General features: G+C 35.0%; 1 protein-coding gene and 1 pseudogene across 1 annotated transcript; one reads left to right on the top strand and one right to left on the bottom strand.

Moving 5' to 3' along the window:
- Positions 1-35,694: 35,694 nt before the first annotated feature.
- LOC120090840 lies at positions 35,695-37,437 on the top strand. Its single transcript, XM_039048543.1, has one exon. The coding sequence runs from the start codon at positions 35,830-35,832 to the stop codon at positions 37,435-37,437; it is 1,608 nt and encodes a 535-aa protein (XP_038904471.1). The 5' UTR covers positions 35,695-35,829.
- A 4,355-nt stretch (positions 37,438-41,792) lies between these two features.
- Positions 41,793-47,540, bottom strand: LOC120090839 (annotated as a pseudogene).
- Positions 47,541-63,377: the final 15,837 nt, after the last annotated feature.

Genomic DNA, 63,377 nt, shown 5'->3' with positions numbered 1-63,377 from the left:
GTCTCTATTATGAATAGCGTTATATAATGAGACTAAACATTTCGTGGTCCGGTCTCATACAAACTCCTTTGTATAGAATATCCTCGCTCACATATCTATACATGAATGATTAGGATCAGATCATTTATAGAACTTTACAACAATTGTAACACCTACAAAGCGGGCCATACTCGTAGTGTCACTAGGATAAGGTACCCAGCCTTATCCATCTACTACAGACTATTTAGGTTATCACTTAAACATGATCCACTCGTATGTTTCTACATACATGTTTAAGTTACAAAGATAATCTTGGATGTTAGTTTATTGGTTTATGGTTAATTCAACTAAAATATCATATATTTTATAGACAATGAATAAAATATCATATATTTTGTTAAATAAATAATGAGTTTGTTCAATAATGTTTACAAACTATAGGACCCTACGAGATTTAGGGCATCAACCCCAACACTTTTCCCTCTTAAATTTTTCCTCTGTTCTGAGCATTCTTTTCACCAGTTCTAGCCATTTTCTGACAAGTGCACACCTGAATTTGGAGGTTGCGTTAACCTTGGGGAGCAATCGACATAAGCAATTAGAACCGAGGTCGTGATGTAATTGCTTTTAGGGCAGTGTTTCCTCCAAGACGCATCAATCTTCGTGACATCTGTTCTAACAATCTAAAAGCAATTATCAGATGTCGATCAAGAATGTTAAGGTTGTCCCTGATTTGTCCAAGCTTGAACTGCTGGACGAAGCAAATTATCGTCGTTGGTCTAAAAAATTATTGATCTTTTTCGAGCAGCTGGAAATTGATTACACCCTCACCACAAAAGTTCCTATCGAAAAGGTGAGCACTATCTCTAACCCAGAATCCTCCAATCAACCCATTGATGTTTTTTATCAATCAAAGCAATCCACAATTGATCTTTATAAGTACGAGAAAGACAACAAAGCAGTCTGCATCCATCTGCTGAATGATATGACTGATCCAATGTTCGATTTGTTCGTGGTCCAAAAATCAACAAAGGTAATTTGGAGTACATTGGAGTCACAATATGAAGGAGATGATGTTGGTCGTAAAAAGTTCGTTGTTGGTAAATGGCTTCAATTTCAAATAACGGATAAGAAACTGATAGTGGAGCAGATACATGAATATAAAAATTTGGTGGCTAATGTTCTGGCTGAGGGCATGAAAATATGTGAGATTCTACAAGAAAATGTGCTGCTCGAGAAATTTCCCCATCTCGAAGCGACTACATAAATCATCTGGAACACAAAAAGAAGGATTTGTACTCTAGGAGCTGATCAGTCACATGCGCATGGAAGAAGTCAACAGGATAAAAGATAAGTTAATTTCTGGAAATCTAAATTCATTCAATGCTAACTTGGTTGAATCTTCTGTTGTTAACAAAGATAAGTCCAAAAATCATAAGAAATAATCTGGAAAGAATAATTCTTCTCAGAAGAATGGACATCACAAAATTGCTGGTGGGAACATTGAAAAGAAAAAAAAAATTTGCTATGTTTATGGGAAACCTTGGCACAAATCCTACCAATGCAGTTAAAGGAAAGGAAGGCCAAATCAGCAACCCACACCACAAGCTAATCTTGCTGAACAAGATGACGTAATCGCTGTTGTTATGGAAGCAAACTTGGTGGAAAACAAAATTAACTGGATACTTGACATCAGAGCTTCAAGACATTTTTGTTCAAACCGAGAGCTTTACATGAGTATGAGGAAACTGCTGACAGAGAATGTGTGTTCATGGGTAACTCATCACAACATGAGTGCTTGGAAAAGGGAATGTTCTTTTAAAAATTAACCTCTGGAAAAACTTTATCCTTAAGTAATGTATTGTATGTACCTTCCTTACGTAGGAACTTTGTATATGGGAGTTTATTGAATCGAGCTGGGCTTTAGGTTGTCCTAGAAGCTGAAAAGGTTGTCCTCACCAAAAATGGAGACTTTGTTTGTAAGGGATATCTTACTAATGGTCTTTTTGTACTCAATACTGTCCCTGTTACAAATATGAATGCAAGTGCTTCTAATTCTATTTACATAGTTGAGTCTCTTGATATGTGGCATGGTAGACTAGGTAATGTGAATATTGCATCAGTTAAGAAACTTAAGGATTTAAAATTGATTAATGCATCTAAAACACATAAAAGTAGTAAATGTCCTATTTGTGTAGAAACAAAGTTTATATAAAAAAAAAACCTTTTAAACTTGTCACATCTAGAAGTATAGAATTACTATAACTGATTCACTCTGATTTAGCTGATTTCAAAAAACACCACAAGTAGAGGTGAGAAAAATTACTACATTTCTTTTGTTGATGATTTTTCTAGATAAAATATGTATTTTAAAGGCAAAAGATGAAGCTGGTAGTATGTTTTTAAAATATAAAGCAGAAATAGAGAATCGATTAGATAAAAAGATTAAAAGGTTAAGATTAGATAGAGATGGTGAATATAGTGATAATACACTGAAAGAATTTTGTGAATCAAATGGCATCATTCATGAATTTATTGCTCCTTATTCAGCACAACAAAATGGTATAGTAGAACGTAAAAATAGAACTCTCAAGGAAATGATGAATGCTATGTTGTTAAGTTCTGGATTGTCTGATAACATGTGGGAGGAAGCTGTGCTTTCTGCCTATTTTATTCTTAACAGAGTACCTCATAAGAAATTGGATAAGACACCTTATGAACTCTAGAAAGGATATGCACCTGATCTCTCTTATCTATGGGTGTGGGGATGTTTGGCTGAGGTACCATATCTTGCATTCAAGAAAACTACAGTAGGATCTAAAACTTTTGATTGTGTGTTTTATTGGTTATACACAAGATAGTGCTACATACAGATTTACATGCTTGAATGATAGATTCGTATGTGAATATAGGGACGCATAAATTTTTAGCATGTTTTTCCATTGAAAAAGAGAAACATTGAATCTGTTAGAATGACTAATTGTGAGAATGATGTTGTTTCCATGCCTTCCTTGTCTAATAGTATGCATGATATAACTTTTAGTAGTATGTCCTATTGGGATTGGTGTCCTAAATCTCTTGTAATCTCGTAGTTTGTAAACATTGTATAAACATATTGTTGTTAATAAAATAAGTGTTATTTTATAAGCATATACTCAATCCAAGAAACTAAGATTCGAGGTTATTTCATGTAATTTAAACAAGCATGTAGAGACATACAAGTGAATCTTGTTTAAAAAATAACCTAAACGATCTGTAGTAGATGGATAAGGCTGGGTACCTTATCCTGGTGACACTATGGATACGACCCACTTTGTAGGTGTTACAAGTGTTGTAAAGTGCTACAAATGATCTGATCCTGATCGTTCATGTGGAGACATGTGAGCGAGGGTATCCTATACAAAGAGTTTGTATAAGATTGGACCATGAAATGATTAGTATATTTATAAAACTCCGTTAATAATGGAAACTTACATTTCAGTAGGATGACCATAGGTAACATGACCTGAATCCTGAGTGAGTTGTGAACTTCTACTCATGAAGGCAGTCCTTTGATTTGCATGGGTATGAGTGGCCAGATTGCCAACTTAACAAACCTATCATTTTGGGAGGTTCGTCTAATTGAGGAGCTGGGAACATAGCTACACAAGACAAAATTCACTCATTCTCTGATGCAGAGGCAAGTGGATAAATTGCTCCCTTAAGGGCTGATTTTAAGTCATGAACATAGTGGCCACACTCTCTCCTAGCCCGAGAGGGACTTGGTCATAGTGGGATTATGACTTATTGTTCATTAGAGGAATCAGTGGTACTTAAGAAGTTAGATGTAACTATAGGGGCAAAACGGTATTTTGGCCCAGCTATACTTACGATCAATTTGTGAAGGGTCATCGCACTGTTGATTGGTTATATCCAATGGACATAGAAATTTATCTATAGTGCTAAGAGTGCAGTTGTCAGTAGAAATTTATCTATAGTGCTAAGAGTGCAGTTGTCAGTCTTTAGTAGAGTGACCAGCAGTTAACGGTGTTGGGGTTGATGCCCTAAATCTCGTAGGGTTCAGTAGTTTGTAAACACGTGTATGAACAAACATTATGTAATGTAATAATATGAGATATTTTCTTCACTACAGTCTTTGAAATATGAGATATTTTTAGTTGCATTAATCACAAACCAATAAACTAAGATCACTGGTTATCATTGTAACTTAAGCATGTATGTAATGACATACAAGTGGATCGTGCTAAGTGATAACCAAAATGGTTTGTAGTAGATGGATAAAGGAGGGAAACCTTATCCTGTTCACGCTACGAGTGTGACCCGCTTTGTAGATGTTACAAGTGTCGTAGAGTGCTACAAATGGTCTGATTCTGACCATTCATGTATTTGACATGCGAGCAGGGATGCTCTATACAAAAGAGTTTGTATAAGACCGGACCACGAAATGTTTAGTCTTGTTATATAACGTCGTTCATAACAGAGACTTTCATTTCACTAGAATGACCATAGGTACCATGACCTTAATCCTGAGGGAGTTGTGAACTTCTGCCTATGAGGGCGATCCTTTGATTTGTATGGGTGCGTGTGGCTAGATCGCCGACTAAAACCTACCACTTTGGGAATTTGTCTGATTGGGGAGCTGGGAACTCAGCTACACAAGGCAGAATTCACTCCTTCCTCGATTTATGGGTAAGTAGATAAATTACTCCCTTAAGGACTGATTCCGGACTTGAACAATGTGGCACCACACCTTCTCTTGGCCCGAAAAGGATTTACTCATAGTAGGACTAAGATGTATTGTTCATTAGAGGAATCAGTGGTACTTAAGGAGTTAGATGTAATTATAGAGGCAAAACGATAAATTGGCTCGACTGTACTTACGAGCGATTTGTGAAGGATCATTATATTGTTGATTGGTTATATCCAATGGACATAGAAATATATCTGTAGCGCGAAGAGTGTAGCTGTCGTTCTTTAGTGGAGTGCCCGACAGTTAATGGATGGTGGATATCGTGATTAAAAAGTTTAGTCAGTTATTCACATACCGTTGGAGCTTCAAGCTACAGGTCCATAAGGTCCCCTTGGTAGCTCAATGGATTCAAGTTGAGAATCAGTTTTTGGGTTAGTTTGAAGTGTTCAAATTAACAAGAGGAAATTTGATTATATATGATATAATTAAAGTACATCAATTATATGAGATATAATTGATTTAATGTATTAGATACATTAAATGGAGGAATTATTATTAAATACTATAAGGGAGAAAAAGAACTATGGTTTATATATTGCACGAGATGTGACATTACAACTATAGGTTATAAATATATTATTTATTTGTAATTAAATCAATTATGGGATAATTGGTTACAATTTTTTCTCCCAATAACCAACTTAGTGGAAAGTTGTGATTAGTTATGGTAACTGATGGTTAAAATGAAAATCGTTTTCATTTTTACATAATGCGATCATTAAGCGATTGAGAATCGTACGATCAAATAAATTAGCTATACGATAGCTTGAGAGCATACATGATCGTGTAACAAGTTTTCTATACGATAGTAACTTGTTTTTCTAAATGATCAAGTACTCAGTCTATACGATAGATTATAGTCATCTCCCACTTACTCGATCGTCTATACAATCTATCAAATTCCTCCTACCCTCACCAAATCCTACAGAGCCCACAACTCCTGGATTCTCACACCAAGAATACCAAGGTAGCCTTCTAGTGGTGCCTGCTTCCTATTCGAGGGTGAAGTGTTGTTTATGCTTGTTCGAGGAGATAGCTGAGGCGTGACATTCATGTTGGTGAACGACCATGTAGTAAGATCGAGGGAACGAGAAGAAAAGTTCTTCAAGGGTGAGTTCTCTTGATCCTTAGTATTTCCCTTTTGTAGCATGCTGTAATTTAGAGTTTTTGCATAACTATTACTGTTTGATTGTAAACATGTATGTTTTGTCACAATAGGATTTGGAACGATCTCGCTTCCACTCGCTGGTCTCTTTGATAAGAGTTCCTTCAAACGGATGTTGGGTAATTTAATTAAAGAGTTTAACTAATTATCCAAGTACCATTGGAGCTTCAATCTACAGGTCCATAAGGTCCCCTATGTAGTTTAACGGGGATTTAATTGAGAATTAATTATATATGATATAATTAATTATAATGTATTTGATACATTATAAATGAGAGGAATTTGAATATGATTCAAATATTAATTATATGAATGAGATTCATGTAATTAAATTTAAATATAAATATGATTTATATTGAGAGAAATAAAATATATGTATATGATCCAAATATCAATTATATGGATGAGATTCATATAAGTGAATTTAATATAAATGTGATTTATATTAAATGCCGTGTATTGTTGAGAGAAAATAAAATCTATAGTTTATGTTGTATTTGATGCAATATAAACTATAGGCTATATGTTTTATTTGATATAACATATAGTGTATATATAATAAAGTAGTTATTTTTTATAGATATTATTTTATTAATTTAATTGAAATTAATAAAAAGGGAAGGAGTTACAACTCTCTCCCCCCATTCTCAAGTTAACTTACGTGGGATTCAAGAAGTTGAATTAACCATCTTCTTCCTCAATTCACTCTGAGAGAAGAGTTCTCTTGAAAAAATTAACAGAGAAGAAAAGTTCTTCTCTTCCCTTTCCTCCTTTCCATCTCCTTTCCCTGTTCCAAAGATTCAAGCAAAGCCCACAACTCTTGCTTGAATTCTTTATCCCAAGAGAATACAGAGGGTTCTCAAGTGGTGGTGTCCGTTCTTGAATAAGAAGATCTGCATGGAGAAGGATTTCTGTTCATGGCTTGTACGAGGGAGTTCTTGAAGAAAGGGTTCTTCAAAGTTAAGGGTTTCTGAAACCCTAAGTGTTTGTTTTAAAGCATGCTATAATTTTAAGTAAATGCATATCTTGTTGTTGTTTTATTGTAAAACTTTATATTAAATAAGTAATGGAATTTGGGACGATCTTTGCTTCTGCTCAAAGGATTTTTTTTTTTGAAAACTTCCTTCATGCTTGACATTGTAGATGTTAGCACCACGGATAGAATGCATGATATAGAACCTAGAAGAAGTAAGAGACAGAGAATTGAGAAAAATTTAGGCCTGATTTTTTAACTACTTTTTTAGTTGAGAGACCAAATGATATTGATTATTAGTTTGCATATATGTATCTAATAGATGAGGATCCTAAAACTTACCAAGAAGCCTTAAGTTCTGTAGACTCTAGCTTATGGAAAGAAGCTATTAAGAGTGAACTAGATGCTCTAATCATGAATCAAACTTGGAACTTAGTAGATCTTCCAAAAGGAAGTAAATCTATTAAGTGCAAGTAAATTTTCAAAAGGAAAATAAGGCCAGATGGTTCAATTAAAAGATACAAGGCTAGATTGGTAGTCGTAGGATATACACAAAAACAAGGTATTGACTACTTTGACATGTATTCCTCTGTAATAGAATAGCTACTATTAGAGCCTTGATTGCACTGGCTGCTATCCATGGACTTCTAATTCACCAAATTGATGTAAAAACAACATTCCTCATTGGTAATCTAAAAGAAGAAATCTATATGATACAACCTGAAGGCTTTACAGTTGCTGGTCATGAAAACAAAGTTTGTAAAGTAAAAAAAAAATCTCTTTATGGTCTTAAACAAGCTCTCAAACAATGATATGGAGAATTTAGTCATACTTTGATAAACAATGGGTTTAAGGTAAACTCTTCAGATACGTGTGTTTATTCAAAGTTCTTTGGAGTTGCGTGTGTTATTATATGTTTGTATGTTGATGATATGCTCATCTTTGGAACAAACATAGAGACGATACGGAATACCAAATTTTTATTATCTTCCCATTTCAAAATAAAAGATTTAGGGGAAGTTGACATAATATTCTATGTTAAGATAAGGAAAACTGAAAATGGTTTTTCTTTATGACAATCACACTACATTGAAAAATTACTAAAGAAGTTTGACTATTTTGATGATCCTCCTACAAGAACTCCTTATGATGCTAGTATAAGTCTTAAGACTTGCATAGCTAGATCCACTATGGAATCTGAATTTATTGCTCTAGAACTAGCAGGACGGGAGGTTGAATGGCTTAGAAGCCTACTAGGGGATGTACCGTTGTGGGGGTCTTCAGTACCAATCTCTGTGCACTGTGATTCACAGGCTACCATAGGTATTGCCAAGAATAGTGTATATAATAACAAAAGAAGACATATACGTCTTAGACATGGTGTTGTGAAACAATTATTAAAGGAAGGAATTATTTCCTTGGAATTTGTGAGGCCTGAGAAAATTTTGGTTGATCCTTTGACCAAAGGCTTAATAAGGAAAATAATTTTAGAATCATCAATAAACATGGGGCTTAAACCCTTATAGGATTCTATAGCTCTTTGTTTGGGTGGTCTATTGTGATAGATTCAATGGTCCATAGCCCTTTGTTTGGGTAGTCTGTTGCGATAGACTTGATGGTCTATAGTTTTTTATATGGGTAGTCCTAGGATGGACTTGATGGATAATACTAAAATCTTTTAATATCCATAGCCCCCTTTTTGGGTGGTTCTGATGTGAACTTGATGAATAATGATGAAATCTTCAAAACTGAGTATTTGAGTGGTTTGTCTTTGACAGACTTGATGAAGATGGTCCTGACATGGACTAAATGATAAGTCTTCATAGTTCAGTTTGAATGGTTTGTTTCTAACAAACTTGACGAAGCTTCTAACGTGATAGTGAAGGTGTGGCCACCTTCTATGAAATAGTTTAAAGTTCTCTTTCTAGAGCTTTCACGGTGACCCGAGGTTTATGTGTATGGCCATAATAAGCACGCTTTATATCATAGAATTGAGAGAAGGACTAGGAGTAAAACATGTTGTGGGGTGTCAACCAGTGTTATTTAAAGTTCAAGAGGTAACTCACTCTCTTTAACAAGGTTGTTGCCCTACTTCACTATGCATCAATTCAAATCGTTAGATATTGATGTTTAGGTTTGATCTCCTTTATTTGCCCATAACATTTTTTTTTCAATTAATCTTTTATATTGTTTACTTATTAACTTTTTTGTAACAGTCATTTGTGGAGATTGTTGGAAATGACTTTTGGGTGTAGGCCTATAGGAAGAGTTAAGGAGAGTGTGAAGTTTTGTCTCACATGGATAGATTTAGAATTGCCTAGAGGGTACAAGTACCAAGGCATTCTAGATGAGAATCCAAAGTATGTTGATGGTGGAAGTATAACCCTTTCCTCACACGCACGCGCTGTTTGTCCGTCCGGTCGGACGGGCGAGTTCGGATAACCACGCTTGTGCGTAAAAAAACTAAATCTTTTATTGCTTATCTTTTTAATTATAAATTATTTTTAATATTTCTTTTGTTGACTATTTTGACCGTTAATGAACTGTTCAGATTTGTGTCGGTTGGATTTTATATGTTAACGAACCATTGGGTTTCTATCCGTTGGATTTTATCCGTTAATGGACCATTGGATTTCTATCCGTTGGTTTCTGTCTGTTAACAGATCGTTCCGATTTGTGTTTGTTGGTTTCTGTCCGTTAACGAACCATTCAGATTCTGCCCTTTTCTTCCCGTTCGTAGGTGTCCTCCTCTCCTTTGCTATATAACACAGATCAAACCTGTGAGAGGGAACACACAAAAAACTCGATTTCCATTTTCCTTCTCCTCTTAAAGTCTTCCTCTGTTTTGAACATTCTTTTCACCGATTCTAGTCTATTTTCCGACGAATGCATGCCTGAATTTGGTGGTTGCGTTAACCTTGAAGAGCAATCCGACATAAGCAATTAGCATTGAGGTCGTGTCGTAATTACTTTCATGATAGTGGTTCCTCCACAGCTCAACAATCTTCGTAACATCTGTTCTAACAATATACTCATGTACCCCAATTTTTCACTAGCGTTATTTGCTTTGTATAAACTTATATGCATATATTCCCCATGTATGTATGGCTATATACACAACATGTGTTGGGTGACATGTGTCCTCTATTTTTTTATTTGTTCACTTTACACCTGTACTTCATGTATGTAGTACAATTATATATAAGAATTTCAAAAACTCATTACCTAATTCAAAAACATAAATCCGATCTGAAAGGAAAAAAGAGCAATATACTCACTGAATCATACCAAAAAAAGGCTCCTAACTTTGTTGGTTAGTGTTAGTAAGCATCTAAACTCGAAGATCTAAACCTAAGCGTTATGGGGTGATCTGATTTGAGCCCAATAGGAGTATGGGTAACAGTTGAAACTTGAAAAAATGTTGTCGGAATATGTTGGAGCTCGTTAAAAAGAAAAGAAAAATTGTTGCAATGCTAACCAAAAGCCCAATAGGAGTATGAGTTTCCTCGTCGTTACCCTCACCGAAAATGACACCATCAAAGCATGAGTGAGGTCGCACAAAAAAATGGATGGTCGCAGCGCACATCATCACTGTTGCTCGTCGAAGGCTTCCACACATCGTCTTTGATCGCCAGAGAGTGTGACTAAGAAGCGAGCGACTACTACGTGAAGGACAGGTAGGGCTTCTCTTATTTTCCATTTTTTTAATAGAGAAGGAGGGAGTAGGGAAAACAAATGGGGGAGAAGGGGAGGGAAACGAAAAAAGTTAGAGGATGAGTGAGAGGGAAACGAAAATAGAGGTTCTAATTATATTCCATTTTTCTAAAAATTAACAGATCTTTTAGTGACACACTAAGTGCTAAAGCCTATAAACCTTGTGATACGGGTTAATATGTCACAAAATTTTTTAATGACATTGATTCAGACTTCGTCACTAACAATAATTTCTTGTGACATATTTTTTTGACATGTCACTATAAATTAGTATTTTGTGACAAATTTTGGTTGCATCATTGAAAGTGAATTTTTTTTTAGTGTATACTCATTATATGTGAGTGATTTAAACTTGTCATCCTATGTTTTTTTTTGTTCACATTGTTTGTTTTGTATAAAGTTATTATACATTTGTACCCTCACTGTATACATTTGTACTCTATGCTTATATTGACACACAACATACATCAAGTTACAAAATTTAAACCTCTTGTGATTTTGAAATAGATATTTGATAACGGGCAGAAATACACGTTATTACAGTGCTAAGTTCTTAAACAATGCTGGCTTGCGTTGATAAAATATGTTAAATTGTGTCCAAAAAGCATTAAGTTCATAATATTGCAGCCGCATGCGTTCATCGCATTAAAACAATTGATTTTTGTATTTTTATGCAGAATATGCGTTGACGTAAGGCAGAAAAAGCGATCACAAGAAATCATTGGTAGAGCGTAGCATTACCACAAGGTTTTGCGGTGATTTTTGTTCGCAAACATCTGCCCAAGAAGGATTGCCGCATAGAGTCGGTGTAACTTGGTGGGCGCATCTTGGTGAAAGGCATAATTAATCATGATGGGACAGAAAGCTAATGATGGTCGAATCCGAATTAAGTTGACAACCCTTAATGATAACAAGTAAATTCAGCTTTTTGGTGACAAATATTCGGCGTATTAGTCAGGGAATTAAAGCCATCCCATCTGTACAATCATAAGAGAGAAGCCGCCCTCACCCCGAAACTCTATAAATATCGAAGGCATCCTTCAAAAAAAGGGTTTAGATCAGTTAGCTCATCACGTCTTTGTCCATAGTTTTTCTTTTTATTTTAAGGTGGAGCAAGAGAAGAGTAGAGATGCCGGAGATCGCTTAGGGAAATTCGAGAGAGAACCCAGAGGCGTAGAAGCAGAGAGTGGGCTGACTCTCGTGAGATCAAGATTATCTTTTGAACACGAGTAAAAAAGACAGTGTAAAAGCCTGGGAAGCAAGAGATTGCTACCAGGCTCTTTATTCACTTCTTGCATTGTTATTTTGTACTTCATCTTTATATTTATATGATGGAAGTTCTTATTCTACATCTGTTCACTCTCTTAGCACGCATGAATAGCTAAACTTGTCGAATGGTTTGAGAAGACTTAAGCTAACATGACCTAGGATGTTCATTGCTTGCGAGTATCTTGTGTTATGCTATGCTAAATACCCCTTTAGAGCTACTCGAGAGAGAGTCTAAAGAAAGAACCTAAGACTTGAGAGAGCTAGGTTAGAATCTAAACTCGAGAGAGAAAGATTAAAACTGCATAAAAAAGAGATAGGGACTTAGAGATAAGTTCTGTTTGCCAACAAACATCGCATGCACCCTAGAGATAGGTATGATATTATGTGGTCGCCTTATTTTTGTGTGTGTCATTTTGTCATTGTATAAATAAGAATAGAGGCTTATGTGTAGGTCCTATAGACTTATCGCATATATCACATGCGTTCTAGCATTAGAAGCCATAGCATTCGCATCGAGAGATGGTTTACTATTGTATGCATGTTGTATGATCGCATAACATGAACGCATCCTAGGAAGTGTTAGCCGAAACCCTTCTCAACCCGTTCACCGCATACTCATCGCATCTTCCGTTTCATCAACTCTTTTTGAACTCCACCACATTTGTTTATTCTCATTACCGCAACAAACAAAACCAAAATATTTAAGTTACAGGTTACCGCAAAGCTTTCCTGAAAATTACCCCCACATATTGTTTTCCCAAGTCCCTGAGTTCGACCCTGGACTTACCAGGAACTAAATGGGGTTTACACTTGGATTCCACTGAGAAAACTTGAGTGCTCAACGCATTTTCATCGTCGCATTTCATCCATAATTCCACATCATAAAATAACGCATCAAGTTTTTGGTGCCGTTGCCAGGGACTTGGCAAAACAGTGTGCTAACGGTAATTTTTCTGATTTCTTTGCAGACTTTCAATCTTTGGCGAATTACGACCCGGAGATTGAGAGGACGTTCAGAAGGAGATTAAGAGACCGACAACAACAACAGTCAGATAAAGAAGATATGGTGGAGCATCCTAGAAACGGAGCACCAAACGAAAACAACGTCATGGCGAATCCAATCCTTCTGGCTAATGATCGCAATAGACCCATTAGGGACTATGCATCACCAAACCTCTATGATTTCTCTCTAGGAATCATGAGGCCTGCCCTTGACGGAAGCCGATTCAAAATGAAGTCGGTGATGCTGCAAATGATCTAGACTGCAAGACAATTTGGAGGCCGGCGTGGCGAGGACCCGCACGCCCACCTCTGTAGCTTTATAGAAATCTGCAATACTTTTGTGTTCCTGAACATCTCCGCCGAAGAAGTTCGACTAACTCTGTTTCCATTTTCTCTATGTGATCAGGCAAGAAAGTGGGCATATTCTCTTGAACCGGGAGAGATCACTTCATGGGAACAGGTCGTAGAGAAGTTCATGAAGAAATATTTTCCACCTACTGAGAATGCTAGATGAAGGAAACTAATCACGAATTTTGAACAAGACATGGACGAATCGCTCAACGATGCCCGGGCGAGGTTTAAGAGGTTAGTCCGAGATTGTCCACACAACGAATTACTAGACTGTCTTTAGATGGAAATATTTTATCATAGTTTAAATCTCGCTTCGCAGACCACTGCCAATGCAGCAGCCGTTGGTGGTCTGCTAGACAAGACGTATGATGAGGCTAAAAACATCTTGGATCGCATCTCTAAAAACCACGAGGATTGGAGAGAGAGTGATCAGAGACTGAGAATCAAGGATAACGATGCAAGTAATGGTGCTATTACTTCACTACGAATTAGATGACCGTAATGATGAACTTAATTAAGGGAATTGTGATCAGTAGCCCAACACTGAAAAATGGGTAAGTAAATGCAATTAATCAAAACACCGTAAGGTGTGCGACTTGTGGTGATGGTCATGCAATGGAAGAATGCCCACAGAATCCACAGTCTATTTGTTTTATGAAAAATAATCCATTTTCGAATACCTACAACCCCGGGTGGAGAAACCACCCCAATTTTGCATGGGAGAATCAGTAGTAGAATTTCCAATCTGTGGCGCAGAAAGAAGGGCCACCTACATTCTTCCTGCGCAATAACGATCAGACAAGCAATCAAGCCGGTAGCTCGCAACCACCACAATCTTCCTCCTTGGAAAGCCTGTTGAAGCAGTAATATAGAGAAAAATGCAACGGTGTTCAGAAGTCAGAGCTACGTCCATTTGAACTTTAGGACGGATCCACAACACTGCAATCCTTCGATATTACAGTGTATGGGCCAGATTTGCAAGCATGTGCATTAAGATGATTGTAAGGGGCTTTGCCTGAGTTCAACAGAACCCCACGCACCCGGGAGATCAGGTAAGAAGCAATGTCAAGCTGTGACATTGACGGAGTGGAAAATTGTTGAAGGAGATAAAGTAAGGTAGCTTAGCCCGGACTGCTCCTTAATTGGTGCTGGAAACTTCTGAAATTGCGGTGACACAAGAAGAAAAAGGAAAGAAAAAAGAAAGGCAATATGAGCCAGAAGTTGCATCCACCTCAAAGCCAACGGAGAAGGCGACCCTGTGTCGAGAGTGCAAGTTACACACCTTTCTCGGCAGAGACTCAGGAAAATAAAAACGAATGATGAAGTACAGTACATCAAATGAGCTCTTCCCACTGTGTCTATGTTAAATAAATTTACATATAATTATTGCCATTCATGACACGCGAATCGAGGGAAATGGCTGCATATTGCAAGTTAACTGAAGGAAATTGGTAAACCAAGAAGAGGGGCACCGATAAAGTTTGCTACGGTGGCTTTAACACAGAGTTCGAAATCAATAAATCCACCAAAGATGAGCAATCCTGGGAGCTTTACTATACCTTGCTCCATAGGAGGGCTGTACATCGGGCAAACCTTGTGTGACCTTGAAGCCAACATCAATTTAATGCCTCTGTTGATCTTTAAGTAGCTGAATGTGGGGCAACTTGTGCCCATGACCGTGACTCTCCAACTTGTAGATAGATCTTTGGTGCACCCAGAGGGGAAGGTGAAGAACGTGCTGATCACCATCGACAAATTTATCCTACCAGCTGACTTCATCATCTTAGATTACGAAGCCGACAAAGATGTGCCCATCATCCTGGGGTGACCATTTTTATCAATAGGTCGTGCCCAGATTAATGTGCATAAAGGGGAGATCACTTTGAGCATAAATGGACAGAAGCTCAAGTTCAACATCATCTATGCCATGAAGTTTCCTGACGAAGAAGACCTGCATGACTCAGACGACGACCAGAATTTGATTGAAGAAGAAAAGTTTGAAGAAGAGAATGAAGAAGAGGATGTAAGCGCATCCATTGCTGCCTGTAATGCGATCATAAAAAGAATAAACAAGGAAGTTGAAACAATCGCAACCCAAGAAGAAGAGCCAACAGAAAAAGAAGAAAGAAAAATAACGCAACCGTCCTTAGTAGAACCACACCAAATGGAATTAAAGACCCTGCCGAACCACCTAAAGTACGCATTTTTTGGGCAGAGAAGCTGCTAGTAATTATTTCCTTCGAACTTAATGAAAACCAGGAGAATGCGTTGATGACCATTCTGAGGAAACATGTGCAAGCAATTGGTTGGACGCTCGCTGACATTCGAGGAATTAGCCAAGCGTAATGTATGCACCGAATTCGTCTTGAAGAAAACCACAAGGCAACGATAGAACATCAGCGCAGACTCAACCCTGCGATGAAAGAGGTCGTTATAAAGGAGATCATTAAGTGGTTAGATGCGGGCATTATTTATCCGACAGCAGATAGCACGTGGGTCAACCCCGTGCAGTGTGTGCCTAAAAAGGTGGCATGACGGTAGTCTCGAACGAAAATAATGAACTAATACCATAAAGAACCATCACCAGGTGGCGTATTTGCATGGACTACCGCAAGCTGAATGCGACAACAAAGAAAGATCATTTCCCTCTACCGTTCATTGACCAGATGCTAGATCGTTTAGTCGGAAATGACTTTTACTGCTTTCTAGATGGCTATGCCGGGTATAACCAGATTATAATTGCTTTAGAAGACCAGGACAAGACCACATTCACTTGCCCATATGGGACCGTTACTTTTCACCGCATGCCGTTCGACCTCTGCAATGCGCCAAGCACGTTCCAAAGGTGCATGATGGCCATCTTTTCAGACTATCTTGAGGACTCTGTTGAAATCTTCATGGACGACTTCTCTGTCTATGGGCACACCTATGAAGTTTGTCTAGCCAACCTGGAGAAGATACTGAAAAGATGCGAGGAGACGAATCTCGTCCTTAATTGGGAAAATTTCCATTTTATGGTAAAGGAGGGCATCGTGTTGGGCACAAGGTTTCTCGGGACAGGTTGGAGGTGGATAAAGAAAAAATAGAAGCAATTGAAAAACTTCCACCTCTAACAATCGTGACAGACGTACGAAGTTTCTTGAGGCATGCTGGATTCTATAGACGCTTTGTCTTGAAAATAGCACGACCACTGAGTGCATTGTTGGAGGCTGACAGAAAATTTGATTTTGAAAACAATTGCCTCAACGCATTTAGAATTTTGAAGAATGCATTGACTACCGCATCCGTGTTAATTGCACCTGATTGGACACTTCCTTTTGAATTAATGTGCGATGTAAGCAGGTATGCAATGAGAGCAGCTTTGGCATAAAAGAGAAAAACAATCTTACATCCCATCGCATATGCGAGTAAGACATTAAATCTTGCTCAGACCAATTACACCACCACAGAGAAAGAGCTACTTGCGGTAATTTTTGCATTGGAAAAATTTAGAGCATATCTATTGGGAACAAAGGTACTCATCCATATTGATCATGCGATAATAAAGTACTTAATGACAAAGAAAGACGCAAAGCCGAGGTTGATCAGATGGGTTCTCCTCCTTCAATAATTTGACATAGAAATAATTGGTCGAAAGGGGATGAAAAACCAAGTTGTGGATCACTTGTCTAGAATGGAAAACCCTGAGGTTGACCGTAATGAGTCAGAGGTGAGTGCGGTGTTCCCGGATGAGCAGCTGTTCCATATTGAAGAATTGCCTTGGTATGCTGACATAGTTAACTATCTGGTGTGCGAGCAATTTTCAGAAGATTATACTGATCACCAGAAGAGGAGGCTCAAGCACTAATGCAGATCATATTTCTGGGATGATTCGAATCTGTACAAAAGGGGGGCAGACCAGATTCTGCGACTATACGTACCAAATGCTGCTCAACAACGCATATTATCGCAATGTCATGACTCACCATATGGTGGGCACTTTGGAGGACAACGCACTACAGCTAAGGTCTTATAGAGTGGATTCTTTTGGCCAACATTGTTTAAGGATGCAGCTGACTGCGTGATGAAGTGTGATCGGTGCCAACGCACCAGTAACATTTATGGAAACATGCAATGCTGATGAACATCATCTTGGAGCTTGAGTTGTTCGACGTATGAGGTATCGACTTCATTGGACCATTCCCTCCCTCGAATGGTAAACATTATATTTTATTAGCCGTCGACTATGTATCTAGGTGGGTAGAGGCATTGGCATGTGCCGCAAGCGATGCGGCGGTAGTCTCTCAATTCCTGAAGAAAAATATTTTCACTCGTTTTGGCACTCCACGTGCCATAATAAGTGATGAAGGGTCCCACTTTGTCAATCATACTGTCAAGAAGCTGTTGTGTAAATATAACATTCTCCACAAAGTGGCCACCGTATACCATCCGTAGAAGAATGGTCGGGCCGAGGTATCCAATTGAGAGATCAAGCTGATACTCAAGAAGGTAGTAAGGCCTTTACAAAAAGATTGGGCAACAAAGCTCGACGATGCATTGTGGGCATACCGGATTGCATTTAAAACACCTATAGGTATGTCCCCATATACGTTGGTATTTGGTAAGGTGTGTCATTTGCCTCTGGAGCTGGAATACAAGACACTGTGGGCAGTAAAGAAGCTAAACTTTGACTTGAGAAAAGCAGGAGATGCAAGAAAACTTCAACTAGTCGAGCTGGAAGAATGAAGGATTAACGCATATGAGAACGCAAAGATTTACAAGGAGCGCACCAAGCGCTAGCACGAAAAACACATATGCGGCAAGAACCTCCAAGTCAGACAGAGGGTCTTACTATTCAACTCACGTCTACAGCTCTTCCCTAGAAAATTAAAGTCACGTTGGTCCGGACCATTCATAGTCAGAGAGGTATTTTTGCATGGCGCGGTCGAATTATCGAATGATGACGGAACCAACATATTCAAAGTTAATGGGCAGCGAGTAAAAGCGTATCTTGGAGAAGGCTAGCATCGCCAAGTTGACTCTGTGGAACTGAGGAACTTTGAATAAAGAAGGAAGTAGGTGGTCCCTGTGCTATCAAACGATCGAAATTCATCAGGGATGCAAGTTTTGGGAATCATGAAATCTTCAACTTTTCTCTACTGCTCTGAATTTCATTCCATTATATCTTTTCAGCTTTTTATCTATTCTTACAAAAAAAAAGGTTGTTTTGTTTAATCTTATTTGACCCTCTCATTGTTTTTCTTGCAACGATCGAGGCACTGGATTGTGGAGGTGTTACACGAAGAAGCAACTTATCTCTTTCTGACCGCAATCCAAAGAAGATAGATCGCCGCAAAGAAGGATGCATCAATACATAATGCAGGTGACAGCGCAAATTTGGGGGTTGTATTCTTCCTTAACTTTATTTCAAATGATGAAAAACATGGTTATATTTCTTTCGTATATACTAGAATCAACTTAATTTTAAGATAGTCACCTCATGAAATATTTCTAGAAGTTAGGGGTCTGCTAGCTTTCTTTCAAACTCTCTTTACAAAACCTCCTAAGAACATCACATGTCTTCTTTCAATCTTTTGGCAATGAGGATATTTTCGCATTTTAAATTTGGGGGTGGGGTATTTATTTTCGACCTTGCTATTTAAAAAAAATAAAAAATAAAAAATAAAAAAAATAAAAAAGAGAAGAAAAAAGGAAAATTTTGAGAATAACAACTCCGCTGTCAACGCAATGGGAAACCCATGTTAATAAGAATTAGGTTGTGAAGGGCACTTACCCGTAGTTGGATGTTCGCATGACACACGTGGGGGCAAGCCAAAATGAAAGTAAGTCACCAGGATCAACGAATAAATAAATGACCACAACTCCGCTGCTAAGTAGGTATGAGTTTAGTCTGAGAAAGAGCACATTGCTCGTAGTTGGATGCCCGCATGACACACGTGGGGGCAAGCCAAAACGAAGGCAAGGCACTTGGATCAGTGCAAGGTCAGAAAAAAAAATAATGTCAAGAAATATGCAAGGATAAAAATCATTTGATACCTCGGTGGAAAAGTTTTCTTTTTGAAATAAATCATGCGATGTCCTGGAATTTAGTAAAGTTCTTTTGAAGGTTAAGCTTGCAGTCCCTAGGTCTTAGAAGTATTTTAAGAGAGACTTGAATAAGACTTAAGGAAATTTTGGTGTATAGGAGTTAAATGAAGTATCTTTGAGAAATCTAGGAAAAGAGATTTGTGGTCGACTCGCTAACGGAATCTTTAGCTTATGCTTGAGGACAAACATTGTTTAAATTTGGGGGTGTGATAACGGGCAGAAATGCACGTTATTACAGTGCTAAGTTCTTAAACAATGTTGGATTGCGTTGATAAAATATGTTAGATTAGGTCCAAAAAGCATTAAGTTCATAATATTGTGGCCACATGCGTTCATTTCATTAGAACAGTTGATTTTTGTATTTTTATGCAGAATATGTGTTGACGCAAGGTAGAAAGAGCGATCACAAGAAATCATTGGTAGAGCGCAGCATTACTGCAAAGTTTTGTGGTGATTTGTGTTCATAAACATCTGCCCAAGAAGGATTACCGCATAGCATCTGGGTGAAAGGCATAATTAATCACGATGGGATAGAAAGCTGATGACGGTCGAATACGAATTAAGTTGATAGCTACTTCTTTTTGGTGACAAATATTCGACGCATCAGTTAGGGAATTCAAGCCATCCCATCTGTGCAATCATAAGAGAGAAGCCGCCCTCACCCCGAAGCTCTATAAATACCAAAGGCATCATTCAGAAAAGGGATTCGGATCATTTAGCTCATCACGTCTTTGTCCATAGTTTTCCTTTTTATTTTAAGGCAAAGCAAGAGAAGAGTAGAGGTGTCGGAGATCGTTCAGGACAACTCGAGAGAGAACCCAGAGGCGTAGAAGCAGAGAGCGGGCCGACTCTCGCGAGAGTGAGATTATCTTTTGAACACGAGTAGAAAAGACAGTGTAAAAGCCTGGGAAGCAAGATATTGCTACCAGGCTCTTTATTCACTTCTTGCATTGTTATTCTGTACTTCATCTTTATAAACAATGGAAGTCAATAGACATAGTAATCTAACAAAATTATTTTGGTTAGGACTCTATAATACGTAACCACATCAATTTTTGGAGATCCATCTTCAACACTTGATCTATGTACTGTATTTGCATCAATTGAAACATCACTCTTTTGAGTGGACCTTTCTACGATTTTTATATGGAATCGCTGACCGTTTATAATGTATCCTGAATATGACCTTATAGTCTTGCGAGGTCCATTTGCAAGCCATTTCAATATATCTGAGTCTTTTGTGTTACCAACATCTAATAAAATCTGTTCCATTTAAAAAAACTGTAACGTTAGGTGAATTCATGATTGCGACCATTACCATAAGTGAGCAAAACATTAGCTTCTCTTTCAACCACAGTGGACATTGTTCTGAGTGAACCTTCAATAAGAGTATCATCATTTGCAAATCTTTTATTCAATAGCATCAATTCTTTCTTATGTATTCTAAAATATTTGATAAATCACTAATTAAAATTCTAATACCTTATACAAAAGAAAATGAATAGTCTCCAATTGATACATTACTCACTCTATATATGGTTCCACTGCAGCTGTGTCAAACAAGACATATTGATGCACTAGGTTGAGCACGTCATTAGTTAATGAAATTTCATCTCCTGTAGATATAGGATGACCTTCGAGTATGACACCATTGTTAAATTCTTCATTCTAACATTGTTTGGCATCAAGTCCAATTGAATCTTTAAAACAATTATTATAAGAAAGAATGCATTCCTCATCTAAATAACGCTCTGCAATACACCCTTTGGGACGTGATTGATTCCTAACATACCTTTTTAAAATCTTCATGTACCTAAGGATATTCTCATAAAAATTATAAGATACTTAAGATATTTAACTAATTTCTACCTATAATATATGATATGATACGCTAAGATACCTTTCCAATGGAAATATCCAACGAAATTGAACTGGTTCACATAAACGAACTTCACACCCCAAATGAATGACCAAATGAGTCATGATGTCAAAGAAGGAAGGAGGAAAATACCTCTAAAAAAGGCACAATATATCAATTACCTTCTTTTCAGTTTCCAACATACTTTCTCGATCAATTACATTCTGACAAATTTTATTAAAGAATGCACAGATTTGTGTTATTGAATGTCAAGGACCCTTCAGAATCATTCCTCTAATGACAACCGGTAGAAGTTGTTGCATTAACACATGATAGTCATGAAATTTTAATCCCATTACCTTGCATTCCTCCACTGAAAAACAGTTCGAAATGTTTGAACTATAACCATCGGGTAATTTCAACTCATGTAATATATTGGAAAATAATCGTTTCTCTGATTTAGACAAAGTGTGTAGAGCTAGAGGAAGGTATACTCGACTCCCCCATTCTTTTGGGTATAAGTAAGTCATGTCGTATATTCATGTCTTACAAATCTTTTCGAGCATTGTATCCATCTTTTGATTTTCCATTAATATCCAACAATGTGCCTATTATGCTCTCGCAAACATTTTTCTTAACATGCATGATGTCCAAGTTGTGACGTAATACAAGTTCCTACATTAGAGTAAAAACTTGTCAGTACATAACATAATGTACATCAAAGCGTAGCCAACTAAAGGATTAGTGAAAAAGATGCATGTACTTTCCAATATAGCATGTCAAATAAGATTGATCATTTTTTCCACATTCCATTCAACTTTTTTTGTCTCTTTCGTTTTTTTTCCTCGAATTTTCCAAAATAAAATCTTTGAGTTGGGCATCAATTGCATTTCCATTTGCAATCCTAGGAGCTTATTGTTGTTCAACTTTGCCATCAAACCATGACTTCTTTCTTCTATATGCATGAGATGAAGGCAAAAAACATCTATGACCCATATACACTAATTTCTTACTATGGTACAACCATTGGGAATGTGTGTGCTCCCCATAAATTGGACATGTCGTCTTGCCCTTTATTATGTAACCAGCAAGATTTCCATACGTAGGAAAGTCATTGATCGTCCACATAAGCACAACTCTCAAATTGAAGTTTGATTTGCTTACTATGTCATAAACTTCCACTCCATTCCATAACAATTTCAGGTCATCAATTAATGGTTGCAAATTAATGTCAATATTATTGCCAGGCTATTTAGGACCAGGTATCAGTAATGTTAGCACTATATTTTCTTTTGACATCCTATTTCATCTGTTTGGTACGCTTATCCACCTTCCATCGAGAATGCCCACAAATTGGATAACTCTTTAAATCTTTATTATCTTTCATAAACAAGCAACAATCATTTGCACAAGTATGAATCTTTTCATATCCTAAATCAAATACTTTTAAGAACTTCTTTACTTCATAAGTGGATTTTGGGAAAACATTGTCAGGGGATAGCATATCGTGCAATAGCTCTAAAAGACTTGTGAAAATTTTATTGGTCCAATCATTAGTAGCCTTTATCCTATATAAAGATATCACAACTGACATTTTTTTTTATATTTTGTACAATGAGGATACAAAGAAGTGTTTGCATCTACAATCTTTTGATTGACGTCACTATTTACAAATGGTTCATCAACTTTTTTGTCGCTCATGAAAGAAGTACTACAAAAGGGTTGACCATCAAACATACACTCTATAATTACTTCTTCACCATGATGGTACCAAATCCTATAAGTTGGGTCCATACCTTTGATAACCAAATGTTCATAGATAACATCAAAGGTTTGATGATTCATGTTCTTACATGCGTTGCATGGACACAAAATTTTGTCTACTCGACCCAATATGTTATCTACTTGTTTGACGAACCCTCACCTATGAAAATCTAAGAATAATCCTGAATAAACAAGAGTTCATAGTTAGCTCAAGATTAAGGTCAAGTTACCTAGATCATCGCTTTGAAATATTCAATCTTAAACAGTAAACAACGTTATAAAGTAAGAGTGACTTATTTCTTGGTTCGATCTTTATACAAACTCTTTGCATAGGACGCTCCCACTTGCATATCTTCACATGAACGATTAAGGATCACATTGTTTGTACTAAATACAAAGTGGGTCACATCCGATAGTGTTTCCAGAATAAGGTACCTAGTCTTATTCGTATACTATAGACCATTTTGGCTATATACTTGAACTTGATCTAATCTTATGTGTCCATAAAAACCCAAGTACTCATGTAATAGCTATGGATCTTAGTTTATTGGATTTAGTTTTTACAAATGCGATTTACATATCACTAACAATTTTATTGAATAAACCTCAATAACATCTTTATTGCATATAAAATATGTTTAGTTTTACAAAGTGTGAGTTTTAGGACATACAACCCAACATATGATAACTCTTGTGGTAAAAAAGGAAAACCTTTGGTTAAGGCTAATAAAGGTAAAGGTTCCATTCAGGTTGTATCTAATGTTCCCCTCGATGGTATATCTTTTCATATAGAGGAGAATGTTCAAAACTAACATGGTTCGCACTATCATGAATCTTGGTCCATACTACCCGTAGGTGGTAAGTGAATTTATAGCCAACTTTTCGAGCAACTCCGATAATACTGAGAGTTCTGATTATCGTAGAGTTCAATGCGGGCACTATTTTGTGGTTACTGCTGCTCTGTTAAACAAGGTGTTGGATGGACAGGTTGATGAGAATGTTATTGAGCAACTTTCCTCTAAGAATGACTTAATGTTTGAATTAACTAGTGGTGTGAAGTAGGGCACTAGTTCCTAGGAGGAGCCTAAGTAATATAGAGAGGGAATCTCACAATTAGAAGGAGTCTAACTGTTAGTTCGAGAGTAGAAGACATGTGTCACTATTATTGTCAGAATCGAAAAATAAGTAAGTATAACATTATAATTTCTTTATTTTACACTAGTGGATTTATCTTTCTTGGGACATTGTCCCCTAGATGTAAGTGGTATTCACCAAACTTGGTTAACAATTCTTGTGTTTGATCTGTCTTCTTGAAGATTATAAGCTCATACATTCAACATTCAAGAACTATTTCACATTTCTTTAACTTTTACAGTTAGTTATTTTAATTACTTGTATCAGAAATTAGTATAAATACTCATAATTTACAATTTTTTAAATACAACAACATACATAGTTTCAAGAAGAACTTGAAAGATCTGTAAAAGAAAAAGAGTCTGTGACTTAGCTTCAATAAAACTCTCGCCTTTCCATGGACGTAGGCTTTAATAGCCGAACCACGTATATCGCTAAGCATTCGTTCCCTTTTCTTCATATCGTCTACAGGAACGTCTGATCGTTTACCTTTTCCTTCTTCCATTGTCTACACGATTGCATGTTCTTTTACCTTTTCCTTCTGCCTTTGTCTATACGATTGCATGACTTTTCCATCGTATACTCAAAGCAGTCGCACAGATCAAACAAGAAGGCATTAGGGTTAGAAGAAAGTAAAAGAACACAGAAGGCAGAGAACGAGAGAATTAGACAACCTCATAACTCAGAAGAAAATAAATAAAAACAAAAAATAAAATGCAAATACTGTAAGAAAAAGGGACATCTAATTAAAGACTGTTTTATCTTAAAGAGAAATAACCAAGAGAAAGAGAAGGATTCAAAAGGCAAACAGCCCGAAGCATCTGTTGTAGAAGGTTCCTTCATCTACTCAGATGCTTTAGCCTCAACTTTAGATAAATCCAATCTTATAAAGCCTCTAGGAAAACATGATTGGGTTCTTGATTCCGGATGCACCTACCATAGGACCTCAATGAAACCTTGGTTTAACATCTTTAAGGAAATTGAAAGAGAAATTATTTATATGGGAAACAACCAAGGCTGTAAAATAGAAGGCATTGGCTTTGTTTCCATGAAACTTAAGGATGGAGCCATCAAACTTCTTAGGAATGTGAGATATGTTCCGCTACTTAAGAGAAATCTAATCTCCTTAGGTATTTTAGATGCTATTGGGTGTGAATACAGGGGTGCTAAAGGACTCTAAAGTAATTTAGTTGGGGAAAAGATAAATGACTTATTTGTGGTCAAAGAAGTTGAAATGATGACAGAGGCTTATGTTGCCACCACAAATGAGATCATAGAGGCTTATGTATGGCACAAAAGGTTATCTCACATAAGTGCTAAAGGCCTAGAAGTCCTATCTAATCAAGGAATTCTCCCTAAAGATCTCTCAAAAGATCTAACCTTTTGTGAACACTGTGTTTTAGGGAAAGCCACAAGGCAAAGTTTCACTAAAGCACAACATACCACAAAAGCTATCCTAGACTATATACACTCTAATTTATGGGGTCCAGCTTCTACACCTAGCCTAAGTGGCTCAAAGTATTTACTTTCTTTTATTGATGACTTCTCTAGGAAAAGTTGGGTTTACTTCCTTAAAACTAAAGACCAAGTGTTTGATAGGTTTAAGGAATGGAAACTCATGATAGAGAAACAAACTTCTAAAGAAATTAAATACCTAAGAACTGAAAATGGACTGAAATTTTGTAGTAAAGAGTTTAATAAATTATGTAAAGAAATAGGAATCACTAGGCACAAGACAATTAGAATCACTCCTCAGCAAAATGAAGTAGCTGAAAGACTAAATAGAACAGTCATGGAAAGAGTTAGATGTCTCCTATCAAATGCAATACTAAGTAAAAAATACTAGGCTGAGGCTGCAAGCTACACTGTGTACACCTTAAATAGGTGTCCACATTCCTCCCTAAATTTTTGACTCCTGAAGAAAAATGGACCACACATCCACCTAACCTAGAAAACCTAAGGGTATTTGGATGTGTTGGTTATATTCATCAAAATCAGGGGAAATTAAAATCTAGGACAGTAAAGTGTATGTTTGTAGGGTTTTCTGAGGGAGTAAAAGGATTTAAAATGTGGAATCCTATTGAAAAAAGGTTTATTATAAGCAGAGATGTCACTTTTAGAGAAAAAGAAATGTTTATGCAAAAAGAAAAGAAATCCTATGAAGTTCCTAATAGCCCTAATACTACTAGGATTGAGGTGGAGTCACCTAAAGTTTCTTCCACTAACCAAAACCCTCCTATAGAATTAGAAGAAGAAGAAGAAGAAGAGGATGCCTCAAATGAGAACACTGGGAATACTAAAGTTATACCTGATTTAAGTCAGTACTCCTTGGCTAGGGATACACAAAGAAGATTGATAGTTCCTCCAGCTAGGTATACTAAAACTAACTATATGAACCTAGTTTTAAATGCCACAATAGCTCCTAATGACTGATGACATGTAGAAATGCATGCCATCCTAGTCCTTTTACTTAGAATTATGAAGGTCGTTAAGCATAAATTGCGTCGATCATGCTGGGAATTCACAAGAAAAGAAGTTTGTGCCAATTAACATGTCAAATCTCAGCTAACCCAGTACTTTGCGTTAATTGTGCGTTCAATGTTCTATATTTGTAGCTAATGCAGGAAATTAACGCAGAGACTGAAACCGGACCAACGCATAGAAGACCACATGCGGAGAAGCACTCCATCGCAAGGCAAATGCATCGATCAATGCATGGATGTTGCGGTAATCAACCGTATGTGCCCATCTCATGGGAGTTGCGCTCGTCAGGCGATTGCGGTCATCATATAGAGTTGCGGTGTTAAGCGAATGCGGTCATTGAATGATTGCAGCTACGCGACAACACATTCTAATGAGATCAACGCAAGGTAGGTGGAATGAACACATCAACGCATCTACCTCGAGAAAATACAAAGTTGATGTTGACATTTCACCTACCACGCCGTTGGTGGCAGAGGTTCAGAAAGGGCAAACGCGCCGAACGTCAGACTCAGAGCAGTCCAATTAATGCTGTCAGCGATCCAAAATCTATAAATAGAAGCCGATGAGCATAATTCTAAGTATCCAGGGTTTTCGCCTAAGGTTGAATCCAAGGTTTTCGCCTGAGGTTCGCCTAGGGCAGATCCTTGTGATTCAGGCAAAATGCATGAGAAGATGCTGAGAGTTCTTCACCTTCTTTATCTATTCTGAGTGACGACTGGAGCCTTCGACCGTAGCTAGATCTCGAGAGAGTCAGCTCCTCTGCCCATCCATGGCACCACCGACAGCCTCGACGCACATTCGCTGGGAGCAAATTTTTGCTTCCAATTGGTCATTCCTTTTTCCTTTCTTTTCCTAATTTGTATTGTATGACATTTTGAATTAAGAAATTAATATAATGTGTTTTCAATGCATTTCTCTATTCCTTTGACTCCATCTCCATCTTCTTACTTAGCATCTTTACTTTCATTGCAACACTTAGTGGGATTACTTGGGTATTGCATACTTAGTCACGTGGATTAGGAATATGAAGCATGTAGCAACCCCCGAGAGGTGTGCGTTGCGCGAGTATGTGAATAACCTTACTTGCTTAGTATGAAGCTACTGCAACGCCTATCTATAGGCTAAGGCATTGCTTGTCTATGGTGAAGTCAGCAACAATCAACTGTCTGGGAGGGTAAGTGGTTGGATGCATTAAGCAAGGTATGCGTTGTTTACTAGGGATAGTAATAATCTTGCGTCAACCAAGTCCATGCGTTTGTCTTGTCTTATGTTGTGCTCAACACCCCTTTAGAGCTACTCGAGAGAGAGTCTAAAGAAAGAACTTAATGACTCGAGAGAGCTAGGTTAGAATATAGACTCGAGAGAGCGAGACTAGATCGGCATAAGCAAGAGATAGGGACTTAGAGATAAGCTCTATTTGTCAACACTGCATCGCACGCACACTAGGAATAGGAATGATGATATGTGGCCACCTTGTTTGTGTATCATCGTATAGACAAGAATTAGAGGCTTATGTGTAGGCCCTATAGATACCTTTGCACATACATCGCATGCGTTCTAACATTAGAAGCCGTAGCATTCGCACTGAGAGGTGGTTTACTATTGTATGAGTGTTGCATGACCGCATTAGTTTGCGTTGACTAGGGTTGCTCTTGCGGTCACTCTTAAGGGTTGCAATGAAAACATCTCCGCATTTTATCCATTTTTCCATTCATTTATTTCATGCCAAGGTTTGTCGCATTTCTACTTCTCATGTACATTCCCATTACGTTGTCTGTTAGATAGAAGTAGAAGTAGGATTAATTTAGCAATAACCCCTCCATTCTTTTATTTAAACCGCCGCATGCATAATCACCGCAAACATATAGAACAAGTCCCTGTGTTTGACCTCGGATTACCCGAGAAACTTGCGTTCATGTTATACTTGGCGTGAACGCAAGAAAACTTGTGGCAGGATGCACGGTCATTGCATACATAGTTGCCGCATTTTCATTCCAATGCATGACCAATCGACGCATGGCTATCAACGCATATTTTAGGAACATGCATTGCATAGTGCATCCAGCGGATCTTGGTTGTCGAGTAAAATTGACTTCTAATTTCGGCGCATCAAGTTTTTTAAAAACTTGATGCGTTATTTTATTAAGTGGAATATGGATAATATGCGTTGATGGAATTGCGTTGTACACTTAAGTTTCCCCAACGGAATTCAAGTGTAAATCCCCCTGAGTTTCTTGGTAAGTCTAGGGTCGATCACAGGGACTTGTGAAAATAGTTGTGTTGATAATTTTCTTATGAAAACTTTGCGGTAACCGGTAAAATAAATAAGGTGTTGGTTGTGATTGCGTTGATTGAAAATAAATAAAATACGGTGGAGTTTGAAAAGAGTTGGTAAGTGGGAAATGGGATGAATATGCGGTGAACGAGGTGAGAAAGGTTTCAGTTAACACTCCCTAGAATGCGTTCATACTTGTGATCATGCAACATGCATACAATAGTAAACCACCTTTTGGCGCGAATACCACGACTTCTAAGGCTAGAACACATGCGATAAATATGCGATAAGTCTACAAGGTTTACACATAAACCTTTATCCCTATTTATGCGATGACAAGATGACATCCACACAAATATGCGACCACATAATATCATTCCTATTCCTAGGATGCATGCGATGCAAGTTGACAAACAGAGCTTATCTCTAAGTCTCTATCTCTTGTTTATGCAAGCCTAATTTTTCTCTTTCAAGTCCAGATTCTAACCTACCTCTCTCGAGATATTAGGTTCTTTCTTTAGACTCTCTCTTGAGTAACTCTAAAGGGTATTTTGCACAGCATAAAACAAGACAATCGCAAGCAGTGAACTTCCTAACTCATGTTTAGCCTAGTTCTCCTCAACCCATTCAACTAGCTTAGCTACTCATGCGTATTATGAGAGTGAGCAGATGTAGAAATAGAACTTCCATTGAATAAATATGAAGATGAAGTACAAATAGCAATGCAAGTAAAGTAAAGAGCCTGGTAGCAATTTCTTGCTGCCAGGCATTTACACTGTTTCTACTTGTGCTCTAAAGATATTTCTTGCTCTCGCGAGAGTCAGCCCGCTCTCTGCCTTACGCCCCAAGGTTCTCTCTCGAGTTGCCCTGGGCGATCTCTGGCGTCACCGCTCTTCTCTTGCTTCGCCTTAAAAATGAAAAGAAAACTATGAACTGAATGTAAGGCAATCAACTGGTTAACTTGTTCAACCCCTTTTCTGAAGAATACACTTGGTATTTTTAGGGCATTAATGGTGAAAGGCGGCTTCTCTCTTCTGGTTGTATAGATGGGACAGCTTTAATTCCTGACTGATGCGCCGGATGATTGTCACCGACAAAGCTGAATGTACTTTGTGATCGTTATTAGCTGTCAACTTAATTTGGATCCGACTGTCATCAGCTTTCTGTCCCATCGCTCTTAATTGACTTTTCACCCAGATGTGCCCACCATGTTGCGCTGACCAAGTTGCGGTGATTCTTCTCGGGCGAATAATTGCGAGCACGTTCAACGCAAAGTCTTGCTGTGAAGTTGCACTCGACCGATGAATTCCTATGATCGCAATCTTTGCATTGCGTTAATGCTTATTCTGCACAAAAAAAATACAAAAATCAATAGTTTCAATGCGTTGACACATGCGACCACAATATTACAGAATTTATGCTTAATGGACGCAATTTATCATATTTCATCAACGCAATCCAACATTGTTTAATAACTTAGCACTATGATAACGTGCATTTCTGCTCGTTATCAATGACCAAGAACCAGCCATTTTTGAAGAGGCAGTGAACTGCCGGAATACTAGGTCTTGGATTCGAGCTATGTGTGAAGAGATGGAGTCACTCACTGTCAATAATACCTGGACCTTAGCTCCTCTTCCTAAAGGTTGTAAACTTATAGCCTCTAAATTGATATATAAACTAAATGAGGGTTTTACCAAAGAAGAAAAGCCTAGGTACAAGGCAAGGTTAGTGGCTAAAGGGTTTACTCAAAGGGAAGGAATAGACTATACTGAAATTTTTTCACTAGTAGTGAAACAAATCTCTATTAGGCTGCTTTTATCTCTAGTTGCTCAGTATAATCTAGAACTAGATCAACTAGATGTTAAAACTTCCTTTCTACATGGAAACTTAGATGAGGTTATCTATATGGTACAACCTAAAGGGTTTGAGGAAAAACGTAAGGAAGACCTGTACTGTCTCCTAAATAAGTCAATATATGGTCTAAAATAATCCCCTAGATGCTAGTATAGAAGGTTTAATGACTACATAGAGAGTATTGGATTTCAAAGAAGTTCTTATGATATTTGTTCTTTTATTAATTCTACTACCTATAAGGACAAAGTCTACTTATTACTCTATGTTGATGATATGTTACTAGTAGGAAAATCTAAGGAGGATTTAACTCATGTCAAAAATCTCCTAAAGAGAGAATTTGACATGAAGGACTTGGGTCAGTTTAGAAAGATCCTTGGGATAGAAATTCAAAGGGACAGAACTTCCTCAACCCTAACCATAAGTCAACCAAGCTACTATGAAAAAGTAATCAATAGATTCAATATGACAAATGCAAAATTAGTCACCATACCTATTGCTACACACTTTAAACTTTCCTCTGAAAACTCACCAAAAGAAACTGATATAGAACATTTGACTCAAATGCAATCAATTCCATATAATTAAATAGTAGGGAGTCTAATGCACTTAATGATATCTACTATACAAGACTTATCATACAACACTAGTTTAGTCAGTAAATACATGTCTAACCCTGGAAAAATACATTGGGAAGCAACAAAATGGATTTTAGGATATCTATTTTGGTGTAAACAATCGAAATTAACATATCAAAGTACTAATAAATCAAATTTAGAGATATATGGATATGTTGATTCAGATTTTGCAGGTGACCAAGACAAAAGGAGATCTCTAACAAATTATCTATTCTTATTTGGTCCTAACTTATTGTGTTGGAAAGAAAATTTACAGTCAATCACAATATTGTCAACCACAGAAGTAGAGTACGTGGCTTTATCAGAAGCAATAAAGGAAGCACTGTGTTAAAAGGATTGATGAAGGACTTTGATATTAATCAAACAGTAGTTAAAATCTACTGTGATAACCAAAGTGCTATTCACCTTTCCAAAAACCCTCAGTATCATTCAAGGACCAAACATATAGATATCAAGTATCACTTTGTTAGAGACAGAATAGAGAAAAGAGAAGTTGAGGTGCTAAAAGTTCATACCACCGAGAATGCAGCCGACATGCTTACCAAACCTGTGAGTAAACTCAAGCTTACTAACTGTCTTGGTCAGATCGGGTTTCTGCTTCTTGAAAAAGGGTGAAGACATGTTAAATCCAGAAGGAGAAGAGGTTGTATGTTGAGCTTAAGGTGGAGATTTGAAGATTATAAGCTCATACATTCAACATTCAAGAACTATTTCACATTTCTTTAACTTTTATAGTTACTTATTGTAACTACTTGTATAAAAAATTAGTATAAATACTCATCATCTACAAATTTTTAGATACAACAACATACATAGTTTCAAGAAGAACTTGAAAGATCTATAAAAGAAAAAGAGTTTGTGACTTAGCTTCAATAAAATTCTCTCCTTCCCGTGGACGTAGACTTTAATAACCGAACCATGTATATCGTTGAGCATTCCTTCCCTTTTCTTCATATCATCTACAAGAATGTCTGATTGTTTACCTTTTTCCTTCTACCATCGTCTACACGATTGCATGACTCTTCCATCGTATACTCGAAGCAGTCACACAGATCAAACAAGAAGGCATTAGGGTTAGAAGAAAGTAAAAGAATACAGAAGGCGGAGAACGAGAGAATTAGAGAGCAAGAGAGAGAAAGAAAAATTAATTTACATTAATCACCCATTAGAAAGAAAGTAATTCTTTCAATTTTTTCATCAGACAAATAGCAGTGGGACAGACCACGTGTAAGGTATTAGCTGAAAAACCGTGGGCACATAATAGCCAAGTTTTCTACCAACCAAAAGTTTTTGAGGCAAAAGAACTGGACTCTCGGTTTGGATTAGCAAAAGGCCTCACATATAGTTTCACCATTTGGGCTAAAGTTTCATTAATTCACAGAAGCAGGCCGAACACTTATTTATTCTCTTTTTACTTTGGTGTGTTAATAAGTGTTGCATCATCTTATTTAACATCTTCCTCTGGCATAGCATTGCCTTCATATCTTTTTTCAATTGTAGTAAAAAAAAAAAAAGTTTTGCTTTATTATTCTTTAAGTAGTTGGGTCGATTCCAACCAAGATTTATTTTCTTTTATTTTAAATTAAACACACTAGGAAATGTTTTTTTACAATTTTTTCCTTTACAATTTTTTCATAAGATTGAAATTTAAATAAATCATTTTATTATTTTTATTAAATAGTGTAATAGCTATATTTAAAATAAAAATATTTAAATTTAAATATTATTTCCGCTATTATAAAATTGAAAAAATAACAATCTCTATAAAAGGTGGGAGATTCAAACCTTAAATTTCTTTGTCTAGTTAAGTTATATTTAAATTTAAATATCGTTGATTTATATCAATGTTGGTCAATTAATGTGTTAATTTATTTTTCAATATTTATATATTAGTAGAATAGTTATATTATAATTTAAATATTCAAAATACTATGGTACCCAAAAAATCTAACATATATATAACTTAATTTAGTACCCAAAGTGCATTTTTTTCTTATAATTTTTTTTACCTTGAATAATAAAATTGCGATATTCGCATTCATGGTTTTTCAAACTAAACTATTCAGTTCAGTAATTTTGATTTATTTTTGTGCCAAAATAATGGTTATTATCTAAATTATAACACTAAAGAAAAGTAATTTTTAAATTTCCATTTTATAAAGAAAAGTGAGAAAAAAAAATTAACAAATAGAAAAGGAAAAAAATAGGTTGTATTCTGTTTATTTATTTATATTTAAAAACAATCTTACATTATTGAGTGGTATTCAAACCATGCATTCGGGATTGATAGCACCATCCTCTTGGTACTACAATTACAACAAAGCATCAAATGTGTAAATATTTTGCAGACGACTTCTCTTAAATAGACGACATCGATTTGTTTTTTTAAAAAATAATAATAAATAAATAGAAATAGTCGATATCGATTAAAAAAGATTGAAAATTGAATTTTGTAAAAGGTCAATTTCTTTTAAAACTACACATTTTTCTACTAAATTTTGGAACTCATTTATTTTTATAGTAAGTTTTCAAACGAGCAATATTTAAATATATTGAATAATAATCTAATTTGATATTTTTTTTAAAAAAAAAACCCACAAAAGTGCTACATTTAATTATTTTTAGTACAAAAAACCAAGGGATAAAGATTTAAACAATCTTCAAAATATATAAATATATATGACTATGACACTACATAGTTTTGCTCCTATACATGAATATAAAGTCTCTATATATTCTCTTCCTTTTTATCTTTTGATTTTGCTTTGCTTTGCTCACAATAATACTCCATTCCTTTTCTCTTTTCTTATAAAGACAGAAGCTCTTGTGATCTTTAAATAATTGCTACATTCCATTAAAGAATACCAATCTTTTTCAAGTTTTTCCATCTCATTTTCCATTTTTTTCCTTCTTTAAAACTATCCATCCCATGATCCCAATTTTCGTAAAGAAGAAATAAAAACGAACAACCTAACCTATGTAAGAACTCACTCCTTTCACGTTCTTCTTTCCGTTTTAATTTTCTTGTTTATCATTACTTTTTTTTTTCGTTTTTAAAAAGTGACGTTAAATCAAGTTCAAAACTTTAGAATTAAATATACAACATTTTACAATTTAAGGACCAAATGAAAACTAGATCCAAGATCTAAGGTATAGAAAAGGTATACTTTTCATTATTATTAAAAAAAATTATTGGTTTTATAATGCATCTTCTCTATTTGTCTTTTAGGGAATCATATCAAGTTTTATGAAAAATTTATATTTAGTTTTTTTTTTTCCTTTTTTCTTTCTTTCTTTTTAATATTCATATAAAGGAACAAAATCAAATAAGGAGGGAATAGATTTTAATATATACACGACCGTTGGTCTTCAAGAATAATAAGTTGTGTATTAAGAAATATGTCCATGTCTATTTTGAATATATTTTTCTTTTATTTATTTTGTATATTATTTCCTTATTTAGTTTGGATTGTAATATATATGTTTATCAAATTATAGATGGTATATATTGGACATTTATTATAATTGAGAAACTAAGGGAAGAAATTTTCCTAGTATTGTGCTTGTGGAGGGTTGAATTCCAACTAGACTTTGTTAAAAAACGATATAAATAAATTATTAATTGATCCAAAAGTTTAAGTAAATGGATAAAGACAAACAATATTTATATCATCTAACATGAACATGGATCAAAGATTTCAAAATATGTAATTTTGTATTATTAGACTTCAATCATTGTATGCGTGTGTTTCTTATTTCAGTATGCAAGGCGAATTTTTATTTTTTTCTTTATGTAAGGTTTTCTTTTTTAAAAAAAAGAAAAGAACAAAAGGAAAATGACCTATTTTAGTGATCACTCTTTGATTCTTGAGTTTTCACAATGAACCTTTCAAGTCTCCATATTTTTTAAGAATAGGAGTGCTTAGTCTCCAAATCTATGTTTCCAAAAGGTACATGTGTATATATAAGGGAAAAATTAAAATTAAAACTACTAAAACTTGCTTTTGTAATTAAGGTTCCGTTTGGTAATCATTTTGTTTTTTATTTTTGGTTTTGAAAAATAAGCCTATAGACACTATTTTTATCTCCAAATTTCTTCTTTTTTTTTTTAATCTACTTTTCACTTATGGTTTAAAAAATCAAACCAAAATTTGAAAAATGAATTTGGCTAAGAATTGAACCATTGTAATTAAGAAATATGCAAAATATAGTAAGAAATGTGAATGATATAAGCTTGGTTTTAAAAAGCAAAAATAAAAAATCAAATGATTAAGCTATTTGATTGTTTGTTTTGATTTTTTGAAAATTGAGCGGATACATCCCTTGATGTATAGTTCTGAAAATTTTCTTGCGTAGATTTTAAGAGCATTTGAAAAGAAAAAAGCGTTAACAAAAGGTGTATACTGTGTTGAGGTTTGGTAATGAATACTAATAGGTGAGATTGATGGAGGAGGGTGGTGGGAAGAAGTTAAATATTGTGAAAGATCCACACCCACATCCGCTAAAATTGTACCGAGAGGGGAAACCAGAAAATGTTGGACATGGAAAAGAGGCAGCAATTTTGTGCAGCATATGCAATGAATCATTCCGTCCGCCAGGGTTGGGGTGCTCGATGGATGAATGCACATTCAATGTCCATGAGTCATGCATCGAACTTCCCCCTAGGATCCCCAACCCCTTCCGAAACCACTGTCTTCTCTTTAGCCTCGACACCTTCGAAAACTTGCCTTGCCACTGCTGTGGCCAAAACCCATATGGCATCCATCACTTACATCGACAACCATAATCAGACCTACCGAAGTGATAGCGGCGTAAGACTGGACTTACAATGCGCCATCGCCCTCCACCTAAAACCCAACAGTTTACTAAAGACCACAACAGTAGATGGTGGTAAGTTATTTCGACATTTTAGTCATCCCCATTCATTAACCCTCCATCTTCATACAGACACAGATCTAGAAAGGAAAACTACAACAATTCCTGTTTGTATTGTCTGCGAAGCCCCTATCAAATCATCTTCTGATTACTATTATTGCCCTCAAACTCGTCCATTTTGCCATTTGTATACCTTTCATCCACAATGTGCTGAGCTGCCTCGCCATATCCAGCATCCTGAATTCAACGATGGTTCTTATCCATTGTTTCTCTTTGCCCTGCCTCCGGATTCGAATGCAGTTTGCGATAATTGTAAAGGTGAATACACAATATTTTCCTACTCCTACCCATCCACCTCGAGTAGAAAAATTCTTCATCCACGCTGTGTTTCTACATTTAATCACACACACGACTACCAGATTCTCTACAGGAAGCTTCGTCATTACAAGTGTCATATTTGTGGCAAATCTACCACAGATGGCTTCCCTTGGTTTTGTACAATCTGCCATCAATTTGCCCATAAACAATGTGCAATTCACCAAATGTCCAAACATCTTCATCTTCTTCATCATCATGCCTCCACTCAAACATCCTCGTCTGACAATAAGACAATCCAACATTTTAGCCATAAGCAGCATACGTTGACTCTTTATGAGCCTCAATCTAATTCCCCTGGTGAGTATAGAGTTTGTGATGGGTGTATGCGATGGATATCGACTGATCAATCTCAATTCTATGCTTGTCAACGCTGCGGCTTCTATCTGCACCGAGATTGCGCAACATTACCAACTCGATTAAAAAATTCCTTCCTCGATTGCCACGAGTTGAGTTTGGTGTATACTCCAGATTTTGTATTCTCATGTGGTATTTGCCTTCAATATTGTCATGGTTTTGCCTACCGTTGTGACAAATGTCAGTATGCAATTGACATTCGATGTGCTGCTACATTCAAAATCCCATTTGAACATTCAAGTCACCGTCATCCCCTGTCTGATTGTAACAGAAAAGTAGAACACAAGTGTAATGCTTGTGGAGAGGAGCTGAAGCACAAATGTGTGGGATGTGAGGAATGCAACTTCTACTTGGACTTACGATGTGCACATCTGCCGATTGCTGTAAGAAATAGATTTGATGAACATCATTTGATCCTCAGTATCTTTAAGAATGCAACAACAAAGGTTGATGGAAAATACCTTCAAATTGATGGTGAGGACAAAAATGGTGACTTTGATAGTATGGAAAATACCTTCAACAACAGATTTTAATAGTATTTTCCAAATCAAAGCCACATTTCGAAAATTTGGAAATTGGTTAAAAATTCAAATTATGTTTATATAAGAAATATGAAAACCACAATTAAGAAATTGTACCAAAAAAATATGCACAATTGTCAAAAACAAGAGATTGAAATATTTATCAAATATAGCCTTAAAAAACTTGTTTTTGTTTTTAGAATTTAATTGAAGTTGTTATTAAAACTAATCTACCACTAAGAGTTCATTTCTTTCATATTACCTAGGTCTCATAACATTTCTTTTAACGTTGTATTGGAATATTTCTTACAATAATTTGTTCGACTAATTCTGCTTGGTACCAAAATTAAGAAAATTATCTATAAATCTCTTAACTTGAAATTTTCTGTCATATTCATCTCTAAACTTCAAAAAATATTTAAATATTTGAATTATTTAATCTTTATAGATATATCAAATACAAACTTGAAAGTTTAGTAGGACTCATTAAACCTAATTTTCAATTTTATATCTAATAGATTCCTTAATCTTTAAATTTTTTTAACATTATTAGTGACCTATTAGATATTATATTAAAAAAATGTCATATTAAATATACAATTGAATGTTTAGACATTTATATGAACTACTTAAAAAAATAAAATGAAATAGATAAATATAAGAATTCAAAAACTACAAAATCATGTTAAAATATTTTGAAAAGTACATGTTTTGTCTAATTTTTTTAGAACAATAATATCATACTAATTAGTCTGTTCTAGTTCTATTGGATTTTTTTTAAAAAAAAAATTAATTAATTAAAAAAAATATGATGGCCGATTTCTAAGGCCCATGAACATTCTATTTATTGCTAAAAAAATCAAATTCTTTTTTTTTAATCAAATAATGTCCCATAATGTGACTTTTTATAAAAATATTTTAAAACTAAAAAACTGTGGAGAAATTATTTAAAATGATAAAATGGTTAAAAATATTAACAATTAATAGTAAAATGTTACAGGCTATCTGTGATAGATAGTGATAGATTATTATCTGTGTCTATTTGTGTCATGATAGATATAGATAGTAATTTATCACTGTGTATCGCTATTTATCATAGATAGATTGTGATATTTTACTATTATTTATAAATATTTTGATTTATTTTCCTATATTTGAAAACAACTCAAAACTATAAGTTTATTTATATCGTAGAAAGGTTGTAACATTATCTTTGGTCAAAATAAAAACATGCAAACACAATTGGATGTAGCACTTGTTTAAATATTTAACATAAGAATGTGTTTGGTTTAGTTTTTTTAGTATTTAATTTTAAATATGTCATTTTGAAAAAAAATTGAGATATTCAACAACTACTTAAAATAAACACTATCTATGTATATTTTAAACCCTTTTTATATGAAAATTAAATAAAATAATCTTTCTTAAATTTTTTTTTTCTATAGTCAATCCAAACAAAACTTTAAAAATTTATGATTAAGTTGCAGTGATAATCCTCCACCGCGGAGACATCGAGTGACCCCATGGGGGGGAATAAGGGATTATCCGCAAACATTAAATCCGTCGGTATTTGGTTGCTCCGATGACTGTGTTGGAAAGAAAATTTGGAGGTTGGAAGAAATTTGAAGAGAGTATTGAGAAAGAGGCTACTTGAGTTATTGAACACTTCTAATTTTTTGGCTTGATACAAATGTTAAGACATACCTCCTATTTATACTAGTTGGCTCCCCTAAATCTATGGCTATGATTTTGCCAATACATTCATGATGTAATGGTTACAAATATTTATCTAGACTATTCTCTACAATTACTTATTTTTCTCATATTTTCTAGGGAATCCTACAAAATGCTCTAATATTTCCTACATGTAATTTATCTAGAATATTCTAATGTTTGATATTTCTAGAACTTGGGCTTTTGTTTGGGCTATACCCAATTACTTTTAACCCAAAATCAAGTTTACATTTCAACACTCCCTCTTAATCTCGATTTTGTTACTCCTAGCAAATCTTTTGATCTTGTGAAGTCTTCTTTTTTAAGAGACATAGTGAAGATGTCAGCTACCTGATCATTAGTCTTCACATATTCTAATTGCACATTCTTTCTTTTGATACATTATCTAATATAATGATAACTTGTATCAATGTGCTTACTCTGATTGTAGAAGACTGGATTATTGGGCAAGGCAATTGTTGATTTATTGTCTACGAAAATTTTTGTTGGCTCCTCTTGTGGTAGTCTCAATTTATGTAATAGATTTCTCAGCCAAATTGCATGATGAACACATGAGGTAGGTACAACATATTTTACTTCACATGTTGAGAGAGTAACAATCGATTGCTTCTTTGACATCCACGTGAAGGCAATGTCTCCCATGTAGAACACAAAACCAGTCGTACTCTTGCGGTCATCCACATCTCCACCCCATTTCAACTTAGCAATCACAGAATTCAGGAGTAGAATAGGCCATAGTTTATCGTACCTTTGATATATTGAAGAATTCTCTATGCTACCTTCAAGTGTGTGGTTGATGGTTTCTCCATGAACCGACTGATAACTCCAACTACATAGAGAATGTCAGGTCTTATGCATGTTAAATATCGCAAACTTCCAACCAAGCTTTTAAAGAGTGTGGATCAACTCTTTCTCCTTCCTCACAACGTGACAATTGGATTCCACATTCCATGGGTGTATCAACTGGATTAAAATCATCCATCTTGAACTTCTTGATCACTTCCTTAGCATAGCCTTCCTATGTGATAAAGACGCCTTTATCTTCTTGCTTTACTTCAATGCCAAGGTAGTAAGACACGGGCCTGACGTTGTTCATCTCAAACTCATTCGTCATCTCTTCTTTGAACTTATTGAACATGTTTGGATTGCTACCTATAAAGATCAAGTCATCTACATACAAGCACACAATCAATACATCATTATTTTGGACTTTGATGTAAAGTGTGTGCTCATATGGACAGTTGATGAAATTTCTTTGATGTAGATACTAGTCTATTTGAGTATTCCATGCTCTTAAAGCTTGCTTTAGTCCATAAACTACCTTTTTCAGCTTCAAAACTTTCTTTCCTTTTCCCTCAACTTTATAGCCTTGAGGTTGCTCAATGTAGACTTCTTCCTCCAATACCTCATTGAGGAAGGCATATTTCACATCCATTTGATGGATTTTTCAATTGTTCTGAGCTGTTAATGAAATTATTATTCTAATAGGTTCGAGTCGAGTAACAGGAGCAAATACCTCATCATAGTCGATACCGACTCTTTGACTATAATCTTTAGCCACTAGTCTTGCCTTGTATCTTTCAACTTTTCCTCTTACATTCTTCTTGACTTTATAAACCCATTTTACACCAATTGCCTTGTGACCTTTTGGAAGTGAAACTAGCTCCCATGTGTTGTTCTTCTTGATTGCATTGATCTCTTCTTCCATAGTGTTTTTCGTATTTGGATTCTCCATAGCTTCTTGAAAGTTCATAGGCTTACAATCCACAAAAAGACAAAACAAAGAAAGACTATCTTGATTTTCAGTTACCTCATAAATTTCTTGTAAGCTTCTGAAGCGTTGAACAATTGAGCTTGAGCTTCCATCCTCTTGAGAACTTGAAGTTGGTGAAGCTGGTGGCATAGAAGGCTCCTATCTTGTTTCCGTTATACTTATTTGCTCCATGTCATTTTCTCCGAAGTAGGACAATAAGTTGTAGTCTTCATCATATCTTCCCCAATCTCATTCATTCTTCATCGAATACTACACCTCGACTCAGGATTGTCTTTCCTGTATCTGGATTGTAGAACTTATAGCCTTTGGTATTTGGGTCATAGCTGATGAAGATGTATTTCTCACTTTTTTCATCCAACTTGCTTCTCTTTTCATCTGCTATATGCACATGAGCAATGCTTCCAAAGACTCTGAGATGGGAATCCCAGGTTTCCTTCCACTCCATGCTTATTGTGGCATTTTTCCAGATACACTTCTTGTTGGAGATCGGTTAGATAGGTAGAGTGTACATGCTACTACTTCTGCCCAAATCTCCTTTAGCAGTTTTTTGCTTTTAAGCATACTTCTTGCCATGTTCAAAATTATTCTGTTCTTTGTTTTTGCCACTCCATTTTGTTGAGGGGAGCTTGGCACGGTGAAGGGTCGACGAATTCCATGATATTCACAATATTTTTGGAATTCATTTGATGTGAATTCTCTACCATGACCAGATCTCACGGCCTTGATCACTAGACCACTTTCTTTCTCAACAAGGGATTTAAACTTCTTGATGTGCTCGAACACCTCTGATTTATGCTTTAAGAAATATACCCATGTTTTTCTCGAAAAATCATGAATAAGAAGAAGGAAATAGTTAGTCTTACCAAGTGAGCTTAGCTTTCGGTCTGTACACATCTATATGTATGAGTTCTAAAGGCCTTTGAGCTCTCGAGTTTGACTCCTTTGGAAAGCTTTTCTTAAACGGCTTACCAAGTAGACATCCTTCGCACATTTGATCAGAATGGCTTATGGAAGGCAACCCTCTCAGCATGCTCTTCTTGGAGAGTGACTCGAATCCCCCAAAATTGAAACGCCCATATCGAAGATGCTAAAGCCAAGATGCATCTTTGTAATAGATCTTGAGACATTTTATGACGTTCATTTTGAATGTTGAGTATAAACATTATATTTTTGGTCATTGCCACATTAGCAATCAAATTACTTGCATTATATCTTATAGAAAGGTTAAAGTATTTTAATCGTATGTCATATCCTTTCTCTAGGAGTTGGCCTAGGCTTAAGATATTACTCTTCATATTTGGCACGTAATAAATATTTAAAATAAATTGGCGATCATCATTCTTCAATTGGATGAGAATGTTACCTCTTCCTTTTACTTCTACCTTAGATTCATCTTCAAAGGCTACATTGCCACTCACTGATTTATCAAGTTCCACGAACATGCTTATTTCTCCACACATATGGTTGCTTGCCATAGTGTCCAGGTACCATGCATTATTTTTGCTCCATTCATCATTCGTTCAAGCCATTAATAAAGTGCCACATTCTTGACTTCTTTCTTCAATGTAGTTTACTTTCTCTTCAACTGTATTGTTTTTAGAACCTCTACATTCAGATGCATAATAACCAAACTTTTAAAAATTATAGCATTTAATGTTTGATTTATTGTACCTTGATCTTGAGTAGCCTTGTCCATGACCTCTTGTTGAGTTTTCTAATCCTCTTTGGGAGTTATTATTGTTGTCTTCATAGGGCCTCCAACCATGTCCTTGTCCTTGTCCATGACCTCTTCCTCCTCCTCGATGCCCACCATGTTCTCGTCCTTATTCACTTCTATTATTCGAACTAATTGCTCCACTAGTCGAATCAACTTGTAACTTGAGCAATTGATCGACGATTCCATCCTTTTTCTTTTTCTTTTCTTCATATGCTTGTAACGAACCCATGAGTTGCTCAATGGTCATGACCTCCAAGTCTTTTGTCTCTTTGATTATGACGACAACATGTTCAAACTTTGGATTTAATGATCTTAGTATTTTCTCCATGATTTTAACATCATAAATCTTTTCAAAATTTCTTTTAAGTTGATTGGTGATAGTTAAGACTCTGGAAACATAGTCTGAGATGGGTTCCCCTTCTTTCATATGAAATGTTTCAAACTCAGCTCTTAAAGTTTGAAGACGTACCTTTTTAACTAGATCCGCTCCCTTGTATGGTGTTTGAAGCTTCTCTCATGCTTCTTTCGCCATCTATGCTTCCAATCTTAAAATCACCATCATCTAATCTTTGATGGATTAGATAGAGAGCCTTCTTGTCTCTCTTTCTTGAGTCCCTCAAACTATCCCATTGTGCTTGAGAATGACCACCATCATTCTCCGATTCGATGTATCCTTTCTCTATGATCTCCCACACATCTTGTTAGCCAAGGAGAGTCTTCATCTTGATACTCCAAATATCATAGTTACTTTTGTTGAGCATAGGAACTTGGAGTGGAACCATGCTATTGCTTGCCATCTTCTTGAAAATAGTCTTTAGGCTTTGATACCACTTTGTTGGAAAGAAATTTTGGAGGTTGAAGGAAATTTGAAGAGAGAATTGAGAAAGAGGCTACTTGAATTATTGAGCACTTTTAATTTTTTGGCTTGATACAAATGTTAAGACATACCTCCTGTTGGGAATGGTATCCTAAATCTCATGGTAGTCTCGTAGTTTGTAAACTCTGTAAACATATTGTTATTAAATAAATAAGTGTTATTTTATAAGCATTTACTCAATCCAATAAACTAAGATCCAAGGTTATTTTATATAACTTAAGCATGTATGCGGAGACATACAAGTGGATCATGCCTTAAGTGATAACTTAAATGGTCTGTAGTATATGGATAAAGGAGGGATACCTCATCCTGGTGACACTACGGATACGACCCGCTTTATAGATGTTATAAGTGTTGTAAAGTGCTACAAATGGTCTGATCCTGATCATTCATGTGGAGACATGCAAGCGGGGTATCCTATACAAAGAGTTTGTATAAGATCGGACCACGAAATGATTTGTCTCTTTATATAACATCGTTAATAATTGAGACTTACATTTCACTAGGATGACCATAGATGATATGACCTGAATCCTGAGTGAGTTGGGAATTCCTGCCTATGAGGGTGGTCCTTTGATTTGTATGGGTGAGAGTGGCCAGATTACCAACTCAACAAGCCTACCATTTTGGGGATTCGTCTGATTGGGAAGCTGGGAACTCAACTACAGAAGATGGAATTCACTTCTTCCCTGAAGCAGGGGTAAGTACATAAATTGCTCCTTAAGGGCTGATTTCGTGTCTTGAACATAGTTGCCACACCCTCTCTTGGGAAGAGAGGACTCAGTTACAATGGGACTATGACTTATTGTTCATTAGAGGAATCAGTGGTACTTAAGGAGTTAGATGTAACTACAGGGGCAAAATGGTAAATTGGCCTTGCTGTACTTACGAGAGATTTGTGAAGGGTTATCACACTGTTGATTGGTTAAATTCACACAGAAATATATCTGTAGTTCGAAGAGTGAAATTGTCGGTCTTTAGTAGAGTGTTTGAGAGTTAACGGATGGTGGATATCGTGATTAAAGAGTTTAGTCAATTATTCACGTACGGTTGGAGCTTCAAGCTACAAATCTATAAGGTCCCCTTGGTAGCTCAATGGGTTCAAGTTGAGAATTAGATTTTGGGTTAGTTTGAAGTGTTCAAATTAACAAGAGGCAATTGAATTATATATGATATAATTAAATTGAATCAATTATATATGATATAATTGATATGATGTATTTGATACATTATTAGATTGGAGGAATTAATATAAATATGATTTATATGAAATGCCATAAAGGAGAAAAAGAACTATGGTTTATATTTTGCATATGATGCAATATTAAAACTATAGGTTATAAATATAATATGATAAGTTGGTTATTATATTTATTTATAATTTATTAATTATATGGTAATTAATAATTCTTTTTCTTAATAACCGACTTAAGTGGGTGGTTATTTGCGGTTTATGATAACTGTAAGATAATAAGGAAAATAGTTTTCCAAATCATTCATTCGAATCGTTCTCACAAAATTACTATGAGTAAAATAGTTTTACTAAACGATATCCTTAGAGACTAAACGATCAAGTATCAAGTTTACTATACGATAGTTACTCGTTGTTACACGATCGAGTCGCAAGTCTATATGATAGGCTTCTTCTTACTACACGATCGAGTACCAAGTCTATACGATGGACTTCTCCTTCTTCTGTCACATACTTGATCGTCTACTCGATCATTTACTTCCTCTATTCCTATATCCAAAGTCATATAGAGCCCACAACTCCTGGATTCTCACACCGAGAATACCAAGGTAGCCTCGTGGTGGTGTTCAGTTTTGTTCGAGGGTCGAGGATTGAGTTGTACTCGATTGAGATCAAGGTTCATCCAGTTGCTCGTTGAGATCGAGTTCTAATTGTTGCGTTTGAGTTTGTGTCGTTGGATGCATTGCCAAACAATCGAGGGATACTTGAAGAAAGGGTTCTTCAAAGGTATTGCATACTCGATCCCTTATTTTTTCTTTAAGAAGCATGCTATAATTTACTCATTATGCATTATTTATTCTTCTTGACTGTAAATGTTTATGTTCTTTCTCAATGGACTTTTGAACGATCCGCTTCCGCTCACTAGTTCTCTATTTAGATTTCCTTAACCTCCTATTTATACTAGTTGGCTCCCCTAAATCTATGGCTATGATTTTGTCAACACATTCGTGATCTACTGCTTACAGATATTTATCTAGACTATTCTCTACAATTACTTATTTTTCTCATACTTTCTAGAGAATCCTACAAAATGCTCTAATATTTCCTATATGTAATTTCTCTAGAATATTCTAATGTTTGAATTTCTAGAACTTGGGCTTTTGTAGGCTAGACCCAATTACTTTTAACCCAAAATCAAATTTACATTTCAATAGACTGATCATTCATGTTAGATTTCATACATCTGATCTCATCATTATGTTTCACTCTCCATCTAACCTCCCCTGCAACCCTTGTATTAGAGATTACTAATAAGTAAGTTAAAAGTGAACAACACTTTACTTGAATTAATTATGTGTGAACAAATTTGTAGCTATTTCTCATATATTTCCTCCTACCGTGTATTCGGTTTAATAAATGAGACCAGTCTTAAATAACCCTTTGTATTTGTAGTTCGTACACTTTTCATATACAATGTGGCTTCTATCAATCCATTTGATAATGTTCTCATTTCTTGTAGCCTATTTCTGTTTTTCATTTTTTTTTTTAATCGTGTTGAAAATTCAAAGTAGTGATGCTACTATTGAAAAAATCAAAATAGCTCTGACACCACTGTTGAAAAACTCAAAGTTACTCTGATGTTATTTTGAGAAAATGAAATTGATGGAAAAAATAAATATTGCAGAAGCAAATCAATATCTCAACGTTTGTTATACAAAGAGAAGAAAAATGAAAATGAGAGTAAAATTCAAACTTCTTATTGAAGTAGGAAAAAATTGGTGATATGCAAAATATGATACTCGAAATGTGGTACAAAAAATGTGATACTCACAATACATGGTAGCTCACTCTTTTATAGGACAAATATGAACCTAAGTAATAATTCTAACTTACAAATTAAAAGCAATATTAAAAACACAAACTTACATAAATTAAAAACCTAGAAAACAAAAACCTGAAAAATAAATCAAACAATAAAGTAAAGTAAATAACTTCAAGTATTCAACTTTTGGTGTGGAAAACATAAATTGTCTATGTGCACTTTTTGTGAGAATGCCGATGTGTTTGTTCAATTATTTTGTCTTCTTTATCTTTCTTTCTCTGCTTTTATGAACAAATAAAATCTTGACTTTAATGTACCTTGTTCTACCATCTTGTACCAAATTGAAGACACTAGCAATCAAATCAAGTCTTTCTTTTGGATAAGATAGACTGTACATCTTCCCTTGAAAACTATTATAAATCTGATCAATAAAGGTAAATTTGAAAATATTATCAACCATATTAGAAGAAGGTAAAATTTTCAAAGCTTCTTGTCTTCATATCCAAAGCATTGATGCCACCTTTTATTGTCTTCTACTTTGACATTAAAAGCATGATGACACAGTAAGTCACCAAATAAAACAAATGCATTTTAACCATTTTGTCCCATACAATCTCTACTCCTTAATGGTCATAATGGAAGTGCATCCAGTGTAAATATGCCATAAGGTTGACAAAAATGCCATATAAAAAAATGTTTATTCATTGTCAATTTGCTTGTTGTTGAGAATTTTAGATTTAGTTTTGTTTACTATAACAAAACTGCTCCATATGATCATCTTTGTTGCAATAATTACAATGATAGACTTTCTTGTTTTTTAACCAAAAATTCTTTTCGGCATAGTTAGTCTTTAATTAAAAAAAAAAAAGGAAAATTATCATCTCTTGACGTTCCTTCTTTTAACATACTCACCTGATTTTTAGTATCATCTTCTCCAACAAGTTTCTTGTCTTTAAAATTTGCATGGAATACACTCTCAACTTGGTCCTCATTACACATTGTATCCCTTTTGTTCATGGGCTTGTAATTTGCTAATTAATTCAGCTATAGAGAGAGTTGTTAGACCAAAAGACTCCTCCATGGTTGAGATCTTTTACTCAAATTTATCAAGAACACTGACCATTATTTTTTCCATGACTCTTTGATCTGGACAATTTTCACCAGCTAATCTTATCTGGTTATAATGATCATCACTTTTGTTATTTGGTCCCTCACGGAATCTGAATCCTTCATTTTTAGCATCTCAAACTCTCTCTTAAGAGTCAACAGTTTGACAACTTTCACTCTTGCACTTCCTTCAAATCATGCAATTTATCCCAAGCTTCTTTTACCATTTTACAATCAATAATCCTAGAAAATATAGGATCTAATAAAGCGGCATGAATCATGGATAAAGCTTTGGGCTTCTTCAATTTCTCCTCTTCATATCGTATGATCTAGTTTAACGTTGGATTTTCTCCCGATGGTTGAAGATTAGCATCAATTGAAACTGATTCCCAAAAGCCCAGTGCCTTGAGATAGGATTGCATTTTAATAACCCAAAACTGGTAGTTTTCACCATTGAAATGTGATGAGAGGAAACACTTAAATTGGAAGACATTTTTCAAATATAAAAATGGAAACTTTCACTCTCAAGTAGAATCATGGGCCTTTAAATCTATGGCTCTAATAGCACAGTTGAAAAATCAAAGTAGCTTTGATGCTACTGTTCAAAAAATCAAAGTAATTCTGATGCCACTGTTGAAAAAATCAAAGTTGCTCTAATGCTACTTTGAGAAAATGAAATTGATCGAAAAAATAAATGTTGCGGAAGCAAATCAATATCTCAATGTTTGTTGTACAAAGAGAATAAAAATAAAATGAGAGTGAAATTCAAACTTCTTATTGAAGTAGGAAAAAAATTGGTACACAAAATGTGGTACACAAAATGTGATACTCACAATACATGATAGCTAATTAAAATATTCTAAATAGAGAAAAAAAATTAGATAATTTGGTGCGACGCACAAGATAGATGTTGCACGGATGCAAAGTATTTTTTCATTTTATAAACCTAAGAGAAACTAATATCTCAAATGTTGTGAAATTGGGGAGTACAATGGAGCATAACAGATATGGAGAAAATAATATATATAATAAAAAATAAATAAATATAATATAATAAGAATAAAATAATTAAATATAACTAAACTAAATTAAAAATAACTAAAATTGTGATTTAATGGAAATAGAAATAATATATGAAAATGTGATTTTATAGAAATAGGAAATATATGAAATTTTCCTTTATTCTCGCAAATGTGCATACATTTAAAATTCACCGAATGCCACTATTTATTGGCAAAGTGATAAGTAGGATGTGGACTTATATGGACACCAAGAATGAATAGCTACAAGACATATGGACAACACATGAAGGGTGACACATGGCTTTTAGGACACTAAGCATTGGACATCTATTTTTTTAATATTTATAATACCCTTAGATGCCCATATATACATATGAAAAATGTCTCGTTAAAACCTTTTTAGGAAAAACCCAATGGAAAAAAAACTCTAGTGAAGGAAAAAGAGTACATATTTCATATAATACATACTCCTAAAAGAATCCAATATATTTACTCTCTGTCATGAAAACATCACTTAAGATCTCTGAGTCACCGCATTCCAATGTTGTGCACCAATTTTTCAAAAGTTGTGGTTGGTAATGCCTTTGTAAATAAGTTTGTCGGGTTATCCTTCGAACAAATTTGTTGTATAGTGATGTCGCCATTTTCTTCAAGATCATGAGTGTAAAAAAGCTTCGATGAAATATGCTTTGTTCTATCTCCTTTAATATATCCTCCTTTGATTTGGGTTATACAAGTTGTGCTGTCTTTATATAATATTTTTGGAAGATTTTGATTTGAAGACAAGCCACAAGTTTCACAAATGTGCTGATCATTGACCTTAGCCATACACATTCTCGACTAGCCTCGTGAATTGCAAGAATTTCAATATGATTTTAAGAAGTGACCATTATGGTCTATTTCACCGATCGTCATGATATAGCAGCTCCTCCACATGTGAATAGATAACTTATTTGAGATCTAGCTTTGTGTGGAATCAACTAGATCAAAATTTGGTTTATTTGAATAAAACAAACCCATGTCGATTGTTCCTTGGAGATAACGGAGTATATGCTTAATTTTGTTCCATTGTATTTTTGTAGGAGAAGAACTATGTATAGCTAATAAATTTACTGAAAATGCAACATCTGGTCTTGTATTATTAACAAGATACATAAGTGCACCAATTATATTAAGATATGGTACTTCAGGACCAAGAAGTTCTTCATTATCTTCTCGAGGTCAAAATATATCTTTTTTTATAACCAATGAACAGACTTACATTGGAATATTTAATTGATGTGCTTTGTCCATATAAAATATTTTCAAAATTTTTCTTGTATAAGTTGATTGATGAATAAATATTCCATCTGGTAAATGCTCAATTTACAAACCAAGGCAAAATTTTGTTTTTTTGAAATCTTTCATTTCAAATTCTTTCTTAAGATATTATATTGTCTTTGAAAGCTCTTCAGGAGTTCCAATTATATTTAAGTCATAAACACAAACCAAGGCAAAATTTTGTTTTTCCAAGATCTTTCATCTCAAATTCTTTCTTAAGATATTCTATTGCCTTTGAAAGCTCTTCCAGAGTTCCAATTATATTCAAGTCATCAACATATAGAGTTATAATAGAAAATCTTGATTATGATTTATTTATAAAAATACATGGACATATTGAATTATTTTGATATTCTTCTTTTAATAAATATCCACTCAGGCGATTATTTTGATATTCTTCTTTAATCATACAGACATATTCAATTCCATCTTTTCCTGTCATGACATAGTTTATTGAAATCTCATTATTATCTTTTGGTATTTCACCTTCCTCACTAGTCATGTCAAAGATTTCTTCATGGATATTTACATCCTCAACCAAGTCTTTTTCACTATTAACTATTTTTCATTTTCGAGAATTTTTATCTTTCAAACCCACTGGTCTACCACGCTTCTACCGTGTTCCAGACTCATTAGTGACAATTTGGTGTGTTGGAGTATCAGTTTTTGTGAAAAATTTGCAATTGGTATATGTGACCTAGTTACTTTCTTTGCATCTATAAATGCATTTAATAGTTGATTTTCTATATTTTGAAAATGAATTATTTTCTGAACTTCAAGTTCACATTGATCTTTATGGGGATTTAAATGAGCCAGTAATGATGCATTCAAAGTAATTTATTTTTCCAATTTCTTAATTTCTCCCCCTATTGTTGGAAAATTTGTCTCATTAAAATGACAACCAACAATCGTACAGTAAATACATCACCCATCAGGGTTTCAAGATATTTGATAATTGATGGAGAACCATATCCAATATATATTCCTAACCTCCTTTGAGAACCCATCTTAGTGCATTGTGGTGTAGCAATCAGAACATATACTATACACCAAAAAATTTTCAGATGGGAAATATTTGGCTCATGATCATAAGCTAATTGTAATTGCGAGTACATATGATAAGCTACTGGTCTAATGTGTACAAGTGACATTGCATGCAAAATAGCAAGTCCCCATACAGATGAAAGAAGCTTAGCTCTCATAAGTAATGGTCTTGTAATTAATTGCAAACGTTTTATAAATGATTATGCTAAACCATTTTGTGTATGAACATGAGCTACAGGATGTTCAATAGTTATTCTGATTGACATACAATAATTGTCAAAAGCTTGAGATGTAAATTGACCAGCATAATCAAGACGAATGGTCTTAATTGTATAATCAGGAAATTGTGCTCTTAACTTAATTATTTGAGCAAATAATCTTATAAGTGCAAGATTTCGACTTGATAATAAACACACGTGTGACCATCTACTAGATGCATCTATTAATACCATAAAATATCTAAATGGTCCACTTGGTAAGTTAATGTGTACATATATATCCCTATGAATTCGTTCTAAAAATGTAAGTGATTCAGTCCACACTTTAGCTAGTGATGGTCTAATTATCAATTTTCCTTGAGACCAAGCATCATATGATAATTTATTAGACTGAAGAATCTTCTGGTTCTTTAATGGGTGTCCATTTGAATTCGCAATAATTCTCCTCATCATTATAGATCCTGGATGACCCAATCGGTCATGCCAAATTGTAAATATGTTTTGATTCATGAACTTCAGGTTCATTGTTGCATATGTTTCAATTACTCGAATATGAGTATAATATAATCCATAACATAAAGTAGGCTACTCTTCCAATATAGATTTCTTCATTTGAGACAGTGGATATGATATATAGATATTCCACATTTATGAAATCCGGATTTCAATTTCCCTACTTAAGCAGGTAATTAAGGGAATTAACTAAGTGTAAATTAAATCCTATGTTAAAAAGAAAGAAAATTTCTAAGTGTTGGAATAGATTTTCCTTGAGTAGCTTTGAGTTGAGCCTTAATTAGTGAAATTTGGCTAAGTATGAATCCAAAAAGAAAACCATGCATTTGGTGTTAGGAAACATTAATGCGTGGAGCTGGTGAGGTTTGGACGCATGTTGACCGAAGCGTTGGCAAGAGGCATTGCCCAAAGGTTGCTCATGCATTGAGGCTGCATGAGCGAGAGCGAGAGGGCTAGACAATGAGCGTAAGGCGTTGGGCAGACGATCGTGTAGCTATGTCCGGTGCTAAACGATAGCACTATATGATAGGCGATAGCACTACACGATCAACGTAAATGATAGAGACGATAGCACTAGACGATAGCGCTAAATGATGAGCTGGGGTGCTAGACGATAAGCGTAGATGCTACACAATGCATTTGGTGTGAGCGTTGGGCTATAGACGCAAGCGTTACACGATAGGCAAAATGCTAGACGATGGGCCGTTGCGCTAGACGATAGATGCAAATGCTACACGATGACCGGACGTGCTAGACGATGGGCATGATGCGTTAGACGATAGGCGTTAGTGCTACACGATAGAGTTACACGATAAGCACAGGAGCTATGCGATAAGCTATGCACTAAACGATGAGCGTCTGCGAGATTGTTAACGGCGAGAGATCACTAAACGATGAGCTATATGGGGCGTAAGCGTTGTACGATGAGCACAGATGCTAGATGATTAGCAACAGCGAGAGGGCTAGATGATGAACGACAGCGAGAGGGTTGGATGTTAAGCGATAACGAGAGATTAATTAAACGATGGAGCTGTGCGACGTAGTGCAAGAGCTGCATGATGGACTAGACGATGGGCCAAGTGATTAAGCGGTGCTGAGGCTTGCGTTACGCAAGGTGATGAGTTCACCCGGATAAGTGGCTATATCGAGAGAAGGTTGAGCTTGAGTGAGTAGGAAGTGGAGGAATAGAGTTTCATGCAAGGAAGATTTATGCATGAGAAAGACAACTCAAACTCCATGCAAGCAAGTGAGTGGCATGGAAGTAGGTGAATGGCAAGGAAGAAGGTGGTGGCAAAGCATAGTGCAAACACTCCAAAGTAGGAGGTGTCTTGCGTTGAAGGCTTTGTAAGATGAGAAGGATCAGTTCCTTTGTCCTATAAATAACACTACATAGTGCCTCTTCAGTTCATAAAACCGAAATCCTCTTGAAGAACAATAGGAAGAGTGTTTGAGAGCAGTTTTGGAGGAAGACCATGCATTTCCAAGAGGAGGAGATGCTGTCGGACAGTGAAGTCTGGAAGTAGCATCAACTTGGGACGAGAAGTTCTCCCTGAATACTCGTGCTTTTTAAGTGATTTGAAAGCCACCTAAAAGCTTTGAGAGTGTAGTTTTCAAAGTAGGGCTGCCGGAGAAGAAGCTTCAAGGAATCAGGCTGGAGAGTGAAGAAAAGGCAGAAGGGTCGAGCTCTTAGTAAGCTTGGGTCAGTCTTGATGATTTGAGGATTTCGGCCAAACCACGAAAATTTCTAAGCTACGATTTTAAGGTAAGCTTCTTGAGACATTTTAGAATATGATTGTAGAAGAAAGTATCTCGAAATGAGGCTTGAAACTATGAGTAATTTGAGCTTAAATTTGAATATGAAATTTAGGGTTTAAAAGGAGCCCAAGGAAACTAAGGAACTTCTAGATAGGAAGGTTCCTACCCTACCAAGGTGAGTGATAATTTTCTTTAAGTCTTGAGCATATCTTATAGAGCATATGTATATGATTATGTTGTGAATGAGTAAATAGCATGAGAATGAGATTATGTGATTGGGATGGTCAGGGGGTCAATAACCTAGTTCCTGAGCCCGGGAGCAGAACCTCACGGGATGGTCAGGGGATTAAGAGGTCTAGTTCCTGAGCTTGTGGGAGGAACCTCAGATGGGATGGTCAGAGGGCCGGCAGGCCTAGCTTTTGAGCCCATAAGAGAGGGATCTATGTGCACATAGGAAACAAAAGGGAACACAAGAGAGTAAGAATTTATGATTAGTATCAGTTTAACTATCTACCGTGCGTGTAGATACAGTTGAGATCAGACTCATTCAAGACTGAGGTTTAATTGTAATCTTGTATTTGTGATATGCTTGTATTATTATAAGTTGAAGTAGACTCTAGAAGTTGCATACCACTCATTGAGCTTCTTGAAGCTCATTCTTTTCTTTCATGTTTTTCCTCCCAGGTATTGAAAGGTGAGAAGTTCTAGGGTTTTACTAAGGTCAAAGTCTGCCACAGCTACAATCACACTTCCGGGTTTTAGAGTTGTTATTGTAAACTTTGTAGTTAAGCCTGAAAGTTGTATAAACTTTGTACTATTTGTAATAAAATGAGCTTAATCGAACATTTGTTGTTTACATCATGGCTTAAAGTTTATGAGAGTAAAGAGGCTTAGATGGGCAGTAGGTATCCCAAAAGGGTGATATCTGTGGTCCTTCATGCCTCGCCTCAGGCTCAGGAGGCGGGCTCGGGGCGGGGTGTGACAACATCATTCTTACTATCAGTCCCAATATGATAACCATTGCAACATATATCTTTAAAACATAGAAGATTTCTCTTTGATTGACTAGAGAACAATGCATTGTCAATCGTAAATTTTGTTCCTCTAGACAAAATAATATTTGCTTTTCCAAAACCTTCGATCAAGTTTGCAGAACTTGATATTGTATTAACTTTAGCTTTCAACATTGTCAATTTGGAAAAGTATTTTTTTTATTTGTAAGTATGTGTGTGTAGTTGCACTGTCTGCTAGACATAGATCTTTTTAACTCATTTTTTAGTCACCCAATATATGAAAATAATCCATGTTTCTTCATTTAAAAAAATAATTACAATAAGAAAAACATCTAAAATATACAAAAGTTACTAAAAAAAAATGAAGATAGATAAAAGAAACAACAATATTAAGTCTAGATATTCTCAAAATCAAATGAAACACTTGATGTTCTATCAGCTGCGCCAATCTTCTCTTCAGGAGATTCAAAGAAGTCCACCACATCCAAATTTTTTATATGAGATGGGTCATATATCATTATCCTGGTATGCAAAATTTGCTTTCACATTTTTTCCCTTTTCCTTTAGGGAGGCTTGATATGAAGGAAATCAGACATGAGGATTTCCATTAGCAGTGGAATGATCGTTCCAAATTTCATTTGAAATCGAACAACAACAATTACAGTACAAGAACAAAAACTAATAGATCATGCACAACAAGAAATTACAACATGCTTTAAGAGTGTCAAGGGATAGAGTATGCGTACCTTTGAAGAACCATTCTTTAAACTCCCTCGAACAGACTTCAGGCATCCATAGCAACATAACCCTCGAATGCAACAACCGGTGCAACATGATCACCAGCACGAACACAATGAACACAATGATCACGAACCCGACAAACGGCCTCCAGAGCCTCGAAATCAATCAAGTTGAGTGAGAACACCACCACAATGATTACCTTCGTATTCTCGGTGTGAGAATCCAGAAGTTGTGGGCTCTATATGGACTTGGTTAGAGGAAGAGATTGAAGGACAACAATCGTGTAGATGATTGAGCAAGTGGGAGATAGGAAGCTGTCTATCGTATAGACGAATGCTTGATCATGTAGTAAATGACCTATCATATAGATAATGCCACGCGATCGTTTAGCTACGATCAACTGAATGAACTATCATAGAGTAAATGGCAGCCTATCGGTTGGTTTAACAATTCACTTGATAACCTTCTTCGTGAATTTCTTTCCGAATCAAGTAACAACTAATTTTAGGAAAACATTTTTCCATTTATCTCATGGTTACAATAAAACCACAAATATCCTCCCACTCAATTGGTTATTAGAGAAAAAGAGATAATTATCAAATAGTTAATATTATTATAAATAAATATGATAATCAACTTACCATATTATATTTATAACCTATAGTTTTAATATTTCATCTCATGAAACATATAAACCATAGTTCTTTTTCTATTTTATGGTGCTTAATGTAAATTATATTTACATTAAATCTCCACTTGATGTATCTCATACATCACACCAATTATATCATATATAATTGAATTTTCTCATATTAATTTGAACACTTCAAATCAACCCCAAGAACTAATTTCAACTTGGATCCATTGAGCTACAATCCAAAGTGTGATCAACGATAATTCTATTATTAGTTTATTTTATGAAATATTTTATTATTACATAGTTAAATTATTATGGGATTTCATGAAAATTATTGTTATGTATCAATACAAGAAAAAGGCTTTTTTATAGTCTTTGAGGATATCAATTTTTAAAATAGGCTATGAAATGATATGAAAAAAAAGAGAGGGAAATAAAAAAAAAAGGGAAATGAAAATATTTTGCTACGCGTGCGGATTGAAGAGGGTAAATTTCTAAGAATCTCCATCCCCGCCCATTTGCCCTTTTACTTTCCTTCTCCCTCTAGAGTGAGATTGTTTCTTTTTCCTCTTAATAGCACCTGCAAGTTTTCATTTCTTCAACTCCAAAATCTAGGTCTCACATGTTACATGAAGAAGATTTTCTTTTGTAGGTAAGAACGCGCACTTTTCTTCTTCTTCCTTTCTTATGTTTCAATTTCAACTCCTATGTTTCATGGATTTCACTTCGGTTTTTTGTCTACCAACTCTCTCTATCTTTGCCTCTCTCTCAAAACTATTGGACATTTGAAGTTAATGATTCGAGGTTAGTGACTGGATCCTCCACCCTTTTAGACCCGTTTTATGTTAGGATTTCAATTAACTCTTGAACATTCATGCTTTTGAATTTAATTCTTATGGGTATCATTCGAGAGAAATTTTAAACTAGCTAAATGGTTTTGTGAAATGTATAGTTTTATGTTAATTTTTATGCTAGAACTCGATTCTCGATTCGGTCCAGAACTAGATCCTCAATCCCTACTGTCAAGAACTTGATCTGGTCTAGAACTCGATCCTCGATCGAACTTGATCTAAGTCTTGATCCGGTCCTTGATCTGGTCCAGAACTCCCCCACTGTGAAGAACTCGATGCTCGTCAGGATTTACCGCAAAAAAAAAAACTCACTCGATGCTCCCTCACTTGATACTCACCTGCAAAAAAAATGTTTGTATAAATAGACACAATATTTTCTCTTATGTATTGTTATTTTGCGTCTATTTGTATTTCTTTACCTCTTTCATTTTAATAAGTTCTTTTATTCGAAAAAACTATTATTGATTACTTTAATATCTTGTGTTGTAGAATTTTTGATTTAACATTCTTTTCTTTTATTCGCCCTTTAGTTGTGTAGTTTTTTACAGGTCAAGATGGTTGTATACAAATGATTCTTAATTTTGAAAGAGTGAGGTACGTGATTTGCTTTTGACTTATTAATTAAAGGAGTTTATATTTATTTAAGACAAGTTTGTGTAAGTTCTTAAATTTCACATATTCTGATTTTGATTTAAATTTGTGTGAGTAGGTGTTGTAATTAGTCACTTAGGACATGGATTTTTTTTTACTGCAGTTGATTGGCCTTAATATACTATCTTTGGTTGATATTGTTACCCAAATATGCTGTCTCTTATACACATCTAGATGTGTATAAGAGACAGGTTGTAATTAGTCACTTAGGACATGGATTTTTTTTTTTACTGCAGCTGATTGGCCTTAATATACTATCTTTGGTTGATATTGTTACCCAAATATGTGGCAATTTGGTTGCATCTTTAGTGAGTTGTTGTGGTGCTAAATTGATCGATGTTTTGTTGCTTAGTTTGTTGAAAATAATAAATATTTCTAAACTTCTTTGTAATAAAAGTTGTGAAAAGTTGTATATTTATATATTTTTAAAACTTTGAATGAATGTTAATTAACGCGTGGATTTAAAAGATTTCTTAGTAGACAATCTATTTTAAAATGTGCTTCAATCATACCTATGCTTAGTAATTATATTCTTCCTTCCTTTGCTAATTTAGGCAACGAAAGGGTTGTTATGGGACAACATTAACAAAAAAATTCTTTTGGAAGATTTTGGGATGAGAGGAATTTTAGTATTTTCAATGGAAAAGAAAGATCCCTTAGAGATGTTCTTGATTTATCCATCCATTTTCAATGCCCTTTTTCGGGTGTAAAAGTCCATAGTTTGTTGATAATGATTCTCGTGATTTCCTATTCTTAAGCTTGGTCCAATATTCCAGTGGATGATAGTTTGAGAAGTTAAGTCATCATAAGATTGACAACGAATGTAAAACATCTCCATATTTTACATATTATTCTAAATTTGTTTTTAACATATTTATTCATTGTGCCTTTGTTTCTATTTTACTACTATTTTCATATGTTCAAAGTTCATGACCATTGTTTGTATTATTATTGCCTAATTAGTGGCATTTATTATTTTAATGATCTATGAAGCGTAATATCAACTTATCCTTCCTGACCAATGCTTATATATATTTCTTACATTGAGAATAGCTAAAATGAATGACATGTAGACTCATGAATTTAGAGGTAATTAAAGGTTTAATAATTGTATTTACGTAACTTTGAGAATTATTAATGAACCACATATTTTTAGATGGGTTGTTTTTAGAGTCAAAATGACAATTATGTATTTTTTTTTTTTTTTTTTTTTTATAGTTTTAACATTCAATTTTGGTTTTGGGAACCAATCTAATGTTAATTCACTTTTGTGAACTTGTATGGTTAAAAATTACATTTGATGTATTTTTTATTTACATTATTGGATAAGTTTTTTTTAGTTTCAAATGTAAATTGATTATTAAATCTCAATAATGAAAGGAAGTCATTGTATTTAATGCATACATTGTGAATTATTTCATATGTCTATGTAACTTAAAACACGTGTTTGTAATATAAATGGACATAATTTCAATGTTGCTTGTTATAACATAAGATTAAAGCTATATATATATATGATATAATAGCCTTAAAAAAGTTATCATATGTCAAATAAAGCATTAACAAAAGGCTATTATATAATAAAGATAGCACTGAGAGCAAGCTATTATATGTTAAAGATAACTTTAATGACTAATGCTATTGAATGTTTTCATAGCCATGTATACATGCTATATCTCCATACTCTATATAGCATCGATTATAGCTCTACAAAAAGAATATAAAAAGTCCTAGACTTTTAATAACATGGGTTGTCAGTACCTTCAAAAAAGGCTATGATAGGTCTTTTATATCCTTTTTCGTTAGCTATTGTATCCATTATTTCTTATGTATAGTTTTAGAAGAATTGATATATGATTTGCAGAAAATGCTTATAAATTCATGATTTTATGTTGAAGATTGATCTAGAAAATTTATCCCATGATTTACCAAAATGATTATCAATATTTTCAAGTATAATCATATTTTTAGCAAGGTTTTATGTTTTAAGTATTTTAGAGAAAATGTGTTTAATGTGAAATCAGGATTTATGAAATGTTTATAAAGAAAGATCATGATTTTAAAATGATTTATAATTTATGTGAAAACAAGATTTTCAGGAGTGACAAGTTTACGTTTTTAAGTTTGAAGTAGTTTTCAAACCACTAGATCGATGTACCCATAATGATTTCTCACAATACTCATGTGAATATGTTTCTGTAGTGTAGTAATAGTGATTTTCCACTACATTGACGTGAGTATGTTTCCGTAGTATAGTCATGATATACATGAGGTCTTTGCGACCCACTTTAAACACATAGGCTTTGGGCCGTGTATAGGGGTGCTTTGCCTTTTGGGGACTGCTCTGTGTGCATGTATGACCATGTTTGCTCTGCTATTTACCTTGATATTACTTGATGAATAGTATGACCACATCAGCTCTATTATGCATCTTGAGTTTGCCCAATGTATAGTATGACCATGTTTATCTACTACATACGTTGAGTTCCTCTGTATATAATAGTGAAGTTTTATACAAGTTCATGTTTACAAGTGCAAGAGAATGTTTATAATTTTATTTATGCGATAATTCCCAAGTTTTTTAATTGTTCATGCTTTAAATAGATTTTAATGTATGTTACGTTTCTAAGAGCATGTTTATGATATTCTATATGTGATAACTCTCTCAAGTTTTAAAGTTTCTCATGTCTTAAATCAATTTACATAACGTGTATTTCTATTTTGTATGATTATTATTTTCTCAAATTATTTTTGTAAAAAATTTTACGATTCACTGGGCTTTTTTAGCTCAACCTTTTCAAAAATTTTTCTCCCACCAAGTTGCTTTTGAGTTTCAACAAGAGTTAGATAGTTAGAAGCTGCCATTGGACTCATCATTTTATTGCGACATATAGGTAAACAAGGTATATAACTCAAGTTAAGTTTCAAGTTCAAGACAAGTTTGACGGCAGACTCCATTGCATGTTCAGAGTCTATTGTTGTGGCATCTCATCCAGAGTTTGGGTAGGATATTCTGAGGTGGGTTGTGACAATCTGGAAGGCACTTAGCCTAAATAAACAGGTTCTACTAGATAAAATAAGCGATTACAACAAAGATACTTATCACATAGACAAGCTAACTTGTTACACAAATAGCTTTCCTCTAATAATTAGTTTAGAGGATGTTGGGGTTAATGTCCTAAACTTGGTGCAAAATATCTGAGGGGACATGATTTCTTCCTCTTCCTGGTCAAATATCATAATAATGGTGGTTTTCATCAATTTTTAAATATCACAACAAAATTTCTCTATTGTTCTTCTACCATTCGCCTTCTACCATTCCTAAAAACTCCCAGTTTGTAAAATGATAAACATTTTCTATTATCAATATACTTGTTATTGATCTCATAAATTGTATGAAAGTCTAAATCCAATAAACTAAGACCCATGACTATTGTATGAGTACTTGACCTTTATGTGGAGACATAAGAGTGGATCGAGTTTGAGTAAATAGTCAAAATGATCTATGGTACATGAATGAGGCTGGGTACCTTATTCTAGTAACAACATTGGATGCGACCTACCCTGTAGTTGTTACAAAGAGTTGTAAAGTGCTACATATGATGTGATCCTAATTTGTACATGTTATGACGTGAGGAGTGGGAGCGTCCTATACAATGAGTTTACATAAGATCAGGACCAAGAAATAAGTCACTGTTACTTTATAACGCTGTTTACTATTTAAGACTGACTATTTCACCTAGATGACCTAGGTAACTCGATCTTAATCCTGAGCTAACTATGAACTTCTGTTTATTCAGGATTGCCCTCAGATTTGCATAGTTGAGGGTTGGCTCAACAGCGCTGACTCAATAAGACTCCCATTTCAGAGGTAAGACCGGATAGATAGCTAGGGACATAGGGTGCAAGATGGAGTTCACGCCTACCCCATTTAGGGATAAGAGAAAGGTTGTTCTCTCAAGTACTGAATTCAGGTCTTGAACAAGGGGCTCCACCCTCTCACGGGGCTGAGAGAGTTTGGTTTGGTGATTGGATCACAAACCAGTTGTTCATTAGAGGATCAGTAGGGACTTGATGAATAAGACGTAATCTCGGGGATAAAACAGATATTTGACCTAGCCGTTATTATGAACAACCTATGAAGGGTCGGCTTGATGATTATGGTTAAATCATGTGGACATTATATATCAATAGTGAGGGAGTGCAACTATGGCTTTAGTGGAATGACCCATTAGTTAACGAATGAGGATTAATTTGGTCTAATAAGTTGAGCCAATTAATCTCGGATCGTTGGAGCCCATGATATGTAGGTCCGCGAGGTCCCCTTACTAGCTCGTAACGAACTAGCTCTAGAATAGCGTGATAAATTAATTTGAAATGTTCAAATTAGAATTAAGAGAATTAGTAATTATATGAGACATAATTATGTTTAATTTTAGAACTAAATGGAATAGGAGAATTTATATATTTAAATATGATTTTAAATATATAAAGATTGATATGCGTTAAAATTAATTTAATATTGGATATTAAATTAATTAGGTTTTATTTAATAATTAATTTATGAAATTAATTAAATTTTCATTTTTAAAATCAAAATAGATTTATAAAATCAAATTTTGATTTCTAGATAAAATTGAAAAATTTGGAAAACAAAAACACAAAATGGAAAAATGAATTTTTCCATTATCCATCACCTAAGTAGCTCACACATGAAGCATTAACATTGTCTTGTCTTCTCCAAGCATGAGCAGCAACTCATGCAACTCTTCTCTTTGCATGTTGATCTGCAATATAATGAGAAGATTGGAGTGAAAATCGGGTATGCAATCCATAGAGTTTTTTAGAGAAAAACTGGTTTGAAGAAAGGTTCTTCAACAAGGTTGCTGCAATGAGCATTTCTCCTTCTACCCTTGATTCAAGCTTGTTTTGAGTCCCACAACTCAATCTAGAGCACCAAGAGAATAGTGGGGAAGATATTGAGGTGGTCTACAACAAGATATGGAGAAGATAGCAGCTGGAGATGGAGCTTTGAAGAAGTTCTAAAAGAGATATGTCTTGAAACTCATTTTTTCTGCTAAAGCATGCTTTATATTTTGCAAAAATTAGTGAATTTGAATGCTTAGATGATCCTTGTACTTCCACTGCTGTTGATACAATCCTACACCTTCTCCTTTTCCATTTTCTAGTATGAGTAACTTTAAAAGACCATACAAAAGAATATAGACTTGGTCACTCAATAGTTATTTAATAAAAAAAAAATCATGCAAATAAACCAAAGTAGGCTTGAAGACAATAAAACCACAACCATAAATAAAAGAGCAGACAATAAGACAAATGTTGGGAATATCCTAGAACTCGCAGTTCGTGTTAAACATTCTATTTATCAATAAGATATTATTGAGTAATTTATTTAGTAAAGTTATTGATTTTGCATTCTATTATGAAAAACCAATAAACATATTCATGGCTATAGTGTGAATACTTTAACTTTATGTGGTGATATAAAAAAGATCAAGTTAATAGTATATAGCCTAAATGGTCTAATAAATATATGGATGAAATTGGGTATCTCATCCTGGTAACACTATTGGATGCGGCCCATTTTGTAGGTAAAACAAATGATGTGATCCACAGATCATTCATGTAGAGACATGTAAGTGGGGGCATCCTATGCAATGAGTTTGCATATAAACTGGACCACGAAAATAGTCACTTTTCTTTATAACGACCGTTTACTGTTAAAACTGACTATTTCATTATTAAGTAACCTAGGATAACTCGATCTTAATCCTGAGCTAGCTATGAACTCCTGTTTGTTTGGGATTATACTTTGATCTACATGGGTGAGAGTAGTCCAACAGCACTACTCAATAAGCCTTCCATTTTGGGGATAAGATCGGATGAATAGCTGGGGACATAGCCCTGCAAGATGGAATTCACTCCTACCCGATTTACGGTTAG

Source organism: Benincasa hispida, chromosome 11 (genome assembly GCF_009727055.1).
Source record: "Benincasa hispida cultivar B227 chromosome 11, ASM972705v1, whole genome shotgun sequence".
Lineage (NCBI taxonomy): Eukaryota > Viridiplantae > Streptophyta > Magnoliopsida > Cucurbitales > Cucurbitaceae > Benincasa > Benincasa hispida.
Note: the sequence above shows the minus strand (reverse complement) of the source record. Positions and strands in the feature narration are given on the sequence as shown.

Excerpts from the sequence above, each read along its gene's own strand:
- LOC120090840 (XM_039048543.1), top strand. The coding sequence starts at position 35,830 with ATGTTGGACATGGAAAAGAGGCAGCAATTTTGTGCAGCATATGCAATG.